Source organism: Coenobita brevimanus, chromosome 20 (assembly GCF_032717465.1).
Source record: "Coenobita brevimanus isolate Jiangsu-jjx chromosome 20, ASM3271746v2, whole genome shotgun sequence".
Taxonomy (NCBI): domain Eukaryota; kingdom Metazoa; phylum Arthropoda; class Malacostraca; order Decapoda; family Coenobitidae; genus Coenobita; species Coenobita brevimanus.
In genome coordinates, this window is record NC_136973.1 from 585,828 (window position 1) to 657,916 (window position 72,089).

The window sequence follows — 72,089 nt, forward strand, 5'->3', positions numbered from 1 at the left end:
ATTGATTATTTTTTCTTCCACATATCATGTTAATGCCACTCATTTTAAAAATATTGTATACTGTACTGGTAACCAAGACATACACAGTCACATACAGTCCAGAAACTACAAATTCTGGTGACTGGCTGCACTTTCCACTACAGTACACCACTTTAGAACAGCCTGGATCCCATTGCCTCCAGGCAACTTTAGTTGTGATGAGGCTGATGACTCTCAGGACATCTAACATTCTCCATCCACCTCATAAAAAGGGTATGATGGTACTGTGGTAACTATGAGATGAGTGGGAGGGTACTAATTGCAAGGGGGAGTTGTGTATGGAACAGTCACTGTGGTGTTGGAAAAGTGTGTATGTGTGAAACTGATGCATAAGGAGTCTGAGCGATGCCGTCATGTGGTGGCAGTGATTTAACTGGGTAGATCAACTGCCTGGTTATAGAAACATCCTTCAACCACTTCCTTATCACCCAAAACGAGGATGGTGGACTTCAGTAGGAGGGTAGCTTGAGCCTGCAGTCCAGTGGGTTTATGTTTCAGATGATCCTGGAACCACAACAACAGCAGCAAGACAGAAAGAAACCAGTGAGTAAGAAGAGTAGTGCATGGGTGATTGCTTGGCAATTAAAATGTGGAAAATCCTAGATTCACTCAGCATAGGTGTGGCAACCAGCATGAAATGAGAAAATGAACATGGAGAGTGAAAGGCAAAACAGAGAAATAACCTGATGTTTACAAAAAATGGTGTGTGGAAGAACTGGTATATTTTGAAAAGTACGAGGTGGTGTATCCAAAGCATACTTGCATGGGAGCAGCGCTGAAATTATAAGCAGGGAGAAAATAAGTGATTAACTTGTGGGTATGCAAGAATAAAATTAATGTTTAAGTAAAGAGAAAATAAGTGAAAAAGCAATATGTATAAGAGAATGAATAGCACATATTCTAAAGATAAGAAGTGGGGTATACTGTACTGGCTACACTTTGTTGTTGTTGTTGTTATTATGACCCCAAGCTCATACGGACTTGAACCAGGTAAACTAAAAGAAACCGACCACTTCAACTCGACACTCCCACAGCTTCTATTGAGGCTACATTGTTGGACTGTCTGTATTGTGCGAGTGGGGTGCATAAGATGCATAAGTGTGCTGTTGTGTGAGGGGACAGCATTACAGTGGAGGGCACTGTGGACTGCTTAAGAGTTGTATCTTGTGTTGTGAGAGTGAGGCGCATGAAGTGATTATATAAGTGTGTTACGGTGTAAGAAAGCAGCATTACAAAGAGTGAATTGTGAACTGTTTGAGAGTTATATTTTGTGTCAGTACTGATGCACAGAAGTGTAATGGGCAAAACTTGGCATGGGAATGACACATTTGTGCAAATAATGAAAAAATGAATATAGGACAGTGAATGTATTGTAATGGTATAGCTTGTAGAGTGTTTGCAAGTTATATTTTGTGTGGATCCTGAAACAGAGAAGGTCAGAACACAGGAAAGGCATGTGTAGTGCAAATAATGAAAAAATTAGTGTGAAAGGTTGGAGTATTGTAATGGTATGGTGGATTATTTTCAAGCTATATTTTGTTTCTGTATTGAAGCACAGAAGGACATGAACATAGTCTTTTAGCACAGAAGTGGCATTATGATGCAAATAATGAAAAAACAAATGTGGAAGAAATAAATATAAGGATATTGTGGACTGTTTGTGAATCGTACTTTGTGTTGATACTGACTGATGCAGAGAAAGGTGGTGCACAAAGCCTATTTAGCAAAGGAGTGGCATATATGGTGAAAATAATGATAAAATGAATGAGGCAACAGGGAATATTGCAAACACAGGGGAGGGTGGTCAGAACACACTCTCGGCTGAGCGAGAGAGGTGGATGGGGTGCGAGGGTGAGCGGTGCAATCTCTTCTTGGGCAGCTTATTTAGGTTGGACTGGATGGTGGAGAACTGAGGTCTCTCACTGGGTTGATAGCTCCAGCAGGCCATTAGTATATCCTGCCAGAAAAAAGATGTTTAAGTCTAGCATACCCTGCCAGCAAAAATAAATAAATAAATAAAAAAAAATAATAATAATGGTAAGTACAACAAATGTGATGTCTGCCATGATTAAGTGATTTTAGATAGGGGAATCTGAGGGACACTTAACCCAGCCAAAAGCCCCGGTTATATGGCTACCACCCAGCGTAGCAGATGGTTTCCCGGGTACAAGAAGCCATTTGGCTTGTCACTCAGTATAGAGACCACAAGGCATCCCTACACTGAGTGAGTGGATGATGGGCAACCCCCCTACCACATGGCACTCCCACAAAGAATGCATTGTGAACTGTTTGAGAGTTGTATTTTGTGTCAGCACTGAGGCAGAGAAGAGTAATGGGCAAAACTTGGCAAAGGAATTACACATATTTATGCAAATAACAAAAAAATTAATATTGGAGGATGAGTGTATTGTGATGGTACAGCTTGTAGAGTGTTTGCAAGTTATATTTTGTGTAGATACTGAAACAGAGAAGGTTAGTGGCCTAATGGAGCACAGGGGACTGGAATGATGAGTGAATTGAAGTGTGGTCCATTGGATTGGGAAAACCTGGGCTATCTGGATGTTGCTACTCCTCACCCTACCCTACTGTAGGGTGGGAAAAAGAGGACCAGATGATGATGAGGAGGATGATGACAACATATGTGGATTATCTAAGATTACACTGAATGGCACAGAACACAGGGACCTCTCACAAGACTGATACAGTAGTTCATTAATTTATCCTGCATGAAAAAAAGGTTAAAATATTTTATCATCATTAATGATGCAGTGCTTCCAAGCTAATCTGCATGGGAGCTCAGTGGACTGTTAGCTGTGTACTGACCTTCTCCTGCAGTTCACTATCCTTACTAATACTAATGGTACTTATCAGATGATCACTGATACTACATGATTCTGGTCAGCACTGACTAATGTCACCTAGGACAAAGGTTGAAAGTGATTTGAATACTGCAAATGTTGGAGTAAATATCAACACTGCTGAGGCTGGAGGTCTTAAGATTTCTGGTTCTACAAAAAGGGCTGCAGGTAGCCCTACCACACATGCAAAGTTATGTTAAATTCTACTGAAATCCCTTATAAACATTATATCATATTATTAAAACTACAGTAATACAACCATTAGCATGAGAAATAATTTACAATGCATTTCATATATTCTACATCCCAAAATTTAAAATCAAGACAAGCAAATCCTGACAACAAAGAAATAACTTAACCTACAACAACTATGCTAAAGAATGAAAGTACTGTACAGTACTATAGCTATGTATACCTTGACATCACGTGAGGCCTGCAGGTTGGCGAGGGATGGCTTCATGCCGCGTCCAACCTGCCAGATGATGGCTTCCGGGGGCAGACCTTTGTGAGGCCACTCCCCACACAGCAGCTCATACCATACCGTCCTGAACATACAAAAACTATACATCAAAGGTCCAAGCTGGGCCAAAACAGTTGTATTTTCACCATCCATTCATCATTCTGTCCTTTAATTCCCCATTTCAGAGGGTTTAAGCAGGACCAAAATGGCTGCATCTTCACCATCCATCCATCATCCAATCCTGTACTACCAGACCAGTAGGACAGGGGCCCAGGGCTAGGCTGCTAGTCCTGATATTTAAGGTGAGTGACCAGTTACTCATTCAGGTGACATTATGTGCGCAATTAACCCCCAACTGCCCCTCAGATACATGCTTCCGGGTTATATTTGGTTGAAGTACCTCATTACACTAGACCCAGCAGGTGCCAATTTGGCTATATGGTTAGCCTACTACTAGACACAGTACTGCAAATGGTTTCTTGGGTCACAAGAACCATTTAGTTTGTCACTCAGTACTGTGTCACCTAAAGGAAGTAGCACTACAACATGATGAGCAACCCTACCAATGACATGTACAAAAATGCACAAAGGAAAATATAAAAAATGAAACAGACTTTAGAGAGAGATGACGTAAGCATACGTACCCAAAGCAGTGAATATCGAATGACATAAAATTACATTCCCAAAGCAGTAAATACCTGACAATATGAAATTATAATTCCAAAGCAACAGATATCCAGGGACATGAGATTACATACCCAAAGCAGTAGGTATCTGATGACATGGTGAAAGGGAGTCCATCATCCTGCTTTTGTGCCACCCTCAGGCTTCTCATCACCTCTGGAGACAGGTAACACAGCCACCCAGGAGGGATGCTTAGCCAGTTGCCACGTCTGTCCAGCCAAGCAAATATTACGGATGCTTGTTATACCGATCATCGTATTTCACATGGTAAACCTCTGACATCCAACAATGTCTGTATATCTATTGCCAGACTCCTCAATCCCATAAGGGGTGGAACACAAACAAATCACCTCCATGTCGCCCTGTTCTCCGCCATTTCACTGCCCTGCTCCCAGCTCACACCCTCCTCTCTCGTATACCTCTCCACTCCATCCCTCCATCTCATCCTCGGCCTCCCCCTCCTTCTCCCCCCCTCTACCTCACTCGCATACACTCTCCTCGTTAGTCTCTCGCTCTCCATTCTCTCCACATGGCCAAACCACCTCAGTGTATTTCTCCTAACACTTTCTATCACATCCACATCTTCACCACATTACTCCTCTACATCCTCATTTGTCAGTCTGTCTCTCCACATAACTCCACATGCTTCTCTCAAATAACTCATTTCAATGCTCCCACTCTTGACTTGTGTCCTTCCAACAAGGTCCAAGCTTCACTTCCATACATTAGGGTTGGTATCACAATACTGTCATGTAGTAACTTTTTCACTTCCATGCTCACTTCCCTGTTTCTTATCATTGCTTTCAAGGAACTAGGGATGGAGTGGAGAGGTATATTAGAGAGGGGGGGGTGTGAGGAGCAGGGCAGTGAAATGGCAGAGAACAGGGCGACATGGAGGCGATTTGTTTGTGGTCACTCTTTACAGGATTAAGGCGTCTGGCAACAGATAAATAGACAGAATGTAATGCTAATCACTGAAACATGCTTTGGAAAGGATCCAAGGATGCAGTATTGTTGCAGTCTAGCACTGACATGGGACGTGGGCTGTTAGTGTATACAAATCTCCACCAATACTCTTTTTACTCCATCTTGCCCTAAAACTGCCATCTCTTCAGCTTGACTGCTGACTTGGAACAATAGATTAACACTAGAATATGGAGCCAGTCACAAAGAAATGTTAACAATGTAGAGCCATAGTATTGTCCTCTTTTGTCACAAAGCTACATAAAATAAGCTGCAAAAGAACAAAAATCTGGGCCAAGTAAAAATGAAAATTATGTAGTTAAGGTAAAAGAACTATACACATGCTCAGGCTGTTATGTTCCCAAACACTATTGTTTTACCTGGTATCATGACAGAGCCGTGTGACGTTAAAGAGTCCAAAGTCAGTGATGACCACCTTCCCACTCTCCAGGAAGATGTTCTTGGTCTTGAGGTCCTTGTGAACGATGCCACGTGCATGTAGGTAACCCATGCCCTTGTGACATAAAAATAAATATTTTGTCAATAAGGATAAGTTGGAGACGCTGACATTAACTGAAAAGGAAGAAGTGTATGGAGCTGTATACTGTATGGAAACATGGAAATTGTGCTGTTACCAATACAATTCTCTAAACTGATATACAGCATCACAGATATTTGCGTTTTTTCCAATACCGAACCGATACTGATATTCACTGGTGATATCGGGATACCAGACATGGACGGTACAAACATTAAAATGACTTTTACTGAAGATTTTGTTCATTGTTGTGCCTGATTCTGTGTGAAAGAATGCTATTGTCTAGACACCATTTTGCAGCTTAATAGTCTTAATCAAAATCATTCATCCATCCATCCATCATCCAGTCCTACGTTGCCCCATGAGAGGCGTAGAAGCCCGGGGCTAGGCAAGTTGGTCCTGACATTTAAGATGAGAGTGACCAGCTTCACTCATCCCTGAGTGGTATTAGGTGAGCAATAGACTCCAACCACCACTTGGATAAAAACTTTCACCAGCTCAATCCGACTGGAGAGCCGCAATTACCCACTAAACCACCAGGTACCATAATTTGGTTATATGGTTACCACCCAGCATAGTAAATGGTTTCCTGGTGTACAGGAAACCATTCGGCTTGCCACTCAGTGTGGAGTCACCCATAGGCAGTAGGAACAGGTAAGAATGAAGTAAAGAAAGACAGAAGAGGAAGGATGGAAAGAAGGGAGGAAAGGAAAGGGCATACACCGAAGAGCAGCAGTACATCGAGTGAGTGGATGGTGAGCGCCCCCACCTACCACAAATATCTTTGAAAAATAATCACAACAACGTTAGTTCAAAACTAAAATCGCAGAGGAATAAATGCTAGAGTCTAGGGTCAATAAGTAAAACTAACTTTCATACACAGTATTTTTCATCGTTACTCAGACAATTCCGATACGATTCTGATTATTGGATAATTTTTCCCTACAGATGCCGAAACCGATATTAATCAACTTTTGCTTGCCGATTACAGCAATACATGGAAATATTTAAAAAATTTTGTCAGTGTGGATAACATTGGTATATGCACACCTTATGTGATACTGAAGAAAAGAGTGGCATTTTACTGCATATGATGAGTCTACCTCAAAGGCTTAACTATCTACAACTTTTTCTTTTACTGTATTTCTCTTTAAGTGTGCATATTATTTGCCACACAGACTCAATTTCTCACTCTATGATATTTGCTGAGCTATCATAATGATCTTGGACATACTGAACTCATCTTGCTGTATGTGAAGGAAATAGAAGAGAAGAGACAGACGGGAGAAAAGAGTAGGATTGGAGCTGGTGAAGGGAGAAGCATACATTTCACAACATCTGTCATATCAAGTCAATTTCTCACTTGTGATATATGGTAAACTATCATTAAGGTAGCTCTAACTCAAAGACCACTTTATCTGCACTAGCTATTTTTCATATTTTGATTTATGCACTTCCCATTACCAGAAAGAGTTAATCTCCTACCTGTGATATTTGCTGAGCTATCATGATGGTTTTGGACATGTTGAACTTGTCTTTCTGTACGTGGATATGGGTGTACAATGTTCGTCCCTTGCACAGACTGGTTACGATGGCTAGACGGGGCGGTTTCATACATGCCCCCATGAACAAAACCAGGTTTTCATGGCGCGTCTTGCGGAAGGTGCTCACCTGGAAAAAAAAAAAAAAAAAGTGGATGTGATTGAAAGGGTCAGAAGAAATACTCACAATGCTTTGGCCTGAATATAAATAACTTTTGGACTAATAAAAATTCCTCAGCCTAGTAAATCAGTCTTGATTTTACTTGAACATAACTTAGATGCTTATATACTCTTAGCTGGATAACATGGTCTGGATATAGCTGGAATATAATCTGATTAACTTTTAGACACACTGAAATTCCCTAAGCTTAATCAAATGGTCTGGATTTAGCATGAATGCAATACAGCAATCATTCATTCTATGACTGGGATTCATTTTAGAAAAACCGACTGAATAACAATTGGTCATTAGATGAATTCACCATTGTAGTGATCACATGTGAGAAAAACGAGTACAAAACAAGAAATTGTGCATCACAGTGACCACACAAAAAAACTAAACTTGTACTAATTGTACAAGTGCAAAGCTGAGTACCATGCATTCATATAACAAAAGTTTAATGTATTCATGTCTGTACATGGCAGTTAAAAGGCTAATAAAATGGGTCTGAGTAATATATCTCACCTCAGCTTTAAAAGCTTCCAAGGTCTTCTCATCATTGACGTAGTCCATGCGCAGTTCTTTGATGGCCACATGACCATGCCAGTTGCCCGAGTACACAATGCCAAACCTAACACAATTATACAGTAAGCTTTGCTTAAAGTTCACAATAAATTACATATAATAATTATACAGTAAGTTTTCATTATGTCTCCATTTTGTCCACAATGATTACAATGCGACAATTATACAGTAAGTTTTCATTATGCCAGCCTTTTTTAAATACTATTTTTTCTATACCGTGTCCACAAAATAAATTACAAATGCAACAATCAGTAAGTTTTTGTCGTATGTGCCCATTTTTAATATACTTTTTTTTTTTTCTTAGGTGAATCAATAGCTGAGTGTAAGAGCCTTACACTCCCCACGGCAGGGCTCTTACTAACTGCCAATCGTTGTGAGCCATTTGACTCATAAGGTTTCAGATTTACGAGCCAAATAAATTTTTAGCAGCCAAACTGGCCACAAGCCGAAATATTTTACAAGCAATAAATAAATTTATTTATTTACACATTGTCTGTTTTTAAACATTCACAGCAGCGACAAGGAAAAACTTAATAATCAATCACAACGTGCTTTTTTGTTTATTTAAGTGACATTTACTTTATTTTGTAGTTTACTGGGTTTTAAAGTAGAAGTATTTTCTCCTCCCCAAAAGGTGACTTGCATGTAAAATTTGTTCGCCGAAGGGAAAAAATACTCGCATTTGCGAGCTGTGGCTCACCAAACAAGAGCCCTGCATGGGGTAACATAGGATTGGATGATGGATGGAGGGATGAATCAATAATACGGTAAACTCTCAATTATCCGTCATCGCAGTATTCAGCCCAATGCAATATCCAGTGCTGCTGGGGCTGTATTAAAGCAATATCTGGTGAAATTATGCAATATCCAGTGCCGAAACAGGACGTAACTGGTGGCTTTATGCAATATCCAGCATTGAGGTGTATTAACCAGCTTGAAAACAATACCCAACTGGTGCTGTTTAACTGTACTGTATCATTACTGTATTTTATTGCATTTTATGTTTAATTTTCATCTTTCACTCAAGGAAAAGTTTTAGGATAGAGATTCAAGATGGATAATAAAGCAATATCCAGCTCAACACCAAATAATGAGTCGAAGTGGGGTACTATGCAATATCCAGCGATTTGATTTAACTAGCATAGGACTTGGCTGAATTACGCCAGCTAACTGAGAGTTTACTGTGCAGTATATTACAGAATGAATGTCTATTAAGATCCATCACTGAATATAAACCCAATTTGCCACTGTTCATTATTAACTGGTCAGAAAGCAGTGAAGGGTTAGGGTCCATGCAACTCACAATATGCAAGGGCAAGACACAAACCTGCCACGCCCAATCACCTCCCCCCGAACCAACTCATCATACGGGATGTCCCACTCCCTTAGGGAATGGGATACGCTGCTGACACTGTTCTGTCTGGTACACCTCGGGTCCGCATTCTCCCCATCTGACACTGTGGAGTCTTGGGAGTCCACTCGGCCCCCAGCAATTGTCCGATCTGAGTCATCCGTTCCAGTGCTACCAGACCTGTGGATGGAAAGTAACACTCCATCTACAGCCAAATGCCTTAATACCTTAAAGATGATGACTTTACAACACTTAAAAGCTATACCAGCCTAACAGAAAGGAGAGTATGGGATCCACGTTAATGATCTATCTTTAACAGCTAATCAGCAGTTAGAGAAAGGATAATGGTTATTATATAATACATAACTTGGCAAGCCTGGATGGAATACAGCTCCAGGTCCATCTGAATGTGAACTCAATAGACCGCAGCCTGTAGCTGCCTTCCTCCTGCAGCTCCACCATTCCCCTCTCAGAGAAAAGGAAGTAAGTTGAGAGGCATTTGCATAACCAGGCAGCAGAACTGCCCAGTTATGTCAGTGTCACCATGCAAAGGCATTCCTCTCCAGCACAAGGGGTGCACCTATGACTGAGTAATGCCAAAGAACACTATGCTGTACTACCCCAGTTTTCAACAGCCTCCCTTAATGGCACTCACACACACCCAAATGTATACAGTAATCCTATATTTGTGTTTTATGATTTGTACGTGTGTGCACTGTGTGCAAAAGAAGGTGCCTTACCCTGAGGCAGTTGAAACAGTACGGTCTGAATCATGTGACTGGCGTGAGTCAATAACATCACTCTGGGTGGAGGAAGCAGAGTGCGAGGGCTTGGGTGGGGTACGGTTCTTCAGGGTTTCCAATGGTCTCATTTCCAAGGGTATGTCACCGCTGTCGTCTAAATCTGAAACATCACACCAAATAAAATCAAAGGATGCCATGCTTCCTCTCAAATAACCCACATATTTAGGTTAGCCATGATGTTGCTATTTTCTATGGACAGGAAACTAAACCAAGTGCCAAATCAACTAATTACTTCCCAACATTTGCTGGAAACTGTTGGAAGAAAAAGCATCTACAAAGTGTTACATGTGAGTCCCAGCTCGGATTCCAACTCTATATATTGTACTTGTGACTGTGTTTCTTGCCAAAGAATGTGTGGCTAATTACCAAGCCTGTACCACATTTCACTCCTATGGCAGGGTTGATAGTAGCTAACAATCTACCTTAATTTTTAAGGAGGAATTTACTTTTTCTCTCTAAATGTCACAAGCAATTACAACTTAATTTTTCAAAAATGGCACTGACTGTTATTTATTATATTCTTATTATTAATATTTTTTTAGGTGGGGGCACTCACCATCCACTCACTCGATGTAGTGCTGCTCTTGGATGTCTACCCTTTCCTCTCCTCCACCCTTTCCTTCCTTCCTCTTCTGTTTTTCTTTACTTCATTTTTTCCTCGTCCTTCTGCCCACAGATGACTTTACACTACCTCTTTTGTCTTTCTTTCCTTCATTCTTTCCTGTTCCTTCAGCCTGTGGGTAACTCTACACTGAGTGACAAGCCGAATGGTTTCCTGTACACCAGGATATCATTTACTACGCTGGGTGGTAACCACATAACCAAATTATTGCGCCTGGTGGTTTAGTAGGTAATTAAGGAGCTCCAATCAGACTGAGCTGGTGAAGGATTATCCAAGGGGTGGTTGTGGTTATTGCTCACGTAATGCCACTCTGGGATGAGTGAGGCTGGTCACTCTCATCTTAAATGTCAGGACCAATTTGCCTAGCCCTGGGCTCCTACGCTCCTCATGGGGCAACGTAGGATTGGATGATGGATGGATGGATACTCTCTTCCAACCAAATCCTGAAGTTATTTTTTTTGTACTTTATAAATGCATTAACAGCCATAACAACCTACAGTACTTCTGCAAAACATTTTTTTTCCCTTTTCAGTTTTACAACCTAATGCCAGACAGCAAAAAAAAACTTTTTTTTTCTTCTACAAAACTTTCCAGCTGCCACAATCCAATTCAGCAAAACAAGATTTTTTTTTTTTTTTTTTTTTACCCTAAAGCTGTGAATTACCTATTTAATACTTGATTCTCGCTGGTGCACCTCATGCTACACAACCAGCAGGCATCTAATTCCTGACTATACATTAAAACACCCAAAAATACTCACCAGGGAAGTGGAATCCACGAGCAGCTTAAAAAAGGGAGCATTAGTGAGACACACTCTTCAAACAATAGCCATGTTTGGTATTTGTAACCAAGGAAAAAGCTGTATTTAAATGTGTGCACAAAGGAGTAAGCAAGCCCCTCATTCTTTACTGTCACTTACAGAACACCAATAACTTTTTAAAGTGATGAGCCTGCATCCCACATTACAGAGTGCAATCAATCAGTACCAATAAAGGAAACAGGAACATAAGTGAGCCATGGCCTCCAAATCAGCATTTTGTATTTATAACAAGGACCAATTGCCTAGCCCCGGGCTCCTACGCTCCTCATGGGGCAACGTAGGATTGGATGATGGATGGATGGATGGATGGATGAACAAGGTTTTATAATCATATTATGAAAACTAAAAGCACAAAGTTGTAAGCAAGCCCTTAGTGTTTTACTGTCATTCATGGAAAACTAACAGTGTGGTTGGTGGGGGCACTCACCATCCACACAGTCTATGCAGTGCTGCTTTCAGGTGCCTGCCCTTTCCTCTCTTCCTTCCTTCTTTCCATCCTTCCTTTTCTGTCTTTCTTTCCATCATTCTTTCCTCTTTCTTCTGTCTAAGAGTGACTGTACACTGAGTGACAAGCCATATGGTTTCTTGTACACCAGGGAACCATTTTACTATGCTGGACAACTGGTGGTTTAGTGGACAATTAACCCCTAACTGCCGGCTGATGTGTATAGCCATCACAATTCAGGGCATGGAGCACCTCCGGCTGACAGGATATACTGTAAGCACCTTCCCACTGCCCTTTGAACTCGCGGCCATTTTCTATGACAACCATAGGGTAGGTAGGTACCCAAGGTACCCCACTGACACATGGCTCAGTCTGTACACAGCACTGGTAAAGTGTAGAGTGATGTCTTTCTTATCCTCCTCGTCCAATTCCACCCCTCCACGCACAGGGTCGATTACATCATCGTCCTCTGCGAAAGTTCTGCCCTTTCCGCCGTGGGAAGGGCTCAGTGACTGAGCAGGTGTGTAGAAATTGTAAATAGTAAACAGGTATGCACAAGTGTGTTTTTTTTATACATATGAAATGTAAGATATTATAAGTTATGTCTAGTCAGTGTTATGAAACTAGTGTTTTATAATAAGTTTTACAAGTGCATTGCTACGATACGGCCAACACCCTTCTCTCCTTCAATAGCAACACATAACACTACTCAAGAGCAATCAGCTATAACCTCACTGTAATGCAACCTCTCACACCACAACAAACTTAATCACCTCATGCACTTCACTCTCACAACACAGACAATCCTTCAACATAACCTCATCAAGTAATCTCTGGTAGCCTCCAGTTGAAGTACTTTGCTTCCTGCAGTCCACCAGGTTCATCATCATCATCATCATCATCATCATCATCATCTTGGATGCCGAGTTCCTTCTGAGAACCCACGAACAGGTGATGGCTATGACAACTGCCTTTGGGATACTTTATCCTCACTCATCTCCCTTACTCACACACACACACTCCTCTTCCTCTTTTTTCTCTCTCACCAATATACTGCTCCACTCTCTTAATCCACACTACATTAGGTCCACCTGTACTACCAACATAACCCTTATCCATAACAACAATATAAGCAATGCCCTCACCTGCAAAGAAGGTTTGCTTTGGTGATGGACACAGATTAGGTGCAGGGGAAGAAGGAGTTGACGAGTTACAACTTGACGTGTTAGAACTGGAGTCAGGGCCCTGGCGAGTTGTGAGAAAGAAAATTCATCATCATCATCAGCAGCAGCAGCAGCCGCAGCAGCAGTTTCATAATCTTCACCTATCTTTTTAATTATCCAGAGTATATCATCATCATCATCATCATCATTATCCAGGCCTCCTTTCCCACCCTAAGGCAGGGTGAGGAGTAGCAACATCCAGACAGCCAAAGTTTGCTCAGTTCAATGGGGCATGCTTCCATTCACTCATCAATCATGCCCTTGAAATCCTGGCTCCATCAGACAGGCCACAAAAATTTTCAACTCATTGTATAGCTTCAAATACAGTACAGTATACCTATCCGACAGAGCCAATCCGAATGCTGTCACGTTAAAAAGGGGTGCCAAATCCCTGGTCACGCACTCTGCTCGTTCGTTTCTGAAGGCTCCAACATGTTTGCATGCGTCGGCCTTGGTCACCTAATGGTGCCTCTCCATGCTGCTCGATCTCAGGCAGCTTCCCTAATCAGTTTCTTATTCTTCAGGTCACACTCAATGACCTTGTCCCAGGTCGTTTTTGGCCTACCTCTTGCAACCCTACCACTAACATTAATAATCTTCACTTTCTGCAACCTGTTATCAATCCCCATCCTCTCCGCATGCCCAAACCACCTCAATCTACCTCTCCTCAGCACAACACCAATACACTCCCATCCCATCCTACCCCTCAACTCTTCCATCGTAAACCTTTTTTTTGCATACATATATACTTCTGTACCTCTCTTCCTGACACACTCATCCACAAAAGAAAAAAAATGGAAAAGCAGGGGAGAACTATCAACAACAAGTCCGCTGAAACAGGCGAAGGATACTCACCAACAAGGGCTTACTGATTGAAGTGTTTAGGGAACTCTGCCAGGTAAGGGTATATGAACTATGAGACGTTCACCAGAAATGGAATGGTATACTGACCAAAGTGGTTAGGGAACTCTGCCAGAGCAAACATGCCACATGACACTCACCGGGAAGGGCGTATTGACTGACGGTTGTGACTGAGACTTGGAGGGCTGAAGCGAAGGTGAGTCATTCAAGTAGGGAAGGGAGACACCCGGAGTGCCCTTGCCCTTCAGACTCTGCCACAGAAACAACAAACCATCATTATCATCAATCATGATCATGATCATGATGATCATCATCATCATGATCCTTTCTGCTATTTAGCCTACTCTTTCTCTTACCTAATCTTCTTCTACTCTCTCTTTTTCCTATCAACCCTGCAGATAAACAACAAACCACGATCACCATCATCATCATCATCACCCTACTTCTGACCTACTTATCAGCAGCAGCAACAGCATCCTGCATTTTCTCTACTTTGATTTTTGTACCGATTTCTTTTTTTTTTTTTTTTACAATTTGTTGCTGTTGTAACATGATGATATCTGCAGAAATACAGATTACAATACAGTAAACCCTTGCTTTACAATGGACATGTAATCTTCAATATGTAATGATAAGTGATTTGCCACATTGTGTATCCTTTATTCCACTGAATCAATCATCATCATCATCATCCGGACCTCCTTTCCCACCCAAGGGCAGGGTGAGGAATAAAAGTAAATATATAAAGATGCTTTACTGAAGACAGTAAAATTCATCATCTCCCTTCAAATGCATTACTTAATACATATCAATGACTACTGGTTTGTAAATAATATATATGTCCAAGGTCAACCCATTTTACAACAGACCATTATATGATTGTTCACTGATACTGTATAATCTTAATATTTCAGCACCCTTTTCTCGACATGCAATCACCATTTTCACTTACAGAATAACTATGATCCTCTATGAAGTACCAATTTTTTTATATACATTTAAAAACGAAACATTAGCCTATTTCACCAATATGATCACAAAGGTCCCTACGATTGATAAACGACTGATAACTGATCTTGTAACCCAATCATACAGCAAGGTTGACCTGAAGTCATGTTATGGCAGTTATTTATTAAAAAAAAAAAAAAAAAAAAAAAAAGCAGGCGTGAGAACTCTTGATCAACTGCACCTCCCAGCTGCCACCCTTATCAATGTCTGATCACCAATGTGTGTTTGTCGCATCTCAGCCTCTCATACTTTTCTGCTTTCCTTCGTTATGTTCTTTCATTTTCACTCCTAACCAACCATAACTATTATCAATGAATCAGTGAATGTTGGGCATGTCATCATCATCATCATCATCATCATCATCATCATCATCATCATCATCATCATTCAAACCTTTTTCACCCCACTGAAAGATGATGTGAAGTAGGATCCTAAGAGCAAGAAAAAATCTGATAGAAGATGCTACCCCACATCTGCCCATCTGAACATGCCACACTCTTGTTCACTCACCATATAAGTCCCTAGACTCCCAATTCCATCTCAGAGGCATAAATATCTACTCATGCAAAAAATACAAGATGGTCCATATATGATGCTCCCCTTCCACTAACCCAGGCAATTTCTCATTGTGTTGCAGGGATGGACTGGCCAATGTTATCAAGTCTATCCTGGATCATTCATTTATTTTCACCTCCTAGTACCACACCCATGCCCAAACTAGAAGACTGAGCCATCCCTGTGACACATTACGGAATATCAGGTAAAGTCTACAGTATTATTTGCTGTCCACCACGTACAGTACGTCATGAGATTGGATGAGTCATACAGAACTTCATCATCATCATCATCATCTCTGATGCTTTTCTCCCTCCTGGGAAACCCAAGACTATGCATGGCTTGAACAGAAGTGCCTCCAAGCTACCTTATCTTCACACAACTCTCCCACTCACAAACATTCCACTTCATCTTTTTTCTCTTCCACCAATATGTTGTTTCACCCTCTTCTTCCATATCATATAAGGTCTGCCTCTACCATCACTGCCCTCTCTCATTTACACAACCTTCTTTGATACCCTATCTATGCACATATTTGGTACAAGTCCATACATACATCAGCAAATATCCTAACAAATTCTTCTGGGAGTCCACACGAAGGAGCTACCTTGGATGCACACTCCCGGTGACATTTGAAGTTGCACTCTTTGCACTTCAGACCTGAAATGAGAAATCAATACTTAACTTCGGTCATTCATTGCTGTTATTGTGTTGTAGCCTCAGGCTTATCTGCTGTGCTTCTGGTAGACACCAAGCTGAAGCTGGTCTTCTCCAGCTTTCCATCTTCCCCCTTTTGAGGGCTCTGCATAACCATGTAGCTCTGTTGCCCAGTTATATTGGTGTCACCATATGAAGGTGTCCTTCTCCATATAATATCCGGATAACATAGAGATAACATATTCGTCCAGATGGTAAAGAAAAATACATCACTTCCAAGAATATCAGGAAGAAATGGCAAAATACAACATGAAAATACAGTATAGTAGTATGAAATGCTTTACACTTGGCCAAAACTTTAATTGTGATAAGTTTTAACAGTATTCTCCACAGGACTGTAAAATCACCTATGTTGTCCTAAATAAAACATTAGAAAAATTGCTTATAAACATTCCATTGATGCCTGTAAAGCTGGTCTGACTGATTCTTCCAAATATGGAGTGATATCTACCCTTTCCTCAGTATTTCTCTCTGCCTACAACTGCCAGTCTTTATGATGCAAAGTGTCTAGGTACTCCAAATGAATGGAACTTGAACGGAACTTTGGTTCATCTTCTTTTTGCAGGTTTCCAGTCTTTGGTTCTTACTTCTACGAAAAAAAAAATGATAAGTTGCAGCATATCTCTCACTTTCAATAAAGATTGCAGTTTAATCTGTTTTTATATGATGGAACTGGGCCATTCACCCAATGTGAATACAGTACTTGTACTAAGTTACTAAATTTTATAAGCATTAGTTATGTGGTAGGAATGAGTCCCCTTGGCTACTAATCAGACTGAATCTCCATTCTGGCTATACCTGGCCATCAACTGACCTGAAAAGTGTTTAGAATCTTCGTGAAGTTAGAAAAAATGCAATACACCATATTCGTTTTATTCTAACATCACCTAAAATTGCTATCTCTCTATTTTGAATATGATACTGGTCATGAATACTACGTAAAGGATGTAGAGCCACAGCACTGTCCCTTTCTACAACTGAGCTATGAGAAATAAGCAGCAAGTTAGGATGAAAATCTTAACTGTTGCTTTTGGCATAGATATTTCTCTCTCTCTCTCTCTCTCTCTCTCTCTAGTTAGGATGAAAAAACTACCACACACTTACCACTGAGTATGGTAAATTTGTGTTGGCAGTATCCGCAGGTGGCTGACTTTAAGCATTTTATGAAGCGGTGATTAACGTTATGCCCCATTGATCCCACGTACCCCATGTATGTTGGGGTGTGCGGAGATTTGGGCACTACTAGAGTATCTAAAACAAGAAAATAAAATCATTATCACCATCATCATTGTCACTGTCATTGTTGTCATCATCATTATCATCATCACCATTATCATTATCATCATCCTGACCTTGTTTTCCTGCCTAAGGACTGGGTGAGGTAGCATCCACAAGAAAAAAAAAACTCACTCCTATTACTGTAGCTTTCCTCCTCGGCAGAGTCTGCATAGTTTGGTGATTTGATGGGGCTGGTCAGCGTAGAGGTAACAGGGGAGGTGTGTTGTATGGTGCGTAGGTCCCCAACTTGCCCCACCCCACCCCGCCCCAGCTCTCCCAGGCCACTGGATGATGAGGCCTCAGATTCAGAGTGGAGGCGTGTCCTCCTACTCGGCCCAGCCAGTTGATCCATGCTGCCCCCAACCCAGAAGTTGTTTAGTTTGGATCTCAGTGCAAAGTGACTGTGGGGTTATTTAGCATTGGATTATATTGCAGGGGTATTTACCATTGGATTGTATTGCACATTATTTAGCATTCAATAGCATTGTTTTGAGTTATTCATTTCAGTTTTTAGTTTTTTAAGGAATGTGAAATGATTCAATGCAGACAACAAAAATTTGACCATAAATGTTCATAAAAGGGTCAAATGCATATCACACAAAAAATATTGAGTTAAGTTTTTTAAACATCAAATATCACACACGCAAAAAAAGTTTCATGAGTATCAAATATCAAGTAACAAACCCAAATATCACATGAAATGAATATTCAGATAAGTTTCATCATCATCAAATATCACATAAAATATACAACAAAGTGACAAGCTCAGCCGTTTGAGTTCCAGTGTGTGTGTGGGAACGTTTGGGGCAGGGGCAGATGCAGGGAGGCAGAATAAACGCAGAACACACAACGCACGCAGGGCATCGGCCACATCATCACCACAAACAGGCAAGGCAAGGAAAAACAAAACAGAAACATACACTGAGCTACGTCTATCATGACTATGTGCAGCATTCTTGCTAGCATAGCAGATTTCATAACACCTCTTCCTTAGTGATTTACTTTGCATATTGTTCTATCATCTTATCCTTTACCGCCCTATTTGGAGCACAGGGCTAGGCTACTCAGTCCTGATACTTACGACAAGTGACTGACTCCCTCAACCGCATAACAAACCTTAACCTCCCTCCATCAGATGTAAACCTTTATGGTATATATCCAGTTGGAGCATCTTAACCACACTTCATCCTACTATTCTCTTAAAAAGGCTAAGAGGAGTGAGATGTGGAATTGCTGAAAAGATAAAAACTAATACACTAAGACTGTATGAATAGAAATACACAATGATTGCACACAGACAGGATGCTCAAGAAAGTCTGAAAATGAAATCCAGAGCAATACTGGTAGAAGCAGACCCTATGTGGTACGGAAGGAGGGAGTGGAGCACAATCATGGTGAAAGAGGAGGAGGAGGAGGAGGAGGGGGAAGAGGAGTGTATGAGAGAGTCAAAGACACTTAGGGATAAAGAAGTCTGCATGTGTTTCAATCACGGCCTTTCCCTGTCTAGAGGTTCCCAGGGTGGTGCAAGTCATTGAAGATGATGACAGTTTTCCATCAGATACATGTAATAGGATATGAAGGCATAATATGCAATATACACTGTAAAAGAAGAGGTGTTATGATACTGTATTTCCTAAGCCAGCTACACTATGTATAAATACCTACACTAGGGACCATATTACAGATCTGGCTACCCCTTCAGTACAATATTGTCTTTTTTATTGTACAGCAAGTCCTCATTATATACTGACAGAAAACTGCGCATATCTATCCACTGAAAGTTTCACTGATACCTAAGCTGAATTGCTACTTTCCAAAATTTATATACATCACCAAATGTATAGAAAAACTTGCAATATTTTATAACACAACCCTGACATAATTCTATTCAAGTTAGGAGAGATTTTTCAAAGTTGAGGAGTTTTATATATACATACATATATATATATATATAATACCTTGATATACGATACCCCTAGATGCGGTACCCCGGCATAACAATGGAGGTAGAAATACCACCTTACCCTGCCTGACAATGGCCAAACCCTGGTTTAACGATGGGTATTGATTTTTTAAATCGATTTTGATGATATTATAGTCTAAAATTGTGTGTTTAGGTTCATTTATAAACTGTTTTTAGACTTAATTAATGTATTTCAACCATAGGTGGGGTAAACATTGTCATTTTGGGGTACAGCTTACCAAGCTTCATTTTTTCCAGATTTATATCTGATGATTTTCAGATTTTATTTAGTGAGTTATATACAGGTGTTATGCTTAGGTTAGCTTCCTTGACAGCTTTAAGGCCATTTAGATTGGCATTAAACTTGTTTTTGGCTCATTTGGGTAGGTTTTGGGCTTGGTTTAGGGGGAACCCCAAGGCTGGTGAACGCTCCACATTGCTTCTCATGTTAAAAGTACCCCGATATATGATACTCAGCCTAATGATGGGGTTTTACCTAACCAATTACATTGTTAAACCGGGTTATGCCTGTGTGTGTATATATATATATATATATATATATATATATATATATATATATATGAATAGAACACATTAATCTCAGTGTAAAAACAGTTTATAAATCAACCTAAACACAAAATTTAAGTCTAAAATATCATCACAATCAGAAAAAAAAAAAAATCAAAACCCATCGCAAAACCAGGGGTAGACCTACAATAGGCGGGGTAGGGTGGTATTTCTACCCCATCACTATTCCAGGGTTTCGCATCTAGGGGTATTGTAAATCGGGGTTTGCCTATAGATAGATAGACAGATAGATAGATACAGATGTAGATATAGATACAGCTAGATAGATAGAGAGACAGGGAGATAGATATAGATATACTGTACTGTATATAGCATTTATTACCCTTTCACTATAATATGTCCCCCATAAGCATCATAAAATTGTTTAATGGGACTTAGAATAAATCAGAAAACATATCGTACTGACTGGGTTACCACTACATATACCTACAGATATTCTATGTACAATGCACTACAACTAAACAAAAACTATCACTGAAAAAAATCCAAAATACATGGGATATCAAACAACAATTATATTTAACTTTTCAATACAGCTATGGATTTTACCAATTTATTCTTACTATCTCCAGATAATTTCATATTTTTGAGTGACCATATGAGAGGGTAAATAAGGGCCATATCTAATTTCTCCAGCTCATAATTTTTCTCAAACACTGAGTAAAAATGCATGGAGATAGCTCACTGATTTTATACAGATCTTGGGAGACCTCTAGCAATGAAGAGGCATACAAGGGGTATATCTAACCCCTCCAGCCCAGAAAGTCTCCCCAAGGCTGAATAAAATTGCTTGGAAATATTTAAAAAAAAAAAATAATAAATAGAATGGAAGAATTATTTACAGCCAAAATTCATTCATGCAACTAATTGTTTTGTTTCTTTTCATTTTTCCACAAAATTTTAATCCATTCAATTCCATGACATATTCTAAAATTAATTCTTGCTATGTCTAGATGATTTAATTCATCTTAAAAAGGATCTCTAGTACTGAGGTGGTTCATGAAGGCTGTATCTAACTCCCTTGTTTTGAAAATCCTCTTCCGAACTGAATAAACTACTCTGAAAGGTAGTGAGAATAAAATGAACACTATACCATCTGACAGATCTTTCTTAATGGAGGTTTTACCGACAGCGATCCCTTGCTTTCCACAGTTTTGACTTTGCCAGTTTCACTTATTCGTGGGTGAGTAAACTATCACAAAATATATCAATAGTTGTACTGCAGGATGTTTAACATAATATTATGCCCCATTAAACAAGCAGATTCTAATGTTGCGTGATATCTAGGACACTACAAAGGGATTTTAGGCAATCATCGAGTTAAAATATGGCTGTGGGGGCATTCTTATATTAATTTATTATACACTATTCATGGATTTTTGCTATTTGCAGTTGCAGCTGTGTGTGTTTCCCTAACACTTATGAAAAACATGGGATGGCTGCATAGCTTTCATTGATTACTTCTCTAGCAGAGGTCTTTCTAAAGCCAAATAAATTTTTCTCATAGCAAAAATAAAAGATTATATCATCAGATTCAAGGGGCTAAGTTTCTCCCAAGCAGCATCTGTGCACTATCTCAATTATAAACTTATCCAGCATGTCAAAGTGTCATTATTCAACTAAACTAAACTTAGTCAAAGAAGTATCTTCAACCAGGTGATCAATAGTAAAACAAAAAGTGCTGTTGCTGTTTGCATATTATCCTATGGTAAATATTTCTGAAATTATAGTGAATTTCACATACTGTGTAAAAGTTTGCTTTTCTTCAGGGTGAACTGATAAAAGTAACAAGCATACACACATTAATGAAATGTTACAGGAAATTACAGTAATCTCTCATTATCCAGATATGCAGTATCCAGACCTGGATACTAGACCTTGGCTCTATTAAACCATTATCCAAACTTACTTGCAATTATCCAGATGTGAAAGTCCCTGAGAATTTTGGACAGCTAGCCGACATGTTCAAACAATCGGTATTGTGCCGCTGGCCTCTAGCTTTGTGCGGAAAATAGGCCATAACCCACAACCTGAACTAAAATGTCCATCCACCCCTGTACTGATTGGTCAAAGTTGCATGCTGGCCTGTTCACTCTCTACAAACCTCCAGCACCCAAGTAATACCGACCGTAACCCACAAGCGGTGTCAAAATGCCCGTACGCATCCCCACTGAATGTCCAAAGTCGTATGGTCACCAGGATTAGTCTTTCCCAACTGCCAATGTGCGTGTAACACAGACTGCAAGCGACAAGTCAGGTGAAAGTGCCCACCCGCCTCTACACCGAATGTCCAAAGTCGCCCAGACACCACAACAGCCAACGCACATGTAAGACAGACCACAAGCCACATGTCAGGCGAAAGAGCCCATCTGCCTCGTGACAGAATGGGTGAAAATCCTGCCTATAGCCTAGCTTCTCCCCCCCTCCTGTCCCTCCTCCATACCCTCCCAAGCTCCCTGCCTCGAATCCTGGCTGGGGCAGGGAACAGATTATAGGGATTTGAATTTCATAAAGCAGACTTTACTGGTCAACCAGACGACCCATGGACATGTAAAGGTACCTCCGCTAATACCAATACACCAGTCCTATATGAGACAGCCCAAGCATGTATTCAATATGGATGGTGCGTGTTCGCGCCGAAGTGGTGACATGTGGGGGGTGTATGGTATGTAGGAGGACTACTGGGCCTTGGGAGCAGGCTGTGAAGCCTATGCCCAGAGTCGGAAATATAAAAGAAATTAAATACATTTTTTTAAAAAGCCCTCTCTATATTGGATCAAATGGGGGGAAAGCCCAAGCCGATATATCTGATAATCCAGTACGTCCAATGACCCTCCCCCCCCCGATGTAGGATTTCAAGCACATAATGGAAAATAAATGAGTGAAATCGCATACTCTAGTACTAAAAATGAAGAATATACCCATTTTACACTGACTTGGCCCTTAATTTCACACCTTTTCATAGTACATCTTCATGACTAGCCGGAGCAGGTGGGGCGAAAAAAAAAAAAATGCCGTCCCCACTGATAACTGTGTTCTGAGTCACCTTGCAAATGGGAAGCAATCAGGTTTGATCCGGGAAGTCAGAGTTGTCCAGAAGGTCCACATGATTTCTTCCCATTAACCAGATGGTATCTTGGGTATACGACAGTTTGTCTGGGGACCTCATTAAATCTGATATCTGGTCTAGTAGGGTATGGTACAGTGAGGGTCTACTGTAATTGTCTTTGGAAAAAATACAGACAGCAATATCACCAATCAATCACCTGTGTAAAGATAATTTTTTCATCGCCTGCAGTTGTAGTTGCAACCCCAAGTTCATCTGAATGTGTACCCTGTGGACTGCAGGCTGAAGCTGCCCCTCTCCTGCAGCCTACCATTCTCCTTTTGGGAAGTCAGGGAAGGAAATGAGGGATGCTTATATAACCAGGCAGCTCCACTGCCCAGTTATATCAGTGCCACTACATGAAGGTGTCCCCTTCCAGAATTTAATTAGCATTCGTACACTATGGGCCTTCATCTCATCAGCTTAGCTGGCATTTGCAACTCTTCGTTATTTGTTTTGGCAAAAGGCACAATAATTTCTTCAGTGTGAGGATGCCATTACAGTAAACTCTTAATACAGTATATCAAACTAATAGATGGTAAGGCTGATGATATACCCAATAATTCGACATAACAAATGTTTGTTGGGGGGAGTGGAATGACCTCAGATTCGTTTTATATTATATCCTTTCCAGAGGATAACTGATGGAATTATAAATTTGTACATAACTTATGGGAAAAACAGGGTTAGGTTAACTGACCATGCCTGCATCACCAAATTTAGGTCTAGATTGCTCATTCTCGTATCATCAGTTTCTCATATAGCGGATGCTCGTACAACAGGACCTGCTTGTACTGTATTGAGGGTTTACTGTATTTAATTCTTTCTGCTATCATACACTTATATCCAGATCAGGGGGGATCTCTTGCAGTGAAGTGGTTAATGAAGTCTACATCTAACCCCAAAAGTTCTACTGTCTCTTTGAAACTGAATCTTTTTACCATACAGTTTTATCTGGCTTATGGGAATACTCCTGCAGTAATTGGGTTAATGATGACTATATCTCATCCCTCCAGCTCATAAAGTCTCTCCTAAACTGAATAAAACCATCGAGTGAAATGGGAAACATAAAACGAGCTACACAGCCTGCTGAGCTGATGACAATACAGCCACACCTATATATACCGTATGCATCTTAGGTTCAGCAATGCAACACAAGCAAGGGTAACAGTCAAATATTTCAATACCAGTGACAACCATATGCCAAATTCCAACTGGGAAAACTTGCACTGACAACAATATAGATATTTAGTACTGAACTGTACATAAACATGGCACTATGCAAGCTAATCCCATGACTATACTTCACTCATTTTAACTAAGAAAGGAATTTTTGACCTTTTGCAACGTATTTTCTGCAGCTCAGTGCTTGAGTAAGACATTCATCATACTTTCCATAGTACTTCTCAATGAATGTCACACATTCTCTTGGTAATATCTTTTTACAGCTCAACTTAAAAGAAGACAGGAATTTTATGCCGGGTTAGGATGAAATGAGTATGCCTCAGGAGAAGGTGAAAGGGAAGGGCTGTGGGTGGTGGTGGTGGTGGTGGTGGTGGTGGTATGAGGGAGAGTGGTGATGGTGATGACAGAAGTGTGGGTGGTGGTGGTGGTGGTGGTGTAAAGGAAATTGAGAGTCTAAATCAAAGTGCAAATCTTCCCAGTCAGAAAAGTGTCATTTGAAAGTACAGAAACATTACAACAAGCAAGATAAGGCAACATTTACCTGAGGAGAACATTAGACGATGATGTGGTGGGTGGCTGCGGGTGATGGTGGGGGTGTACGTGGTGATGTGAGTAGGGTGGTTGGTGGTGTGTGGGGTGGGAGGGGTCATGAGAAGTATCTGAGCGGGGTGCCAGTTGGGATTCATGGGAGGTGGATCGCCCCAGTGTCTGGATTGGGTTTAGGAGCTGGTACTTCTTGCCTGGGGGAGGTGTCGTTGGGAACTTCTTATCCCCTGGAAATGAAAATAATAAAATCATCATCGCCATATACTTCTTGCTGAAAGAGGAATCACTGGGAATTCCTTTTCCCCACAAATATATATTCATCAGAACTTAGTACTGCAAATTGGCAAGCAAATGCCAATTAATATCGATATTGGTATCGGAGGGAAAAAATTATCCAATAATCAGAATAATATCAGAATCGGCTGTAAAATGATGAAAAATATGTACATGATTGTTTTACTCAATGACCGTAGATGCTAGTACTCATTTCTCCACCTTGTTCATTATGGACTAAGGTTGTAATTATTTTTCAAAGATACAGTCATTTCCCACATTCTACTGACTGTTGTAAATGGTAAAATGCTTGAATAAAACATACAGAATACAGTATTTCCTCGTATTTAGACGCACTTTACTTCGACGCCTCATTTTTCATGCTAGAAAAAAGTTTCCAAGTTGTATGTAGTTCTCAAATTATCAAAGAAGATTTCACCATGAACAAAAAGTCTTTACTGTATGTTGCCTTCTTTTTTTTTTTAACAAAAGAAACTCTTCATAACCCACTGCCATTTAAAATTCAATGTGGAAACTTTAAAAATTAACAAATTTTTTGGCAAAATGGACAACTTTATCAAAGCCATAGTTTATGGGTAAAGTGAAGAAAATGTGTAAATCCATCATTAGCATAATAATGAAGCAACATTAAGGGAAAACTTCTAACAGACTAACTGTATGCTCAAATAGTGATGTTATCCCACCTGAAGATTTTCCTTTGGGGATGATGTTGGGTGTGGGTGGAGGGGTGTAGCGCCTCTCAGAGAAGACAGAGGTTGTGCCAGGAAGAGTGAGAGAAGAAACTGGGTGGAATGGACCCCCGGGACTAGAAGGCGGCCCCATAGGGTATGGGGGTGGAGGGGAAGAGGGGGTGGAGGAGTCATCGCTACTACGCTGACTGACTGGAATGCCCCGGCCTCCCCCGCTGCTGCTACCACTGCTGTTTCTGCTGCCCCCATCCCCACTCCATGCCCCACCACCACCCCCCTCCCGGCTCGTACTACTGCCTCCATCCCCATCGGAGGAGGACACAGAGGATCGACACTCCCGGGCACGATGGGTGAGGCGGGGTGAGGGTGGGCACGGCCGCTCCCAAGAGTCCCAGTACAGAGGAAGCTCACTGCTGTTGAACTCACTGCCATCTCCCTGCATCTGGATCTCTGCAACACAATAAATATTATATAGCACACTACACAGTGTACCCTATACACTATAAGCAAATCACCTTCTTCAGTTATTCCAAACACATGACAGTAAACATACATATAATGATATATCATTCAATACACAGTACAATCATTTACTTATACCATCAGTAGAAATTTCGACTCTTGTTTTATGACAGAGTTTTTCCCTTGTACAATTGTTGTAGTATCTGATATCTTGTTATACAATCTTTTTTCTTGCTTAAACAATCACTATAGTGCAAAACTCCTTGTATGATCAGTTTTCAAAAGCACATGCCAGACATAAAATGAGCGTGTGCCATATTAACCTGTGTAACACGAATGTACTGTCTATCTGTCTATCTATTGCCAGACACCATAATCCCGTACAGGGAGGCCATCTGACTCTGAGTTATTTGTTTTACGGGGAGGGGCACTAACCCTCCACCAACCCACTTGTTGTCACGTAGGGAGCACGTATGGTTTGGTTATATGGTTACCACCCAGCACTGTAAATGGTTTCTTGGCTTACAGGAAACCATTTGGCTTGTCACTCAATGTAAAGCCACCTGTAAAGGAAAGAAAAGCAATAAGAAGTGACAGGAAAGATGGAAGAAACAGGAAGACAGGAGGGCAGGCACAGAAAAATAATGATAAAGGCTAAGGAAGAAGTAGGCAGCACTACATCAAGTGAGTGGATGATGGTCGCCACCACCTACCACTACGAATGTACTACTTTGTTTAATGCTGGGTGTACTAACCTGTGTAGCGCTTGAGGTTATGTATGGCACGTGCTAGCTTGTGAGCCTCACCCTGGTCTGCACCGTACTCTGCTAGGATGGTGCGCAATTCACTCTCACGATACTCCAACAGTGACTCCAGGGTCATAATACGCTGGCATAATCCCTGCACAAAAAAAAATTAATCTGATCATCATCATTATCCTGATTACTGTTTTTAATCTAAGGACACAATACATCTATTTCTCTATCTATTGCCAGATGCCTTAATCCCGTACGGGGTGGCCACAAACAAATCACCTCCATGTTGCCCTGTCCCCCACCATTTCACTGCCCTGCTCCCAACTCACACCCCCCTCTCTCATATACCTCTCCACTCCATCCCTCCATCTCATCCTCGGCCCCCCCCTCCCTCTTTCCCCCTCCACCTCACTCACATACACTCTCCCCATCAGTCTCTCACCTTCCATCCTCTCAACATGGCCAAACCACCTCAGTGTGTTCCTCTTAATGCTTCCTATCACTTCCACATCCACACCACAACACTCCTTTCTATCCTCATTTGTCAGCATGGCTCTCCATGCGACTCCACAGGCTCCTCTTGAATAACTCATTTCCACTGCTCTCACTCTTGACTTGTGTCCTTCAAACAATGTCCAAGCTTCACTTCCATACGTTAGAGTTAGTATCACAATACCGTCATGTAGTAACTTTTTCACTTCCATGCTCACTTCCCTGTTTCTTATCACTGTTTTCAAGGAACCAGCAGCCTTTCTTCCTTGTTGTACCCTTTCAAGCACTTCACCCTCCAAACTTCCATCCTTACTCATCACACTACTCAAGTACTTAAACATATTCACATTTTCCATTTCCTCACCATCCAACCTCACTGTACATTCACTGACTTCACCTCTCTCAAAGACCATCACTTTACTCTTCCCTACATTCACCTTTAGATTCTGTTTCTTACACACTCTCCCAAACTCATCCACCAAGCCCTGCAGCTCCCTTTCATCTTCACTTAACAGCACAGTATCATCTGCAAACAACAGTACAGGGAGTTTCCAAACACTACCCTCTCTCACTAGGGCCACTCCAACATCCACTGCCCTACCTTGTATCTCTTTTATCACATATTATCATCATTCTGACTATAGGCATACCCTGACTTACGGTACCCCTAGATGTGATACCCTGAAATAATGATGGGGGTAGAAATACCACCCAACCCTGCCTATTGAAGGCCTATCCCCGGTTTTATTTTTTTTTTTTCCGATTTTGATGATATTTTAGACTTAAATTTTGTGTTTAGGTTAATTTATAAACTGTTTTTAGACTTAGATGAATGTGTTTGTCATAGGTGAACACTGTCATTTGGGGTACAGATTCTTGCCCATCAGACAAGGTACAAAACTGTGTGGACTACTAGGAGACTCACCAAAGAATATTCTGTGTTTGACCACTGAACATCTAACTTATCATGGAATACATAATAATCATCATCCAGACCTCTTTTCCCACCTTAGGGCAAGGTGAGGAGTAGCAACGTCCAGACATATTTAAATATCAATAATTATGAATGCTTTAAAGAGTAAATGTTTCATGCATTGATGGAAACTGCGACACTGATAAACCATGTGTGCACATTCGGGCAGTTCAAGGAAAAATGCTTTGAAAATACAAAGGAATTTCTAAATAAATGTTGCAAAAGAAGAGAGAAGAAAATAAAAGGGCTCAGCAACCAGAGCTGTAACTAAAACAACATAAAAAGGGACCATTGAAAAGGCTGTCCCAATCGCATCATCAATCGCATTCCCCGTCAAAACATCAGCGATTCTCCTTAACAACAATTTGTACCTTGGACGAATCTGCATCATTCATACATTGTTATTATGCATAACAGATGTTTCTTTAACAGTCCCGGGACTGTCTGATGGGGGGATGTATACAGTGCTACCGAGTTTGAATATGAGTCAGAGATCGCATTCCCCAGTGACCTTGACTGGGTACAAGTGAGAAGGGCACTGGTTTTAGGTCTAGGTTAGCTTCTTTTACAGCTGCTAGACCATTTAGAATGGCTTTAAACTTTTTTTTTGGACTCATTTGGATGGGTTTAGAACTTGGCTTGGGGGTAACCCAAGGCTCAAAAACGCATCCCTATACTTTACATGTTAAATCTATCCCGAGATACAATACCCCACCTACCGATGGGTTTTTACTTAACTGCATCGTTAAACCAAGGTTTGCCTGTATTTTTCTCTTATCAAGATGCACAAAACAGCCTTACTACAGTACATCAAAATGTCAACTTAGTTCATAGGAAGGAAAGAAAGAATAATAAAGACCTAGCAATTAGCCATAAAATGGCTAGCTATATGGAACAAAGGCTGGCGCTGAAGCAGTCTTGGCTTAAAAGTGGCGTAAGGGAGACAATGTCACCATCAATGGGTAGTCCTTAAACTATTCATGTCATGAAATCAAATGTCTGGCCTGACATTAGTAAAGGGAAAATAAAGGCCGTGAAACACAGTAACATCAAGAAAAGAGGTAGAGAAGAAGAGGACAGTACTGTAAGGAGAGAAAGTACAAGACAGCCAAATACAATATTGGTACAGCAGTCCTTGTTATGGTGACGGAGAGGGATACCTTCCAATGGTGACACCAATATAACCAGGCAGCTCCACTGCTGGGTTACACAAACATCCCTCAATTCCCTATCCCCTGTCGAGGATGGTGGACTGCAGGAAGACAACTTCAGCCTACAGTACATGGGATTCATGTTCAGATGAGCCTAGAGCCATGACATCAACAATTACTACCAAAGATCTTTCCAAATTGAATAAAATACTCTGGCAGCAGGAAGAAGAAACTAAAAAGGACACTGTCATCTGGATTCAAGGAGTGAAGAGCCTTAACCTACTAGGTCACCACAAGTACTTACACTGATGGATTCCTTGCAGAGTCCCACCACCTGGAGCCACTGCTTGAGGGAAGGGTACACCTGGAGTTCATTTGGCAGCGGCACCCCAGTGGGCAGCCGGTGCTTGGTCACCAGCTGTAGGCTGAACAGCTTCACCAGTTTTTCCTGCAAAACACATTACAATCATCATTCTGGACTAATTGATGAAGTGCAGTTTGGGTTTATGCCAGGCAAAGGGAACACTGATGCCACATTCACTGTGCAAAGAACAATCTATACTGGCAGAAAAGAAAAGGGAATTGTACTGTACTTTGTTTTTGTTGATTTAGAGAAGGCCTTTGACAAAGTCCCTAGAGAGGTGGTGAAGTGGGCAATGAGAAAGCTTGGGATCAAGAAGTTACTGATTAGGGTCGTTACGCCCAAGTATGTGGGTGCTTGCACCCAGGTAAGGGTGAATGGGGATTTGAGTGATGAGTTTTCCATGAATGCTGGTGTACATCAGGGGTCAGTCTTGAGCCCCTTGTTTATCATGGTACTTGAAGCCCTCTCCCATGACTTAAGATATGGACTCCAGTGGGAGATGTTGTATCCTGATGATTTGGTGTTGGTTGCAGAGAATGAATGGGAGGCGAAGGAACGATTTAGGAAGTGGAGAGATGGTATGGGGCACAAGGGCTTAAGAGTAAATGCAGATAAAACAAAAGTGATGATATCTAGGGCTGGGGGTGGTACTGTCAAAGAAGAGGGAGAGTGGCCATGTGCGATTTGTCACAAGGGCGTAGGAAGTAATTCCATCTTGTTTAGTGTTTGTGACAAGTGGGTGCATAAGAGATGTAGTGGTGTTAGAGGTACACTGTGAGATAATGCTGATTTCATGTGTGCGGTGTGTCGGGGAGGGAAGGTGGATATTGCCAGGCGTGAAAGGATTGAATTTGCTGGTCAGTTTCTTGAGTGTGTAGAAGAGTTATGTTATCTGGGAGATATGTTATGTGCTGGAGGTGGGGCAGGAGTTAGTTCTGTGGCTAGAGTGGGAGTGGTTAGAAGAAGTTCAGGGTGCTGTTGCCTCACCTGACACTGAGTGGGTTCTCCCTCCATGCTAAAGGATCTTTGTATGCAGCATATGTTAAGAGTGTAATGCTGTGTGGTAGTGAGACCTGGGCAGTAAAGGAAGAGGATAATTGCAGGCTCAAACATAAAGAAATGGCAATGATAAGGTAGATGTGCAGTGCGTCCTTGAGTGCAAGGCCTGGGGGGGCTAGGTTTGCGATGGAAGAGCTGAGAGGTAGGATGGGACTGGAGTGTATTGGCGTTGTGATGAGGAGAGGTAGATTGAGATGTTTTGGGCATGTGGAGAGGATGGGGGATGATAACTAGGTGCAGAAAGTGAGAAGTGTTAATGTTGGGGGTAGGGTAGTGAGAGGCAGACTGAAAAAGACCTGGGACGAGGTTACTGAGTGTGACCTCAGAGTTAAGGGACTAGATAGGGAAGCTGCCAGAGATCGAGCAGCATGGAGAGCCGCCATTAGATGACCAAGGCCGACACATGAAAGCATGTTGGAGCCTTCAAAAATGAATACAAAAACAAAAACGAAAACAAAACTAAGGATGCAAGTGTTATTTCCTGTTAATGACAGTTGCATGCATTTGGGCTCCTTGTTTATCATGAGATTATCCCACATCAAAACAAAAGGCTATATAACAGACCAAACTATCAGTCTATTCCAAATATGCTATCATAACACTATCACAATATACCAAATGTCTCACTCTCACATTATGACTATAGCTAGGTGTCCTTAAATATTATCTGCTGACAGAGACATCATAAATACTTTGTGTTTTGAATCAGACGAGAAATAAAACAGATCCACAAGATACATGGCTAATGTGGTAAACTGGCATGCCACAGATCTTGAAATTGTGTATCTAAGGCCCAATTAAATCATATCTCAGGCCTGTCCATTTCCTCACTAAAATCCAAGTAACTCTGACCCCAACTTCCCTTCTGATAGTTATGCTTTCTAAACACACACATTAGTTACAAGATGAATTGGTCATAATTGTAATCCGAGGGTGACAGACATACAGTAATTACATAAAACACTGGGCATTACTGTAATCTAAGGGTTAAAGATTGCAAGGTTACTATCCCAAGTTGGTCAGAGGTAAAACTCAAGTGTTATGTCAACTTGATCATGGCTGACAGATTTTCATCCCCTTTTAGTCAAATATTGTAGCTACCTCTAATTTAATGGCAGAACTGGACAGTATGGTACTACATCTATACATCATTTCTGTGGCATCTCTTCATAGCTACCTACATACGGTAGTTTACCACTCATCATCCATAATAGCTCAGTACTCATTATGGAGAAGATTTCTGTCAGGTGAGAGTAAACCATTTATAATTTTGTCAGTCCTTGATGACAGCTGGTGTTCAACTGAATTTATAAAACAAGATGCTCAAATGACTAGGCCTACATCAGTGAGAGTATGAGGTAGTGGTATCAGCAGTGGGGGTATGGTAGAGTACGGTACGGTATGATGGTTTACATGGAGCACAACCCCTTGGAGTTAACCCACCTCCAAAAAGTGACAGGATATGATGCAGTAGGATTATTGTAGGTATCATGTAGCAGGGTAATGTGAGATAGCCTATGGTATGACAGGACAGCCATATATATAACAGGATATGACAGCACAGTATATGGCATGGTAGGGCATGTTATGGTATGGAATGCATGGTAAAGTATGGTAGTTCTTGTTATTTAACCCCAGTTTATCTGGGGGAGCGTGCCTGTCAACCAAAGGTGAGCAACTGCTTCTGTGAGATCATCCTACAGTTCAGTATACTTTACTGTAATACATACATTGTGTATAGATCCACCATCCTCTTATGGTTGACAGCGCCTCACCAGGGTCATGTCAGGGTCCTTCTAATGATGCAGTACAGAGAAATACTGTATGAGGTTTGGTGCCCAAGTGGGTGCCACAGCTGTTCCCCCCAAGGTTCACAGCACCACCACATGCAGGCTCCTTGTCAGTGCAGTGCTGGCAAGGAGTATGGTACTGTAGTTGGAGTAATAAGTCCCATCTCTCCAAGAAAGATCTCTTGCTGGGTGAGCTGGGTGTTGGTGGGTGCAGCATATGATACGATAAGACATGGCATAATATGGTACCGGTAACGTAGTGCATGGTATGGTATGGCAATTCAATTACCAGGGCTTATACTTCCAAGATGTGGAATTCCTACAGGGTGAGCTCAGTGTGGAGTAGGCCTGTATGACAGGGTATGGTAGTTTATGGTACCATAACTGGTAGTGCATGGTATGGTCATGTATGGTATGGTAGTGTATGGTAAGGTATGACAGGGTCATGACTGGTATGCTATGGTAGTTCAAGTAAAAGGACCTGTACCACCAAGAAGTCAACTTCTGCTGGGAGTGGAGTAAATGGTATGGCATGGTATGGTATGGTATGGTAAGGCATGGTATCGTAAGGCATGGTAGTTCAAGTTCCAAATTCTGTAGCTACCTCCAAGAAACGAATCTGTTGGGTGAATTGGATCCTGGCGAGCGTGGGGTAAGGATGGTATGATAGGATATGGATGTGTATGGTATGGTGGTGCATGGTAAGACATGGTAGTTTGAATAACAAACTCTGTACCTCCAAGTAGATCTGCATGGTCACCTGGATGCTGGTGAATATGAAGTATCATGGGTTAAGTTAGTGCATGGTACTGAATGGTATGGTAAGGTAGTATATGGTATGGTGGTGAACAATATGGAATGGTAGGGTATTGTACTGCATGGTATGGAATGGCAGGGTATGATACTGGATGGTATGCAATGGGAGGGTATGGTAATGCATGGTATGGAATGGTAGGGTATGACAGCACATGGTAGCTATGGAATGGGAGGGTATGGCAGTGCATAAGATGGAATGGTGGGGTATGGTAATGCAAGGTATGGAATGGCAGAGTATGGAAGTGGATGGTATGGAATGGTTGGGTATGGAAGTGCATCATACGTTATGGTACCGAATGGCATGGAATGGTGGGTTATGGTAGTGCATGGAACAGAATGGCAGGGTATGGTAGTGTATGGTACTGCATGATATGGTATGGTATGACATGAAATGATGGGGTATGGTAGTGCATGGAACAGAACTGTTGGATATGGTAGTGTATGGTATGGAATGATAGGGTATGGTAGTGTATGGTATGGAATGATAGGGTATGGTAGTGCATGGTGGGGTATAGTAGTGCATAGTATGGTATGGTAGGTTATGGCAGTGGACAGTAAGGTATAGTATGGTATAGCATGGTATGGAATGGTAGGGTATGGCAGTAGGCTATACAGTATGGAATGGTAATGCATGGTGTTGAATGGTATACTATGGCAGTATATGGTATAGTATGGTAGAGTATGGTAGTACATGGCATGGTATGGTAGAGTATGGTAGTACATGGTATGGTATGGTAGAGTATGGTAGTGCATGGTATGGTATTGTTGTGCATGGTTTGGTATGGCTGTGCATGGTTTGGTATGGTACAGTATGGCAGTGCATGGTATGGTATGGTACAGTATGGCAGTGCATGGTATGGTATGGTAGTACATGGTATGGTATGGTATAGTATGGTAGTGCATGGTATGGTATGGTAGTACACAGTATGGTATGGTAGAGTATGGTAGTGCATGGTATGGTACAGTATGGTAATGCATGGTGTGGTATGGTATGGCAGTGCATGGTATGGTATGGCAGAGTATGGTGGTGCATGATATGGTAGAGTATGGTAGTGCATGGTGTGGTATGGTAGTGCATGGTATGGTACAGTATGGTAATGCATGATATGGTATGGTATGGTAGTGCATGGTATGGTGGAGCATGGTATGGTATGGTAGAGTATGGTGGTGCATGATATGGCAGGGCATGGTAGTGCATGGTGTGGTATGGTATGGCTGTGCATGGTAAGACAGACTATGGTAGTGCATGGTGTGGTTTGGAAGTGCATGGACTTGTATGGTAGAGTATACCATTTCATGGTACAGTATGATCTTGTATGGTAGAATATGGCAATGCATAGTATGGTAGAGTATTGTAGTGCATGGTGTGGTTTGGTAGTGCATGGTCTTGTGTGGTAGTTCATGATATCGTTTGGTAGAGTATGGTATGGAATGGTAGAGTATGGTTGTGCATGGTACTATATGAAATGGTTGGGTATGGCTGTGCATGGTGTAGTATGGAGTGGTAGGGTATGAAGGAGCATGGTATACTATAGTATGGTTGTTTGACTGCGGGGAATGGTAGTATAAGGGATGAAATACAGTATGGTATGGAATGGAATTATGGTAATGAATGGTATGGTATGGTAGTTTGGGTGTGGGGTATGGCAGGATAAGGAATAAGCTAAGATATGATAGGGAATGGTGGGGTATGGGAGTGCATGATAGTCTACGGTAGGCTGAAAAGTAAACTCGGTCTCTTACCTCCAAGAAACGTATCTCCTGCTGGGTGAGCTGGGCGCTGGTGGCACACTGGGACCTCAGTCGCTCTAGATGCTCTGCCTGGGTGACGATCATCTGGTGGTGGGTCTCGCATCTCGCTATCACCTCCTGCAGGCCCATATCCCCGCCAGGCTCGCCCATTTCCCCGCCCTGCACGCCCACTTTCACGCCCTGCACGCCCATATCCCCGCCCACACCCACCTGCTCCTCCAGCCCCTCGCCCATCGCCACCCTGCTACTCCTCGGCATGGTCTTCCTTACTATCTTTCTATACAAACTGAACACGAGACCAAACGCCGCAGCCCACGTCTTCCCTTCATGCTTGGCTTGGTGGTTGCCCTACGTGAGCCAGGCCCTGAGAGTGTCACAGCGGAGGGGCCACTACACTGGCCGCCATCATGGATATCCTCCAAACATTTCTCTGTCGCTGCGTTCTAGGAGAAACTCTGCCTGCTTTTAGTGCCACCCTTTAATTATTCCTTGTATTTATTCTTTACTTTAAAATTACATTTTGTCCAATCTAGACTTATCGCCTAAAATATATCTCGCTTTGTATATTTAAAGCTGAGATGCATTTATCAAAGAAAACGTGGAAAAGATAAACTTAAGTATTTTTTTATCTATCTATCTATCTATTGCCAGACGCCTTAATCCAATAAGGGTTGGTCACAAACAAATCTCCGTGCACCATGTCGCCCTGTCCCCCGCCATTTCACTGCCCTGCTCCCAGCTCATACCTCCCTCACTCATATACCTCTCCACTCCATCCCTTCATCTCATCCTTGGTCTCCTCCTCCTTTTCTTCCCCTCCACCTCACTCACACACACTCTCCTTGTCAGTCTCTCACTCTCCATCCTCTCCACATGGCGAACCTACCTCAATGTGTTTCTTCTAATGCTTCCTATCACATTCATATCCACACCACAATGCTCCTTCACTTCCTCATTTGTCAGTCTGTCTCTCCACGTAACTCAACATGTTTCTCTCAAATAACTCATTTCCACTGCTTTCACTCTTGACTTCTGCCTCTTCAGCAGGGCCCAAGCTCCACTTCCATAAATTAGAGTTGGTATCACAATATTGTCATGTATGATGCTCACTTCGCTGTTTCTTATCACTGCTTTCAAGGAACCAGCAACCTTTCTTCCTTGTTTTACCCTTTCGAGCACTTCACCCCCTAAATTTCCATCTTACTCATCACACTCCCCATGTCTTGAAACACAATCACATTTTCCATTTTCTCCTCATCCATCCTCACTGTACTGTACATTCACTGACTTCACCTCTCTCAAAGACCATAACTTTACTCATCCTCTACATTCACCTTTAGATTCTATTTCTTACACACTCTCCCAAACTCATCCACCAAGCCTTGCAGCTCCCCTTCATCTGCACATAACAACACAGTATCATCAGCAAACAACAGTGCAGGGAGTTTCCAAACATTGCCTTCTCTCACTAGGGCCGCTCTAACATCCACTGCCCTACCTTGTATCTCTTTTATTACCCCATCCATACAGATTGAACAACCATGGAAACATGACATACCTGTTTCAATCTAACCTTCAAATAGAAAAATTCATTCAGTTCACTATCCATACACAATGCAGCCTTAGTACCCTCATACATACTCTTCACGGCATTCAACAATTTCCCATCTACTCCACATATTCTTAATACAGTACTTCCCACAACCCTTTCTATCCACCCTGTCATATGCTTTCTCCAAATCCATGAAGGCCGCATACAATTTCCTTCCCGTCTCTAGAAACTTTTCCACTAAAGATCTAAGAATATCTGATCTACACAACCTCTTCCCATCCTAAAACCCCCCGTTCTTCTCCAGCTAATTCCTCTGTTATTTCCTTGACTCTGTCAGTAAGTAGCCTCCCATATACTTTTCCTATTACACTAAGAAGACGAATACCCCTATGATTACTACATGCTTCTTTTTCCCCTATTCCTTTGTACAGGGGAATACGTACACCTGACATCCAACTCTTCGAGAGTCTATTTTTCTCCCAGGCCAATCTGCACATCTTCCACATCCATTCTACTACTATCTCTCCCCTGTGCTTCAGTATTTCACCACACGCTTCATCAATTCATGGGGCTTTCCCCATTTTAACTTTCTTCATTGCTTCCACAACTTCCATCCTACTGATTTCTTTCTCTGTTCTCACATCTCTCCGTCTCCCAGTCGTTCTGCAGCCACTTACACTCGCATTACTTTCATTCTCTATGTTGAACAGTTCCTTAGAATGTTCTCTCCATCTGCTCACTTCTCCCTTCTCCACTAGCAATCTACCATTTATATCTTTCACTCCCCAACTAACTTATTTGGCACCCTGAATAACTCTTTTTACCTCTTTCCAGAACATTTTCCTATATTCCACTTTACACTCAAATTCCTTCCAAATTCCTCATCCACTCTCTTCTTACTCTCTCTTACTAATCTTTTCACCTCTCTCTTCCTCTCGACATATAACTCTCTCTTCCGCATCTCAACTTCTTCCACGTCCCTGTTTCTCATCCACTTACCATATGCTTTCTTCTTTTGTGCCACAGCTTCTCTCACCTCTTTATTCTACCATGCTGTTCCCTGCACCCCCTTTCGTCTCCTCCTCACCCAACACACCACCTCACATGCTGTACAGATTTCTCCTGTGAATATCTTGCACACACCTTCACATCCCCCATCTGCTCCAATCCATATTTACCCAATCGCTTCTCCACTTCCCTTTTATACTCTGCCTTTTTTCCATCCTCTTGTAACCTTTCCACTCTCCTTGTATGAACTACTTCCTCCTGTCCTTCCCTTCTTGTATTTCTCCATTTCATTTGGACCTTGACTTTGACCATAACCAAGTGGTGGTCCGAAAGTCCTCTCCCCCAACCTCTGTATACTCTTGCATCCATTACACACCTTCTCATCCTATCATCCACACACATAATTAATCATTGCCTTCGGTTCATTCAGTTCACCACCCACCTTTCTCATCACTCGCCACGTATACCTATGGATCATTTTGTGCCTGGAGAGGGTATTGGCAATCACCAACCGCCTCCCGGCACAAATGTCCACTAAAGCACTGCCATTCTCATCCATCTCTGGAGGCACACCCCACTCACCAGCTACTCCATCCACCTTCACATCCCCTACTTTTCCATTCATATCTCCAATCCAAAACATTCTCTCATACCTTTCAAACTTTTCCATGCACGCTTCCATATTTGTCCAGAACTTTTCTCTCACTCTGCTTGCAAGATCATGCATTGACACATACACGCACACAATCGCCCACATTTGTAGTCCAACTTTCAATCTTATCCACACAATCCTTGAGCCAACCGATCCATACTCTCTTATATTCTCCTTCCATCTGTTACAACAATGCACACTCCTTCTTTTGCCCTCTCATTCTCACCTACTCCCACACATATACCCCATCCTTACTCCCATTCTCTCACATTCTCACCCCCCATTTAGTTTCAGTTAATCCACATATACATCCACTTTCGCACCTTCATTTACCTGGACAATCTCTCTTTCACCTCATCATTTGCACCCCTTACATTCCATGCAGCTATTCGTACCATGTCCTTTGTTCGGTCCTTAATCGTCATCTTTTGGTCAGTCCTGGTCCGAGACTTCTTGTTCGTATTTTTAGTTAGTTGTTTTCCGGGGAGGGGCACTAATCCTACCCCAACCCACTAGTTGTCACGTAGGGAACACATGTTGGTTGGTTATAAGGTTACCACCCATCGTTGCAAATGCTTTCCATTACAATAATACGTCACCAGATTGAAGGGATGAAAAGGAAGAAGCACTGCAGAAAAAGAAGGATGCAGAAGTGAAGGAAAAGAGGAGGAATGTGAATGGAAGGAAGACGAGAGACAAAGAAATGGAGGAAGAGACGGAACAGAGGAGGAGGTGGAGGAGGAAAAATGAAGAAATGATGATAGTAGTGGTAGTAGTATACAGTAGAAGTAGAAGTAGTAGTAGTAGTAGTAGTAGCAGTAGCAACAGTATCATCAACAGCAGCATCCCAAGACTCACTGGACGTAAACCCATTGGACCGCAGGAAACCAGCAACTTCAACGAATCGTTCCCAGAGATCTTTTGTTACGATTATGTTGGAGAACTGTATTGTAATAGTGTGGTTCTTGAGTATGACGTGGTGTGAGGGGCTGCAGTACAGTGCGTGCTTAGTGGGTTAACCATTCGTGAGTTGTATTTTGTGTTGGTACTGAAATAGGAAAGGGTTGGGGAGGGTTGGTAGTGTCTTAGCTAGAAGATTACCTGATGTGTGCACACTTTGTAGAATACCCCCCCCCTCTTCATATTAGGGTCTGGCCCTACCTTGGCCCTTACATGTGTGAACACTGGCTACGCCAGTGCTTACGACAGGGATTTTATTTGATCAGTTATTTTATGGCCCAGCTTTGATGCTTTTCTCGTCCTTACAGCAAAAACAAATCCTGGTGTTTTTGTTATGGCCTCAAGCTCATCTGAACGTGAACACGGTGGAATGCAGGCTGAAGTTATCTTTCTGAAGTTCATCATCAATGCTTTCGGGAGATAAGGAGGAAGATGAGGTACATTTTTATACCACCGTTAAAAGGAGTCCCTTTCCGTCACCTAATCCTGTCTGTGAATCTCAGCCCAATTTGGTCCTCATAACATTGATCGAATGAGATCAAGATCCATATAGACGTGTCCAAAGTTGAAAACCCATTATAAAGATTGAAAATTTCCAAGGTTGCAAAAACTTTCGAACAGCTGCCCAAAGGTACTGCCAAATTTCATGGATGCTGAGAATATGAACACCAAGAATTAAGACATATTCTGCTGAGGGAATATATATATTGTACCAGAAATTCATAAATTGATACCAATATTATTTTTATTTCATGCAAATTTTTGCTGTCATTGATATAATAACTTCGGAAACAGGACAGGTAGATTTAGCCTAAGGGGCCGCGCATGTGCAGGTGTGTACAGCCTTACCAGTTTAGCGCATTTCCCCGCATGCTCGACTGTACAGTTAGTCAATATCACATCTACTTAGCGACAAATTTCTACGTCCAGCTTCAGGAAGTAGGGTAGTATTTTGGAGTTTACAAGATTCTAGCAGTGTTCAGATGTTTGGTAGCGATGATGTGGATAAAATGGGAAGTGTTTGGAGAAGTACTGTACACGTAGATAATTCGAGTAGATGGAAAGATTGGAGAGCTCATTGAGAGATAGGGAGTATGTGAGTTAGGTGGAGGGGGAGAGGGAGAATGGGAGACCAAGGATGTGGAGAGACGGAGAAGGGAAGCATGTGACGAAGATGGTGTGAAATGAAAGGAACGCAGCCTGATGATGGGGGACAGGGCGACATGAAGGCGATCAGTCCGTGGCCACTTCCCTTGGATGTTAATTTATATAGGCGAGTCGGTCCCGGCTGTTATACTGGGGCGAGACTCTTAGACATTTAAACTGAGCGTAGTCACATTCTGAAATAAGATTAACCACGTTAAGTGTGCTTTAACAGTGAACAAGTGGAACAGCGCACGTCTTTTAGTTGGTTTGTATTAGTAATGGTAGTTTCAACCCAAGGAACATTTGAACTCGAACCCAGTGGACTGCAGGTCAAAGCTGCCCTTTTTCAGCAAGCCACCATCCTCCTGTAGACAGAGGAATGAGGGACATTTGTATAACCAGGCAACTTCACCACCTGGTCATATCGGTGCCACCACTCGAAGCCGTTCTTTTCCAGCACCTTCTTTTAACTAAAATAACAGCATCAGTAAGCTTGCTCGCTCGAACACGTTCTACAGTTCCATATGTAGAGGACTATAGCTTAGTTGGTTTGAATAGGTTAGTCTGTGCTGAGTGGGGTTAGGTGTGTGTGTGTGTGTGTGTGTAATTCACCGGGTCGGTCAGGATCACTTGATGGTCGTGATCGTCAGCTTTTACCCTCCCGGAAGGGAGCTGAGAGCTCATATAGTCCGATCTAAGGGCAAGGCTGTGACCTTCACACAAGCACACACCCGTCCCCTTGCTCAAGGGGGACAGTAACCACCCACTTCGTCAGTGAAACTTTTCGCAACCTGAGCGAGGCGCGAACTCCCGTCCACCAGTTGGCAAGCGAGAACGTTACCACTGCACCAGCGAGCGGTGTGTGTGTGTGTGTGTGTGTGTGTGTGTGTGTGTGTGTGTGTGTGTGTGTGCACTTATATGTGTGCTTAGTTGTCGTCGCTTATCTGTGTATACTGTATCTATCACTGTATATGAATGCATACCGGTATGTGTCTCTGTGTGTTTGTGTTTATATGTGTGCCTATGTGTATGTGTATGTTTGGGTTTATCAGTGGAAATGACTGTGAGCTGTTGTATATGTATGCAAGTGTATTTGTGCTGTATATTTGCAGTCTCTCTCTCTCTCTCTCTCTCTCTCTCTCTCTCTCTCTCTCTCTCTCTCTCTCTGTATGTGTGTGTGTGTGTGTGTGTGTGTGTGTGTGTGTGTATGTGTGTGTGTGTGTGTGTGTGTGTGTGTGTGTGTGTGTGTGTGTGTGTGTGTGTGTCTGTGTGTGTGTGTGTGTAGGAGGAGGTTGGACGGGGGGATGGGAACGAAGGAGAATGGATGAGGAATGGAACGGAGCAAAGCGAAATAGAAGAAAAGTCCATCCATCCATCCATCATCCAGTCCTATGTTGTCCCATGAGGAGCGTAGAAGCCGGGCGCTAGGCAAGTTGGTCCTAACATTTAAGATGAGAGTGACCAGCCTCTCTCGTCCCTGAGTGGCATTACGTGAACAATAAACCTCAACAACCCCTTAGATATAAATCTACACAGGTTCAATCCGACTGGAGCGCCTTAATTACCCACTAAACCACCAGGCTCCATAATTTGGTTATATGGTTACCACCATAGTGTGATGAGTAAGGATGGAAGGTTAGAGGGTGAAGTGCTTGAAAGGGTACAACAAGGAAGAAAAGGTTGCTGGTTCCTTGAAAGCAGTGGAAGTGATACCAACTTTAACGTATGGAAGTGAAGCTTGGACCTTGTTGGAGGGACACAAGTCAAGAGTGAGAGCAATGAAAATGAGTTATTTGAGAGGAATATGTGGAGTCACATGGAGAGACAGACTGACAAAGAAGGAAGTGAAGGAGCATGTGGTGTGGATGTGGATGTGATAGGTTAGGAGAATCAATGAGGTGGTTTGGCCAAGTGAGAGACTGACGAGGAGATCGTGAGTGAGGTGGAGGGGGGAAGAGGGAGGGGGAGGCCAAGGATGAGATGGAGGCATGGAGTGGATAGGTACTATACATGAGAGAGAGGTGTGTGATCTGGAAGCAGGGCAGTGAAATGGAAGGAGACAGAGCGACATGGTGGCTATTTGTTTGTGGCCACCCGGCTCCTACGGGATTAAGGCGTCTGGCAATAGATAGATAGACTTAAAAATCTTTAATATAGTGGGAATTTTTCATGTGTTTCCAGAAAGTAAAATCACACCTAAGAAGAAAACTATCTATCTATCTATCTATCTATATACCTAGGATGCTTCCCCCAAGGAAAGGGAGGTAGCCGAGACAGGACGACACACTCCCCATTTACTCATCCATTCAAACACATTCATTCGCATCTTAGCCCCAGAGGGGAGAAGGGACAGATCCTCACCGCACCACACCGCACAAGGGTCAACTGCGCAGTGCAATCAGTGACATCCGCAGCAGGGCCCGACAGCAGAGCTGGTTTACCCCTGCCACATCATAATAGACCCATTACCTTACCCGCACCTGACCTGACTAACTGATCAGACCAAATGCGGGAGAATATCCCCTCAGGGCTGCGTCATCATTTATTCATTCACAATTTCTCTCCATTTATTTCTGTCACGCACAGCCACTCTTCCTTGCTCAAAAGACATCCCTCTCACATCCAGCGCTCTCTTCACACTGTCCATCCATCCTATTCGTGGTCTCCCTCTCAGCCTTACACCTCTCACATCAGATCTAGTTATCTTTTTCACCAATCGCTCATTATCCATTCTCCTCCATATGCCCAAACCATCGTAACACCCTCTGCTCAACTCTATCAGCCATCTCCCGAACAACTCCAGTTCTCCTTCGCACTTCATCACTTCACACTCGATCCATACGTGTCACTCCACACATACTCCTCAGACACCTCATCTCCATTACATTCAAACTTTTCCTCTCTGCTGCACCCATATTCCATGTTTCAGCCCCATATAACGCACCCGGTACCACAACACCCTCATACAGCCTTCTCTTTACATCCATTCTAAGCGAACGACATCTAAACATTCTTTTCATTCCTCTCAGCACCTTTCCTACTTTATTCATTCTAAACTTCACTTCTGCATCTATTCTTCCACCCAGAGCAACATGTGACCCTAGATATTTAAAACACTCTACCTCCTCAAGCAACTCACCATTCAAAACTATATTCATCCCCCTACCATCTACCACCCTCGTACACTTCATCACTTTACTCTTATTCTCATTTACTTTCAATTTCCTCCTTTCACACACCCTTCCAAACGCCTCTACCAACTGTCTCAATCTCTCCTCTGAATCAGTCACCAGTGCGGTATCATCTGCAAACAGCAGCTGCTTCAGATTCCACACTCCACCATCAACATTCAGCAGACTCAGACATCCACCTAAAACTCTTGCATTCACCTCCCTTACAGCACCATCCATATAAATATTAAACAACCAAGGCTACATCACACATTCCTGTCCCAGCCCCACTCTCACAGGAAACCAATCACTCACAGCATTTCCCACTCTTACACACGCTCTACTAGTTACATAAAAACCTTTCACCCCTTTTAGTAACCTACCATCAAGTCCATACAATCTTAAAACAGTCCACAAAGCCTCCCTATCATTTCTATCATACACTTTTTCTAAATCCATGAATGCCCAAAACACATCCTTGCCTTTCACTAAATACTTTTCACACACTTTTCTCACAGCAAACACCTAATCCACGCATCCTCTCTCTCTCTCTCTCTCTCCTAAAGCCACACTGCTCGTCGCCAATCACTCCCTCTGTACCCTCTCTAACTCTCATAATTAACACTCTACCATACACCTAACCTACAACACTCAAGAGACTTATACCCCTAAAGCTAGTACATTCATACTTATCACCCTTGCCATTATACAACGGGACCACACAAGCACTTGCCCAGTCAGTTGGCACCATACCTTTCACAAAGCACTCATTCAACAATCTTACTAACCAGTCAACAATAGTCACTCCACCACCCTTCAGGCATTCCACAACACACCCATCCATACCTGCAGCTTTCCCTGTTTTCATCTCCTTTACTGCCGTCTCCACTTCCTCCTTCGTGATCAAAGAATCATTCAGCTCTCCCAACACATTTATTCCTTGCACCCTTCCATCCGCCACAATCTCAGCCACCCTTTCCTCCTCTACATTTAACAATCTTTCAAAAATACTCTGCTCATCTCTTCCTTACTGCATCCATCACAATTAACATACTTCCATTCTCTGCTTTTACTCGCTCTTCCTTCCCAGACTCTCCCTTTCGCACACTTTTCACTTCCTTTCAGAACATTTTCTTATTCTGGTGAAAATTCTCTGTCAGCCGCCTACCCCACCTCTCATCTGCTGCCACTTTAGCATCATGCACAGCCCTTCTCGCCCTATTCCTCTTTTCCTTATACCTCTCATATGACACCTCATCCTTCCTCTGCAGCCACACTTCATGTGCACGTCTCTTCTCAGTCACAGCCATCTTCCTCGCACCACCATCCACTTCCTTTTCTTACACCATCACCCACACGTCTCACACAACACACCTCTTCTGCATGCCCCACCACGGCACTCTTAAACAACTGCCATTCCTCCTCCACACTGCCATTTTCCTGATCTTTCGCTGCGTTCCACTCGTCTTTCAATTTCTCTTGATATTCTATCATTTTCTCTCTTTTATCCAACTCACTTTCAAAACCTTCCTGCCACACCTAACCCACCTAGCTCTCACCCATCTCATGTGACTTTTTTTTTGGTCAATATTACGAACTTAACGACCTGAATTTTTCTGTGATAAACAATGTTAACAGGTTGCAAGTGAACTGCTGTCTCCAAACTTTGAAGATAATAAAGGTTACGTCTTTATTCTTTTTCTGAATCTACACCTCGTAACTAAAACGGACAAATCTTATTTGAGGGGGGTCATTTTTATGACTCACTGTGGTCATCCTGCATTGTCTGTATCCATGGGTCATCATTGTACATGACGGGTCAATCCCCTCCCCCCCAAAAAAAAAAAAAAAAACTAACACTGGGGCGATCCCTACGCACCTCAATTGAATTTAGTTAAATTCGGACAAAAACTATTCGATATCTTGGGGCCAGAACTCTTCTCACGGTCCCTCTGAAGTTACCTATACTTCTTCTGTCTACCTTATCTCCGTTTCGAGCCAACCCATATCGTACAATAACATTATCCTACCCCTCTACCCTCATCCTTGCATTTCCTATTTTTCCTGTATATTTTGCTCACCGTCAAGTTCCACTTTACGACCCATTCCTTCCTTTCTCACTCACTTTTCTCCCTCGCACTTGCACTTAAATCTCCTCTCCGACTGTACTTAAATTCATAACACAATTTTACCCCTCCACCCACTTCACTTTTCTTCCCTCTCCACTTACGCCACTCACAAATTCACTCACACGCACTCATTCTTTTAGTCTTTCTCCACTTATTCCCCATTCACTCCCAATCTGCCACTCACATACAGTAGGCTACTCTTCATCCCCTCACTCTTACTTATTCACTCGCTTGCACTCTGTTCAGTCATTCAGTCCCCATCTACTCATTCATTGACCGCTTTCCACTCAGTTATTCATTCACTCATTTCCCACTCATCCAATCACTCACTGACTCACTCCGTGTCCCTATGCTACTCACTCACTCCCCAGTCACTTGTTTACACACACACACACTCACACACACACATGCAGGCTGAAGTCCCTCGCCAATCGATCAACGGGGGCACGGGGGCTCAGTGGTAGAGAGCTCGTAATCGGTGTATTGCGAGTTCGAAGGACTGCCGGGCCGGGAGTGGTAGCGCGCTCCAGTACAGGGTCTAGCTCGGGGGAGCGCAATTTCTCCCATTTTCTCCAATCGATCGACCACTTACACCTCACTCACTCACTCACTTCCCACTCAGGCATTCACTCACTCACTCAGTCCCCACCCACTCATTCACTCATCCATTCCTCACTTATTTACTCTACATTCACTCATTAGATCCATTAATTCATTCTCGATCACTCTCATTCGCTTGCTCCGCATTCACTCACGTCCCACATTACTACGTCGCAGCTAAAAGGTCCTCGTATTTCACTCAGCCACAATGTGGGATGTGAGTGCGGCCCAGTTCCCTTAGATGAAAACATATATAGCGGTATTGGGCAAGTTTAGCATAGTTTGTGAATGATTGGTAACTCTGGTATCCCTGTTTGTATTGGGTCGAAGGCGGGCTTGCAGCATCAGCTGAATTTGAGCTTTGTACGTGTTTTTGAGCCAGTAAATTGCATTCCACAATTCCTTCTACATCTATCAGGCATATAGGCAACGAACCGTGTCGAGAGAATGCTATCGATAGACATAAATAGACCTATTTTGATGGGGGGATACAGTGCGAACGATCTGAATCCTGAAATGTGATGGCACCATTGATAATTGTGGGATAGGAAGGTTTTGTGTAACAGGAAAGACACCTCATAAACAGTTTGTGCACCAAGTCCAGGGGTGCTTTCACACAGGTAACGTAAAATAGGTGATCTGGAGAACTTGGATGCAGGATAAAGTGGGTGGGGTTGAGAAGGATAACGGAGATGGGTGGCAGCATGAGAGCAGGATTTTAATTTTGTGCCATATTATCCCTTAACACATAGTCTAGTGGATGTAACCCTTAGAAATGTAACAAAATGGCATATGACATTAGATCTAATACCACCAGTACATATGTAGCATGATGAAGTTATAGTACAGGTATTAATGGCAAGGAAAACAACAGGTTTAAGGCCTATTAATTAATGAAGAGCACGGCCATTAAGCATCTCATGGCATCTGCACCACCTTTATCTATTCCCACGTGTCCTACATTGGAATGGGCTGAGGCCTACACTCTGTACAGTCTGAGTCAAAGAGATGGCTAGAGGTATTTTGTCGTAAATGCTACCAATGGCAGAGGTTGTTGTACTCTTAAATGTTCTCAATTAATGGGAACCAAACCTTGGGGTAAAATGGGATTTTACATTTACCGTTGCCCTGGGTGGCAGTGTAGCAGCAGGGAGGTCTGCAGATGAAGGTGTTGTTCCTGAGGGTTGGGCAGATATAGATAAAGGAGGCAGCAGACACCATGAGATGCTTAGCCATGGTTCTTATTACTATATAACTAGATAAAGGGGTGGCTTGGAGCCTGCTATGGTGCCCCTGTAAACTGGGTATAGTGCTGCAAATGGGCAGGAACCAAACTCCATAATTTTCCCCACATCATAGGATGCTGTCAGCCACAAGGGAACATCATTTCAATGCATGGGACTGCCCCTCTGGATGTAATAACAAAACTGAAACTTAACAATCATTGATCTGACCGAGACTCGATCTCAGGCCCTTGTGCATCATAGGCATGCATGTTACCACTGAGCCAAAGAGGGAATCCCCCCTTTACCTCTAAGCAATGTGGGCTTTTATAGACTGCATTACATCACTCTTTTCTCCCCTTGGTGATTAATTTGATGAGTTTCGAATGCACGGTAGTGTAGCATTAGAGGCCACCATTGGGGATGCTGCAGACTACACCAAGCAGCTCATCCCTGGGATGTAAGGACTAGGATGCTGCCAGCTAACAAACAACATCATTGCCCTCCAAGCCTCGCTTCACATCCTACACCGCTGCCAGCCAATGTAACAGCCAAACTGAAACTTAACAAATTAATCACTGGTCTGACTGAGATTCGATCTCAGGCCCTCCCGCTTCATAGGCATGCATGTTGTCACTAAGCCAAAGAGAGGGTCCCTGCTTTACCTCTAAGCAACGTGGGCTTTTATAGACCTCATTACAAGGGGCAATTGCTTGCCAGCAATTGATAGGTCTGCTCTGTCAGGCAGATGGGATGATCAGCAACAAACATTTCTTTAACATACCAGTAGGCTTGTGGCAGGTTGTTCACTCTATCCTGAGATACAAGGGCACTGCATCATCCAGGTTGCACCAGTTGCTTCTCCTAGGTGTTACTCTAGGTATTTATTGTAACATACCTACCAACCCTCAAAGGACGGATGGACATGATTTTAGCAAAGCAACCAGCTCACACCAGGATTCAAACCCTGGCTCTATTAGGATGGCATTTGTGTAGCTAGCAACACTAACTACTGGGGTGATAGTCAGTAGCCTACCAACAATTATTAGATAATCAGTAGTGTAACTGATAATCATGTATCCATAACTACTATTGTACTGTTGATAGTTCTTTTCAGTGAGAGCAAGATGAAGTACATCTTGGTGACAGGTGGTGTGATATCGGGTATAGGGAAGGGTGTCATTGCCTCCAGTGTGGGCACCATACTCAAGCACTGTGGCCTGCGTGTTACATCCATCAAAATTGACCCCTACATCAACATTGATGCTGGCACTTTCTCTCCTTATGAACATGGTATGCATTGTTCTGGGGTTTGTATTCCTTTTGTGTGTGCGTCTATACCCATTCAGCCAGATGTCCTACTCCTGGAGGGGTTAACCACAAACAAAGTGCTTCCATGTCACCCTGTCCTCCACTAGCCTATCAGGCTGCCCATCCTTCACCTCATGCCCCCTTTCTTCATATACCTCTCCACCCCATGCTTCCACCTGATCCTGTATCTCCCTTGCCACCCTACCCATCCTTTTTTTGTGTGTGCAGATGTCAGCTGAACTCCATTCACTCTGATGACAGGATTTATACTGTGAACTTAATAGCCAAAGTTAATATCATTTAAAGCATTTTACTACTGGGAATGATTGTGTTGTCTAACATAGGTACAGAGCTGAATATGTAAATACAGGTATGCACATAGGTATGGTATGGTTAGAATACTGGAGGAATGTTACTGTGGACTTGACACTGCGCATCCTGGGTGGAGCAGTTGTGGGTTCTCCTGGGAGTCGTATCTCCTCATATTTTCCTGCACCTTACCTTAGGAAAGACTGGTCTGACTTTTGTAAGAGGCAGGATCTCTACATATTGTATGCACCGTACCCTATTGTACCTGTAGGATGGCTCCACAGAAGTCATTACTCACCTGTAGTTGATGGACCTACATGGCCAGACAGACTTCAGTTAAGCAACAACAATAACAGCAGCATAAGGCAAAAAAGAACTTCTATTAAAGTAGCTTAACTCTTGAATGTTGTACAGGTGAGGTCTTTGTATTGGATGATGGAGGTGAAGTGGACCTGGACCTGGGCAATTATGAGCGTTTCCTGGATGTTACTCTGCATAGAGATAACAACATCACCACTGGCAAGATATACCAGTCTGTCATCAACAAGGAGAGACGCGGTGACTACCTTGGCAAGACGGTACAGGTCAGTTGTTGTGAGGAGCCTACATTGACCTCATCCCCTTCACTTTGATTAAGTACTGTACACTTGACTTTAACTAGGTGTAAAATTATCACCTTTCTATCTTCAATGTTTAGTTCACCTTAACCCCTTAAATTCAATTAAATACCATACTATACTATACTCTGTTCACTTTAACTGAGTGTGAAATTGCCATCTCTCCATCTTGAACATTGATCTGTAACAAGAGATTAACCTTTGAATATGGTGCTAGGCAGCAACAAGTGCTATGGAAAGGAGGTAAGACCAAAATATTGTCTTATTCAGAGAATGAACTATGGGAAGTATGCAGAAAAATTGTGAAAACATCCACCTAGTTAATGTAAATGAACTGTAAGATCTGTGTAGGCATAGTGCTGCTTCAGGTGAGATTACTTGTCATGAGACATGCATCTCAGCCATGATGAAAGGGTTGAAAGTGAAAACTAAACTGAATAAATAAGTAACCAGAGCAACTTTATAATGAGTCAAGCAATTTTAAGTGAAGACTATGTGTTCATTCATCAACAGTTTAATAGTTAAATGTCCTGTGAATCTGAATGATGTCATTTGTAGTATACTCTTTCTGTTACCAGACAGTTTTGTTTATACAACTCAGGAAAGGCATCTCATACTAGAAGACTTCATTAATGCTATACCTAACCCCTCCACCATGAAAAGTCTATCTAAGGCCTAATATAATTACCTATATATCCATCCATCATCCAATCCTACTTTGCCCCTTGAGGAGTGTAGGAGCCTGGGGCTAGGCAGTTGGTCCCGACATTTAAGATGAGAGTGATCAGCCTCACTCATCCCTGAGTGGCATTACATGAGCAATCAACCCCAACCACCCCTTTGATATAAATCTTCACCGGCTCAATCCGATTGGAGTGCAATAATTACCCACTAAACCACCAGGTGCCAAAATTTGGGTATATGGTTACAATCCAGTGTAGTAAATGGTTTCCTGCTGTACAGGAAACCATTTGGCTTGTCACTCGGTGTAGAGTCACCCACAGGCAGAAGGAAAGGAAAGAATGAAGGAAAGAAAGACAGAAGAGGGAATATAAAGTTACCTGTAGGCAGAAGGATAAGGAAAGAATGAAGGAAAGGAAGACAGAAGAGGATGGAAGGAAAGAAGGATGGAGGAGAGGAAAGGGCAGACACCCGACAGCAGCATTACATCGAGTGAGTGGATGGTGACCTATATATGACAAGAAATAAATGTAAGATGATGTCACCAGGCTCAAAAAGTTGATATTGATGTGTACACAGGTGGTGCCTCACATAACTGATGCCATCCAAGAGTGGGTTGAGACAGTAGCCATGCGGCCCGTGGATGGTGACCAGGGTGCTCCCGAAGTGTGTATCATTGAGCTGGGTGGAACCATTGGAGACATTGAGGGTATGCCCTTTGTGGAGGCATTCAGACAGTTTCAGTTCAGAGTCAAGGTAAGGATTAAATATTTTATCAGATTATGGACATAGAAGCAAGCTCTTTCATTTTTAACTCTCTGTTGCTTTGCATTTTGTAGAGGTGGTCATTCAGTTTCAGTTCAAAGCTAAGGTGAGGACCATGCTTTTTATGTCATTATTTTATTTTATTTCATTAGCCACTTATTTTGTCCTTCATAGAAACATCACAGTTTCAGTTCAGATTCAAGATAAGAGCCAAGCTATTTTGTCAAGTTAATGTCCTAGAAAACCATTTACTGTACTGGGTGGTAATCATGCTGTACTGTATTAACCAGATGATGCTTAAAAGGAAGTTTAGAGGGTGAAGTGCTTGAAAGGGTACAACAAGGAAGAAAGGTTGCTGGTTCCTAGAAAGCAGTGATAAGAAACAGTGAAGTGAGCATGGAAGTGAAAAATTTACTGCATGACAGTATTGTGACACCAACTATAACGGATGGAAGTGAAGCTTGGACCTTGTTGGAGGGACAGAAGTCAAGAGTGAGAGCAGTGGAAATGAGTTATTTGAGAGGAGCGTGTGGAGTCACATGGAGATACAGACTGACATTTGAGAAAATGAAGGAGCATTGTGGTGTGGATGTGGATGTGATAGGAAGCATTAGGAGAAACACTGAGGTGGTTTGGCCATGTGGAGAGGATGGAGAGTGAGAGACTGACAAGGAGAGTGTATGTGAGTGAAGTAGAGGGGGGAAGAGGTAGGGGGAGTCCAAGGATGAGATGGAGGGACAGAGTGGGGAGGTATATGAGAGAAGGGGGTGTGAGCTGGGATCAGGGCAGTGAAATGGCAGGGGACAGGGCAACATGGAGGTGATTTGTTTGTGGCCACCCCTTTTGGGATTAAGGCATCTAGCAATAGATAGATAGATAGATACTTAGTGGTCTGATGAGGTAAGGAGCTCCAACTGTATGGGGTACACAAGGGTTTTCATCCAAGATGTGGTTGAAGTGCAGTTATAACCGGCATAATGCCACTCAGAAGCGAATGAGGCTGGGCGTCCTTGATATTAGAGGGACTGCCTTGCCTAATCATGGGCCTCTATGTTCCTGATGGGGCAAAAATGAAATTGGATGATAGATGGATAAATATTAACTCAAGATGAGAATTTCATTCAGTCATTCATTCTTTCATCATCTAATCCATTGTTGCCCCATCAGAAGCACAGGAGCCCAGGGCTAGGCAAGTTGGTCCTGACATTTAAAATGAGATTGACCAGCCTCACTCATCCCTGAGTGGCAATATGTGAGCAATAAACCCCAACCACCCCTTGGATACAGAAACCTGCACAAGCACAAGCTGATTGGAGTGCTTAATTACTCACTAAACCATCAGGTGCCATAATTTCATTATATGGTGACCACCCAGCATAGTACAGTAAATGATTTCCTGGTGTATGGGAAACAGTTTGGCTTGTCACTCAGTGTAGAGTCACCCGTAGGCATAAGGAAGAGGAAAGAATGAAGGAAAGAAAAACAGAAGAGGACAGAAGGAAGGAAGAGAGGAAAGGTCAGTCACTCGAGAGGAGAACTACATCAAGTGAGTGGATGGGGAGCGCCCCCACCTACCACTATGAGAATTTGCTTGGCATATATTCTTTTTAGGCTACAGGTAGAAATGAACTAACTATAGTAATATTATGCTTTCTGATGACAGAGAGAGAACATCTGTGTAGTTCACGTATCACTTGTGCCACAACCATCATCCACTGGTGAGCACAAGACCAAACCCACCCAGGCCAGTGTTAGGGAGCTGCGTGGCCTTGGACTCTCCCCCGACCTCATTGTATGCCGATCCGAGAAACCTGTAGATGGAAGCTTCGTCAAGGCCAAAATTTCAAATTTCTGCCATGTGGCCCCAGAACAGGTAATAATAGTAATAGTAATAATGCTGATACTGTATGATATTATAGTAATGGTAATCATCATCTTCATCCAGACCTCTTGTCCCACCTAAGCCTGGGGTGCAGGTGGGTCCAGAGAGCATGGAAAAAAGTGATAGAAGAAGAAACTAGCCAAAAGTTGGCCCAGTTGAATGGGCCATTCTCTTTCACTCACCATTCAAGCCCCTGGAATCCTGGCCACTCCTCACAGGCATAAAAATCCACACTCAGGCACTTCACAAGACTGTCTGGAGAAAAGAAATTAAATATAAACATGTCATTGGACTGAAGAGGCAATTGAGGACTGCATGTACATGTGGTATGTGTTTTGATCAGTATAAACCATTTTATCCACAGGTAATATGCCTGCATGATGCCAAGAGTATCTATGAGGTGCCATTGATGTTGGAGGAGCAGCAGGTCTCACATCTACTGAGTGAACGTTTAAGCCTCAGTCTTGACTCTCATCGTCCAAAAAACTTCATGAAAAAATGGCGTCATCTGTCAATGAAGTACGTTAGAGAACCTGAAGTATCTATGTTTGTCTACTTATTTGTCTGTCCACAGCCAGATGTCTAAATCCTCGATGGGGTGGCCACTGACAAATCACCTTCATGTCACCCTTTTCTCAGCTATTAGGCTGTTCCTTCCTCCATCTCACACCACTCTCATTCTTATACCTTTGTACTCTGTCCTTTCACCTGATCCTCAGTCATCCTTTACCTTTCCACCTTACTCAAATACAGTTTCCTTCTCAGTCTCTCTCCATTCACTTCTTATAGCCAGACCATCTCTGAGTACTTCTAACACTTCGCTGCACATCCACTTCAACACCACAGTGCTTTTGAACTTCCACAATTTGTCTCCTTCCATGTAACTCATCACACTCATCTCATATAACTCATTTCCAATTCTTGCACCCATTTGGTGTTGTTTCAGTAAGATGAGAGCCTCACTTCCATATGTTAGAATGGGGATCATGACTGTATGTTACTTATGACTCAATTTAAGATTCTATAACTGTTGACAGACACGAGCACCTACGCACCAGTGTAACCATCGGGCTTGTGGGTAAATACACACAACTAGAGGACTCCTATGCCTCAGTGATCAAGGCACTACAACATGCTGCCCTTGCTTGCACACGCAAATTGGAGCTGAAGTGCATTGAGGCTGATGATTTGGAAGAGGAGGCCAAACGCACACGCCCTGTCAAGTATTATGAGGCCTGGCAAAATGTGTGCAAGTGTAGGTATGTTGCCCAGAACTTTTTATTTTATTTTACTTTGTTTTATTTTATTTCTTTCTCTGTCAATTAAAGCTCCATTTTAGTTTTAATTTAATCATATTTGGCATGAGTATATGTGAAGTGCACAAATACCAAAAAAATATAAATAAATACTGTAAATAATAAATAAGTGTAAGAGGAGTTAGAGACACTTGCCCAGTCAGTTATTATGAGGCTTGGCAAAATGAGTGCAAGTGCATCTACAGTATGTCACGCAGAACTTCATTTTTTCTGTGTTTACTTGTAACCTAATGGTAAAAAGAAGATAAGAGGAATTTATAATTATGATATACTGGTACACATTCATGTTCCTGTTTGTGGATACAGCACACTTCATGATGATAGGGAGAGACCAGATACCAGGATACCTTCACATGTTGGCATTGGTTATACAAATATCCCTTAACTTCCTCCATATTCTCTGAAAGGGAAATGGTGTACTGTTGGAAAAGGGCAAGTTTGTCCTGCAGTCCACTGCATTCATGTTCAGATAAACTTGGACTTACAGTAGCAAACTATCAGCCACACATTTCATGCTTTGTGCTTCATATTTTCAGTGGTATTATTGTGCCTGGTGGGTTTGGTCAGCGTGGTATGGAGGGGAAAGTGGCAGTGTGCCAATGGGCACGGACCATGAGGACTCCGTTTCTTGGTGTATGTCTTGGACTGCAGGCGGCTGTTATTGAATTTGCAAGGTATTTATGTATGGTAGTCTCCTGAGTTAATGTGCTCCAGGCAGATGGGACATGCTTTGGTTTCTGTCTGAGGGGTGCTTGGGGTTATCTGCTTACACAAAGCTATTCAAGGGCAAACAGGGCCTTAAATGTCTGGACTGATTTGCTTAGCCCGTAGACCTCCTGCTCTTTATGGGTCAAGGAGGGGTTGAATGATAGGATGGATAGATCTATGTATGATTATCTTGTAGATGCATGTGATGTGAAGAAACAGGTACGTGCAAATGGTTATACAGTACTGTACTTGTGTGGATTCAGTGATGACTTCATTGTTTAGTGTTTATTTTGATCTGCCGGTGGCTGTCATTGAATTAGAAAGGTATTTATATCTGACTTCTGTGTTGCAGGTGCTTGTGAATTTGGGAATTGTAAGAAAGAGTTTTGTATGTAGATAGTTATGCATGTGAGACAGAGCCAGGATTAGGTTAGGTTAGACATGGAGATAGAGCTCACTGCAGGGATGGGGTGCTGCTAGTAGTCAAGAGATGGAACTAAGGGAAGTTTGCCAACTGATGTACAGGTGTATGTTATTAACTAATGTAATGTATGACTGTCTGACAATAACTGATATTTAATACTCTGGTATAACTGATGTATGGCTGACTGACATGCATACATACAGGAATATGTTGGGATGGGGTGATGCCAGCAGCCAGGAGATGGAGCCAGAAGGAGTGCGTCACGTGGTGATAGAGATGCCAGAGCACAACCCCGGCCAGATGGGGGGCACCATGAGGCTGGGCAAAAGGCAGACGCTTTTCAAGACACGCAACTGCAAGCTGTGGCAACTGTATGGCGGTGTTGACTATGTGGAGGAGCGGCATAGGCATAGGTACCATCAGTCAGCAGTACAAGTCACAGAAAAATGTCAGAGAACTGTATCATGAATTTCCTCACCCTCTGGGGAGGGTATTGAGAGGTTAAAAAGGACAAAGAACACCAATTTCTGACCTCCAAGTATTTTCATAGTGGGGGTGCCCATCATCTACTCACTCAGTGTAGTGCTGCCGCATGGTCTCTTCATTGAGTGACAAGCCAAATGGTTCCTGGTAACCCAGGAAATCATTTACCATGCTAGGTGGTAACCATATAACCAAATTATGGCACCTGGTGGTTTAGAGGGTTATTAAGGTGCTCCAATCAGACTGAGCCTGTGCAGGTTTATATCCAAGGGGTGGTTGGGGTTTATAGCTCATGTAATGCCACTCAGGGAAGGTTGAGGCTGGTCGCTCTTATCTTTAATGTCTGGACCAATTTGCATAGCCCAGGCTTCTATGCTCCTCCTGGCCTGGGGCAACACAGGATTAGATGAGATGGATGGAATCATAAGCTGCTTTAAGTAAAGAATAAGTACTAGTTCATCAACAACTTTTTAATGAAATAAGTTTAAACACAGACTTACTATACAGTATGTATTCCATGTTGTTTAAGTACAGTAATGGAGAAGAGCACTGTGGCTAAGAATCTTATGGTCTTTGCTCCTATTTTCATCATTTTTGCTTTCCTCACCAGGTTTGAAGTAAGCCCAAGGAATGTAAATGATTGTACAGCACGGTCTCTATGATACGAGCAGTTAGGTTCCTCCAACTTTGTTCATAAACTAAAGTTGTACAACGAAGTACGTAACACACAAGAAAAGTAGGGTTTGGTTCCTGAGGACCACCAAGTTACACATATAGCGTAGTTGAAGCCCATTGTAAACAAGAATAAAGATTAGTTACACTAAAAATATATATAAATGCATACAGCCTACCTATACAGTGAATATCTACTGCATTGGAAGCAAAATTAAAGAGAAAATAGCAAACGAGTACATACAGTACACTTACTTGGTACAGCCACCATTTTGTAACATGACCACCATCTGGGCTGGCTCTTTTTCTCTCTCTCAGGCATGAGAAACAACTGTGGTGGTGCAGGAGTGACTAAAGCTGGGCCATCTCCTCTGCTTCACTTGCCAAAGAAGCAAAATTCTTGAAGATCAGAGATGTGGGGAACACTCAGTGAGCTTTGCGGGCACTTGGCAGGCACGGTGTAACATTATCTTTACGAACTCAGTACAGACACAAGGCTATATAACTCTCAGGGCAGTAGCAGTACAGTACGTACGCACAAGAAAACGATGAGGAGAGAGTATGGAGAGGGAGAGAGGGGTATGGAGAGGAGGTGGAGGGGTGCACAGGATCCTGGGATGGCTAACAAACTCATCTCTGTGCACCTACCTCACACCACGTGACAGTTGCCTCACAGCTAGTGGCATGCATTTTGAATTTCCTCATACCATTCCATACTGATTATTGTAACATCGAACCCATGTTGCGGAAAATGTCCCATAAATGCTAAGCTTGGAACATCGACTTCTCGTATTACGAATGCTTGTATAATGCAACCAACCTGTATTTCCATGCCATTTAAGTTACAGGGATGAGCATCATGGCTAAGCATCTTATGGCATTTGCCCCCATTTTTCTTCTACTTGGTTTGAGCATCATGTGACATATGCCCATTATTTTTCATCTGTTTTGTCTTCTGTGACAGGTTTGAAGTGAACCCAAGGTATGTGAGTGACTTTGAGGCTGCAGGTCTGAAATTTGTGGGTCAGGACGTTGATGGTGAGCGGATGGAGATGATGGAACTGGAAGACCATCCTTACTATTTGGCTTGTCAGTTCCACCCAGAGTACCTCACAAGGTCAATATCTTTATCCCTTCAGTTTGATTACTTTTTTGCCATGAAATAGGAGTAAGTCTCCTTGGTTACTAGTCAGATCAGCCCTCCAATCTGATGACATTTGGCCATCAACTGAGCAGAAAGAGGTTAGGAATCTTTGTTAAGTTAGAACAAATGTGCTGTAATACTGAGTGTATTGTTTCCTTTCAGGCCACTGAAACCATCTCCACCATACCTTGGGCTGATCCTGGCTGCCAGTGGTCGCCTGGAGCAGTACCTGGCTCGAGGCTGCCGTATGACACCAACAGAGACACCAGAGTCATCTGGTATGGTGTTTCTTCCATCAGCTTCACCTGCCCTCATCCCTAACTGATATTTTAACCCTTTAATGATGTACTTCTCAATTATAGTTCATTTGCTTTAACATGGCAAAGATTTTTCATCCTTTTTTGCAGCCTGTTTCCTGTAGCTCAGTGGCAGAAAAAAACAGTATATTTTTTTTGGACCTACATCCTTTCCACAGCACTTTTTATGTGACTAGCACAGTATTCTTTTGCTGATCCTTTGTTTAAGCTCTGCATTCTAGATGTAGAGATGACAGTTTTACACCGAATGAAAGTGAACAGATTATATAGGTTGCCACCATACAATTACAGTCGGCTAATGGATGGTTTCAGTTGTGAACTGGTAAATCAAGAGTACATCTCAACCCTACAGATCATAAAGTCACTCCAAAGATGAATATAAATGTCTGGAGATAACAAAAATAGAAAAAGAAATATGCCATTGGAATGAAAGGGTTAAAATGTTAGTATAAATTATTATGTGAGCCAGAAAATTCTAATCAGCTTTGAGTGTGTCATAATTGCTTGAGAGAGTTAATATCATACTCTCACCATTAATCCTTATGATCAGGGCAACTCTGGTACTATATTTTATTCTAGGTAATGCCTGACTATTTATTCATCTGAGAGTGTCATAGGAGCTTGGAAGCTGATACTATTACCATTCACCCTTTTGTGGTTGTAACAAATTATGCAAGATGATTTTATTAATCCAAGATTGTGTCATAGGAACCAAAGATCCATTCCATTGGTTAAAATGATGTAAGAGAAAACCATTTGCTCAGGGATTCATACTTTGAAAAATTGTAAGTAGCTAGAAATCTTTATTTTTACTTTAGTAGTATTGAAGATCTGACTAACTTTTGAGTGAGATCTTTATGTGGTAGCTCTATCTGATAATGTGTACTGTCTGTGTAATATCCAAACATGTGTGTGCGTGTGTGTTTATCTTAACTTTACATATTTTAGTGAACTATGTGTGACTGTAATAGTGTGATATGTGCTGGATGTGTATTTCATGTTCAGTAGCATCCTGTGATGTGAGTGATTTTGTGTGATAGCCTTATGTTCTATGACTAATTGTGATAACCCTGTTTACTGTGACAAATTCAGTACTGTAGTTGGTGATAGCCTAATGTATTGCGATTTATGGCATGTGACCATCATCATCATCATGGTATGTGATAATCTTACATAATGTGATGTCTTATGTTATCAACAGATGAGGAGCTGCCCATGCCACCCCACCTCCTTGTTAACCAGACCGATGAGCCCAGCATGCCGCCTGCCCCACAACCCTCACCCCCACAGATCCGCAGCCTTCCTCCCACCTGCTCTGATGTAGAGAAGGTGTTAGTAGCAAAGGCAGACAAGTAGTGGATGCAGCAATTAGTGTATGGGAGATCTCTTGGGTGCTCAGGGGACGTACAATAGAGCTGTATTTTTAGCATGTTTGTGATGACTGTTGATAAACAGTGACTGAACACCAGTAGAACCTGTCTATCCATATATCTGATTATTCATCTGTCTCGATCTATGTGTCTATTTATAGCTAGACTCAATCTCGGAGGGGATGGCTGCAGGTAACCCTCTTCCATATTGCCCTGTCCTTCACAAACGTCAGGCTACCCTCCCTCCATCTCACACTGCCCTCATCGGTATACATCATTACCCCATCCCTCCACCTCATCCTTCACCTCCCCCTTACTTTCTAGTTTCTCTTCCTCCTTACTCACTCGCATAGGAAAATCCTGTAATTTAGTTATTTATTGTTCCTCCAGCATCCCCCTATTCATCTCTCCTTCCATCTCAGTCACATACAGTACACAGGGGAAAATTTAGGTGCCTCAGCCATGGCCTTTGTCTTCCCTTCCTCCTCATTCACATGTACAGGGGAATAGTGATGTGTTGTATGCATAATTAATCACCTAAGAGAGATGTGTTAACATGTTCACAAGAATACAGTTGTAGGTTTTGCCAAGACCTCCTGATGTAAAGGAGATATAACATTCCAGATTGAGGCTAGTTTACATCTTCACTCCAATGAAGTACAGGTCTCCCTCATTTTACGATTGGTATGCTTCCTAGAAAGGCAATCGTAAACTGAAATATCGTAAAGCAATATTGGTAATTTCTCTGATGAGGACTCTTCTGGTTTAGTTTTTCCTGGAAAGGGCAACTTTCCTTTTTACCAGTCTTCCAGCATTTGGTTCATTCCTTTTTTATCATTAGTTGGGGAAAGAAGATTGGATGATGATGATGATGATGGCAGTTTTGGTTCGTTTTTAAAGGCTACAACATGCTTGCATGCGTCGGCCTTAGTCACCTAATGGCGGCTTTCCAAGCTGCACGATCCATTGCAGCCTCCCTGTTCAGTTCCTTAACCCTGAGATCACACTTAATGACCTTGTCCCATGTCTTTCTCGGTCTACCCCTCATAACCCCACCCCCAATATTAACACTTTTCACCTTCCTCATCCAATTATCATCCCCCATCCTCTCCATAATGATGATATGAAATATATAGTTCACTCTCACCTTAAATGTCAGGACCAACTGCCTAGCCCCAGGCTTCTACGCTCCTCATGGGGCAACGTAGGATTGGATGATGGATGGATGGATGAAATATATAGTTTGTGTATGGCAGCCAAACAGTTAAATCATCATTATGTTAATCGGTCCTTAATGTGTTTCAGTCTTCCCTTAACTCTTTCAACCCAAGATCATCATTGTATTATTCATTTATATTCCTTTTATCTCAAGATGATTATATTAAGCTCAGGAGAGATTTCAGACTTAGAGTTATACATAGCCTGTTTTTATCCTTTCTCAACTGTGCCCCTCTCCTAAGCTGAATGAAAATCATCAAGTAGGAGCAAAAGTTAAAGAAGTTATTAACATAAAGGGGTCCGACATATAGGGGAAGCCTGTTCATTTTTAACATGTTTTTGTCATTGTATGTACTCTGTGCTGGCCAGGTAGTCTGCAGAGATACACTCCCTCAACCATTGTCAGAGGCCCCATGGAAGGTCAGTGTAGAAGTAGTTGAAACCCCAGGCTCATTTGAATGTGAACCCAGTGAGCTGCATGCTGAAATTGCCCTCCTCCTGCTCCCTGCCATCCTCATTTATAGGGATATGCAAGGAGCCAATGGATGTTTATATAACAGGTATTGGCACTACCTGGTTATAATAGTGCCATCACAGGCATAGTATCTGACACAGATCACTGATTTATTTTTTATCAGTAGGAAGAAAATTACCTTAGCTGATTATAGATGATTTTTTCAAGATGTGAATCTACGATCAGGTTACTTGGTGCAGAGTTTACTAGTGTTCAGTTTATGTGCCATGAGATATAAATTATTTATATTTAATGAATATATAGTATTTGTCTTTTTAGATAGTTTTGTGATCAGCATTTTCCTGATGCAATAGTGGAGTATGATTTTTCCATAGTGCTGTGTGTCATTTTCGTAATTTCTGAATATCATGCTATGCCATTTTTACTCTAACTGGACCAGGAATTGCAATCTCCATCTTGAATGCTGAGTTGTAGCAAGGGATTTTCACTAGAATATGGTGCTAATTATGAAGAAGTGCTGAAGGGATGTAGTGTAGTAGCACTGTCTCCCCCCCCCTCCCCCTCCGACTGACCTGTGCGAGGTGCAAAAGGATGAAATCCGGGCAAGGTAGAGTAATAATAGTATAGTTAAGTATTTAGGAAGGAGGGTTGTCAGTATTCATGGACAGTTATAAACTTCAAATTAGCAGACAAGTAATTCTGTAGTGGTAACAAGTGAACATGTATCCTCTCATATACTCCATCTCATGTGTCATGTACAGTGCTGTACTGTATCCTCACATATACAGTACTCTACTCCCTTACATGTGTTAGCATACTGAAGATGTTAACCATTGTATGCAGCAGTTTCTTCAGTCCATAATCTCACTGAATCATCAATGTATCCCAGGCTGTTATGGGCAACTATTTGGCCTGTGTCCATATCACTTAACCTTTCAGTCTGATTATGTATTTTTGTATGATATGGTTGCTACCACCGGACAATATTACTTAAATTGGGAGGGACCTGTGGTAGTTAGCAGGATAACGAAGGCTAAACCTATTTCCTCCAGTTCTACAATCTCTCCAAAGCTGAAAAATATCAGTTGGTGGTAGCAGTAATAGTATATACATTACCACATCCGAGAGAAGTGGTAAGTCCATGCAAAACAGTAATATCATTTATTTTTGCTGCCACCAGACAGTTTTATTCAGCTCTGAACAGACCTATCAGAGTGAAGGGAGTGTTCGAAATTTCCAACTCCCACAGTACCCTTTAGTATGAGAAAGTTGAATGAAATAATCTGGAAATAAAGCCAAGTAAAATCATCTGGAGACAGGAAGAAGTTAAGGGAGATGTCACTCTATTAAGTGGATTAACGTTATCTCAGCAAACAGATGTTTTGTGTTCATTTTCTATTACATTATATCTTGATGAATGGACAAAAGTTGATATGTTGGTATTATCTCAGTGAACAAATGTAGTGTAATTTTCTGTTACCCTATACTGTATTTTGATGAATGCGATGATGGTTGTTTTGTAAAGAGATCTGCTGACTGAAAAGATGATTGTTATGTTAAGAGATATGTATTATCTCATTGCATTTGTTTCAGTTAATCCTTTACCAGTGTTCATTTCTTCAACCAGAGGATGCTGTTTATACTGTATTCATAACATCTCTATAAAAACACATGGTAATTTTGTTCATGCCCATATAGCATTTGTTGAAATCATGTATAGAAAAACAACCATACAAGAGTGCAATCTTTAAGTTTTTAATGTATTTTGAAAGTGCTTCTACATTAGCTTACTTGAATTATAATATATACATTATAATAACCAAAGCTAGAAACAGGTAATGCAAAATGTATTGATAAATAGGTGGATCATTGAGCTTACAAAGTACTCTGTGGCAGTGAGAGAAGGAAGAGTAGGTATGCTGCCATTGTTTCTTTCCCAGGCTCTGCTGGATGTGAACCCAGATGACTGCAGGCTGAACTTGCCCTTTTCTTGCAGTTCACCATCCTTGTTTTGGGGTACAGGGAAAGAGTTCAGGGATATTTGTATACCCGGGCTGAGTAGCCTCCTAGTCATGTCAGTGCCACTGTATAATGATGATGTTCCTTCCCAGCACCAACAGCAGATGTGGGTTAGAAACGTGTGACCTTGTGCGGGGAGGGCTGGTAGTGCGAGTAGGCCTCATAGTGGTTCTCCTTGTGGGGTGTGAAGCGCAAGGTAGGGTCAGGAGCGTAGGGGTGAGGGGATGCCTGCATCATCTCTGGTAAATGGCCAATGGAGTCATAAAGGGCCAAGGAAGAAGCTCTGGCCAGGTCATGAACAGAGTGGGGACGAGACAGCGGGTGGAAGTTGGCTGCATCACGGGCTGCAGCTCTGACCATCAGGTAGGTCTTGGGCACAAACACTGTTAACAAAATGCATGTAGAGGTGGCAGCCAGGCCCAAGCACACACACGCCTCATTCCACACAGGGGGCAGTATCATGAACAATGTGATCCAAGTTACCCAGATGCTTGTCATAAAAACAGTTGCCAGGAAAAACAGTAACCCCTCCTGGTAGTTGCGGCGAGAGCACACCGTGAAGGGTGACACCAGCAATTGCAACAGCAGCAGAAACATGACGTAGGACTGAGCCAGAAGGAAATGTAGAGGCTCACCTGAGCAGGCATACATCACCCCTCCCTTGGGTGGTGACAGTGAGGTGAAGGAGTGAGAGGAAGTCATAAGCCACTGTTGCAACCCTAGACCGGCCTGTACAGTCACCATGAAGAAGAACAGTGCTGTCTGCACCAGCCCACTCACATGGCCCACCAGCCTACAGCAAAGGGGTAGGAGAGAGAGAAAGAGATTATTAAATGGAGTGCATTGATGAACTTATGATGCTTTACTTACATTTTGTTGTATAGTCCTGTATTTTAATTGCATAACTCTTTTACCAGACTGACCCATTTGGTTTTGTTATCCTGTCATGCCAGGCCACATCATTTGGCTGGAGAGGGCCATACCTAATGTCTGGTGTATTTGTCTGGCTTTAGTTTATTTGAAAGAAAAAAATTCAGCCTGTATATCAAACTATAATGCAAACAGAAGAAGTAGAGAACAGTGAAGAAAAGAAGTCAATCCTGTGTCTTTGGGCTGTACAGATTCAAGGCAAGACTACAGTAACTAGAATGAAAGTAGATGTGTATCAAATCATAGCTACAAACCCAAATACAACAATGTTATTCGGACATGTTGCATTTAGCCAATCATCACCAATGTGTTAAGTGCATCTTCGCCTTGATTAAAAAAAAAAGAGTATAGACCCTAGTCTCCCATATCAAAGGGACAGTGTCGCCAATCCAACTATTTTTAGACCATGCACAGTTGCACATACAGTACTGTCGCCAGTATGTGTTGACAATACTGATCAACCAAACACATCCAAAGAATTTGCCTACCACAGTGTTTGAACAAATTTAGACTAAATGGATGAAAACTGTGGATAAAGCAATGATTTTTAATTGGAACCTGCAGTGTAAATGGCTTGGTAATAGTGTTGTGGTTGTACACTATTGTAAATGAAGTGGCATCTATTCCTGGCAAATTAACAACAGGTACCCACATATATGCCAATTATGAAATTATTGTATCTTTACAGTTTCATCAGGGTGGTATAATCCATTTGAACAAATAAGAATACTGTACTGTGAAAGAGTACGTTCTGTGATGCCTCACCCCTCATTGTCTGCTGTAGCTAGCATAAGTGAGCGAGAAAGCATGATGGCCAGGACCAGGGCATAGGCCAGGCTGGTGATGAAGGGACGCAGGCTGCAGGTGAGGGCACTGGCCTCAAAGCTGTAGGGCAGGATAGCACCATACAGCAGGATACACCCCAGCAGTAGTAGCAGTGAGAATGCTTGTGAACCCTCAGGTGTTAGGCCACGGCAGCATCGTACCTGCACAAAGTAGTTTCATTATCAGGACAAAGCTTATCAGAGAAAAAAAAAGCAATAAACAAAAATACGGCACCATACAGCAGGGTATAGGAAGTAAAACTAAAAAGTTTTGTGTTCTTCAGCATCTGAGCCATCAAAGGGATTCTTGTAGGAACAAGCTATTCACAAATATGATATTCCTCGAAGAGCCAAAACTAATGATAAGATCTCAGACTCTCACATCGTCAATAAGCCCAGCAAGCCATAATTCCAGCTCCTAGCAGCATTTTGTACTGAACATCAGAACATGCAACAGTGCTCCTGTGGTTTGTCGCTGATCTTGTTTTTGTTACTCCAGGCTTTCCTGGACATGAACCCAGTGGACTGCAGGAAATCACCCACTTCAGTCAGTGACCTTCAGAGATATTTTGTTGAGGTATGTCCATGTTTTGGGAATGAGATGATTGAAATGACTCACCGAAATGAAGATAATGATGGCCACAGCTAAAAGAAATCCAGTTATGGCCATGGTAGCACAGATGGTCACCCAGGCCTCAGAGCGCCACCTCAGGTCAATCAGGAAGGAGAATCGCACATTGAGGCAGTGGCAGCCTACACAGGGGAACTGCGGAGGGCGTAATGACCCCTCCACCAGGGTCAAGGTGTTGTCTATGAAGTCACCCACCTACCCCCATGACCAGAAGGCAGGCAGGGGGAGAAGTAAAGGAGAAACGAAATGCTAACAGTTAGCAGAAATGCAAAAATGGAGGTACACAGTCACATTTTTCTGTGCAGCAAATTATTTCATCATGATTCACCAGTGTATCAAACATAGGCACCACAAGGCCAATCTCTCAGGGTTGTGGATATCAGAGAATAAATGTCTAGTAATAATGGACCAAGAAGAAACCTAAGAATGAGGTGGGACCGTCTTAGATTTCTTCTGTGAGCCATTTTTACTAGGAACTGAAATCTCCTGTGGTAGACTTTGTTTCACCTGAGTAAAAGCGAGCCTGTTGTCATCTTGAACATCAAGGCGCAGGATCTGGTAGTGAGGTGGTTGGGTATGTATGGAGAGAGTGTCAATCACGTCTGGTCCATCGTTCGAGGTGGTGGTGGTGGTGGTGGTGATGGAGGCATTGTGGCACCACCCTGCTCCCCCACACTGCTCCATCACCGCTCGTCGCACCTCCCTCCCTGCCTGAAATACCGCCTCCACCATCTCCACCACACGGGTAGAAATTATCATTAGTACTATTTTTTACCATCATTGTCTCTGTTGTTATATTCAGGGGAGTCTAGGTTTTTAAGGAAAAGTTAATAGTAATTTGACCAACAGTTAATCCTTTGACCTCCCAATGCGCCAGTGGTTGTGCTGTCCACTAAACTAGAGCCAACTGCTAAATGACTTAGTCAACGCATGCCTTACCAAGGCATGCTTAATGCACTGAGTAAGCACCACAGATGACGTAAGGGCACAACAGTTTTCATCATTATATTTTTTATAGTATCTGTGCCACTACCTGACAGGATGGCACCTTCACTTTTATGCTAAACCTACTCTGATACTTCTTGAGTTGAATTTACCACCTTGAAGACAGTCGGCTCCTCCACATAGTCTAGCTCCGTGACGGGAGGGTAGAGTGTGGTGTCAGAGGAGGCCACTGAGAGGAAGTGCTGCCCAAACTCAGGTACTGTCTGACTCGCTCTTTTGACTGCCATCAGACCTGCCGCTACTGAGTTGAGACCTAGAAGTGAGGGAATGAGTAAATGAAAAAGTAAGTTGTTAAAGAAATGAGGAAGCTCTGTCCAAACTGAAGTTGACTACTATTTAACCTGCCTCCTTACTGCTAGGAGATTTGTCGCTACCGGGTTCAGACTCGGAGAGATAGAAAGTTAATGGGGAGGTAAGGAAGTCGGAATTTGGGAAAGTGAGGATGTAATGAAATGAGATAAGAAATGAAAGATCTCGGAAAATAAGGAAGTAAAAAAAAAGTGTGGAAACTGGGGGAAATTAAGAGAAAGATCAAGAAGTAGAGAAAATAGGAAATGCTTTCATAACTTCAATACTGACTCACCCTACTTATTGCAAGGAAACCCACTGTTCCTGAGTCGAAACTGGAAGTGTTGCCTAAACTTCGGTATTATCTGACTGCCCTCCTCAGAAGTATCAGACCCTCTGCTACTGAACTGAGAGCTGGAAGTAAAAAAGTAAGGAAGTGCGGAGGCGAAATGGAATAAAGTAGTAGAGAAGTAAGCAAGTGCTATTTAAACTCCGGTACTATCTGAATTACTCCCATAACGACGCTGCTACTGAATGGGACCTGGAAGTGATGAGGTAAGGATGCTGTGAAAGTACAAGTGCGCGTGTGTAAGTGTGAGGAGGGATTACACTGTCAAAGGAAGTGGGTGTGTTTGTGTGTATGGTTGTGCGGTGGTGAGAGTGGCGATGAGGTGTGTGTGTGTGAGCGCGCTGAAGAATGAGGGTGCTTGTGAGTTTGTAGATATGATTAGACAATAAGGAATGAAAATGAGGTGTGGCTGAAGGCATTTGCGTATGGGTGTGTAATGTGTGTAAATATATGTTTGTGAGTATGAATGGAATTGGGGATGTAATGTACAAAATAAATCGCCAAAGAAGAGGTGTTGCAAATTTCCAAAACCACTTGGAACACAACCTTAAAAACGAAACTATTTTTAACCCACCTTGAAAAACATGTTCCTGTACCTGGCCGGTGGGAACAAGGAGCCAGTGTAGTTCTGTGTGGTTGCGGGCGTGGGCGTGGGCGGCTGCCAGGAGGGCGTGGAGGCGGTGCTGAGGGCCTATTGCCACCACGCCCACACCACCACCACCCCCATCACCTCCGCCCCCGACACTTTCCAGGATTGACCAGTACTCTTCTTGACCACTATAGAAAGATGTGAGATGCGAAGGTAGGAATGTTAATGATAGTGATGATTATGATTATGATGATAATGTTGTTTATATTATCATCATTATCATTATCACTGATGTTGTTAACGTCACTGTCGTCGTCAATCATCAGCAGCATGCATACGCAGATTCTACACAGCTCCATAACACACACACACACACACACACACACCCTTAGATCGGAGTATATGAGCTCTCAGCTCCCTTCCGGGAGGGTAAAAAGCTGACGATCACGACCATCAAGTGATCCTGACCGACCCGACCCGGTGAATTACACACACAAAGTTGTACGTGTACACAGAACAGGCGAAACTTGGAATGTGACATCCGTAGACTTCCAGGCAGCAAAATTTCTTACATAGCGAATGTATAGCCGATCGAAAGTTAGGTTAGGTCACTTTGGGCAGGGTTTGGTCTGATTAGGTAATTTTTGGTTGGGTTGGCTTCAGTTCGACTAGATATAGACGGATTAGGTTAGATTGCTTTAGAATACGTCGGTTTTGATAGGTTTTGGGTTGGATTTTATTTGGTTGGGTTAGGCTGGGTTAGGTTCGGTTGGATTAGGTCATTTTAGGCTTGACTGGGTTGGGTTAGGTCGGGTATGGTATGGTTAAGTGAGACTGGGCAGGATTAGGTAGGGTTAGATGCGGTTAGGCTGCTTCAAAATAGGTTATGTTAGATATGTGGAGGTTATGAGAGGCAGATGATGCAAAAATACAAAGGAGAATTACTAACACAGACTCTTGTAAAGAGCTACAAGAAGAATTAAATAAACTTCATGAATGGAGTAGTACATGGCAAATGGAATTCAATGTGGACAAGTGTCATGTAATCAAGTTTGGTAAAAGTGGAAAAAGACCTGATTGGGATTATAAGTTAGGAAATAAAACCCTATACACATCAGAAAGAGAGAAAGACCTAGGTGTGATTATCAATAACAGGCTATCTCCGGCTGACCACATCAGCGAGAAGGTACGGAACATGTATACACTGCTTGCAAATATGAGAATAGCATTCACATACATAAATGAAGACATGCTAAGAAGGATAATAACATCATTCATTAGACCAACCCTGGAATATGCATCAGTAGTCTGGAGTCCTCATCTCAAAAAGCACTTAGACAAGATTGAAAAAGTTCAAAGGGCCGCTACAAGATGGATACCAAGCTTAAGGGACCTAAGCTACGAAGAAAGACTAAATAAACTGAATCTACCAACACTACAGGAGAGAGGGAAAAGAGGTGACATGATAATGCTATATAAATGCATATCAGGAAAGGAGAAAATAGACATAAATGATTACTTAACATATGGAGAAGCATCAGCAAGAGGGCACTGCAAAAAACTGCATAAGAAGAGAGGTGATAAAGACGTAAGGAAATTCAGTTTCCCAAACAGAGCAATTGATCAATGGAATGCACTACCGAATGAAATAGTGCGTGCCAAAACAATTCACAAATTTAAGGATATGTACGATAAATATGATTTAAGACACGGGACAGTACGAGCTTGACTCATTCCTGTAAAGATACAATTAGGTAAGAACAATTAGGTAAGAACACACACACACACCTGACTGTGTGGCGGGGAAGGAGAGCCTCAGCACTGACACACACACGTGAGAGGGCCGCCAGATGCCCGAACTCCCTCAGTACCTGTAATGATGAAATCTTTCAGTGGCAGGACGATTATCTTCTATTATTTTACCTCATAAATTATTTTCCTTTATCAGAATGGAAAATCCTTTAAAAAAGATGTCAAAGAGGTGGCTATTGAGATAAACCATTTCAATTCGAGATTATTATTTTTTTTAATATTCTTGATACTCATACGATTTTCTTCAGTTTACGAGAGACTCTTTGAATTTGTGGACGTACTGAATTCAGGAGATTTGTTGAGTCTACATGTCGGAATTAATGAACATGTTTACTTGCGTGACGCAAGTGCAATCATGAAAGTTGACAGGAATAAACGGAGAGAGATGGGTAGAGAGACAGACAGACAGACAGACAGAGACAGAGAGATAGAGAATATCACCTGAACAGAGGGTGCCACCACTGCTACGGAAGTCCAATTGAGTGCCGCAAGAAAGTGGGTGACGGCCTGTAGCTGAGGGGTTATATCTGCATCACCCATCTCCACCCACCACACACCAGCCGCCTGCAGGAGAGAGGAGTGGGGGGGCTTGGTAATATTTTTCTAAGGTCGCTCCCACACCAAATGCTTGCTGACGTGGGCATTACTTTCATGTAATCTTTTGTTGTCTATTTCATTTTCCTGTTAGATAAAAATGTGCTGTGTGCTTCGTATTGCTATCAGCTAAAACTACGTCATCTTACACCTTTCATCGCCACAGTCGGCAGGGGTGTGTAACATTTTCCTGGCGATAGTACACTCATGTACTGGGAGTAACAGTACAAAATACTGAAAAAGTCGTAAGTATCCAAGCTAACGTAGAATCGCGTTCTAAATTTCTTTGCAGATTTAGCAGTACATCTTCCGTAACCATTTATTGTGTACATGTGCCTCAGTATCCTCCTGTATGTTGTTAACGTAACCTACGAGTATGTCGACATTGCTGTTGTTTTTGTGGTCCCAGGTACCTTTGGACGTGAACTCAGTGGAGTGCAGGCTGAGGTTCCCTTTCTGCCATCCTTCTTTCGGGTAACACGTGGGAGTTGAGGGTTGTTTGTGCAGGTCGGCAGAGGAGCTGCCCAGTTAAGTAAATGCCACCATGTGAAGGTGTCCCTCTCTAGCATCATGTCGAGATGTTTAAAACACACGAGAGAATGTTGAGGTGAAATAAGCAAAATTCGTAACTTAGGAAGGGTGATATGATGTATTCCATGCTACTTGGAATACGACTCTCACAATATACCGTACGATGCAGCTAGCAAACGTACGGTAAGGAATGACGTGAGTGTGTCAGTGTGGGGCGTGGCTCTGATGACGGCGGTGTGGCGGTGTGGGTGGGGGCAGTGGGGGTCATCCAGGTAGCCCCCCTCCACCACAGCAGACACACCCGCCCGCAGCGCACCCTCGTTACTGCCGCAGCCGTCGTACGTCGTCACACCTGCGCGGAAAAAATCGGGCCGTCATACAGGGTCCCTCATACTATATTACACATACTAATTCTCGATTCTCGTATGCTGCGGGGACAGCTTGACCAGCGTTCCCAGTGTCTGCCGTGCACCATTTTCTATTTCTCTTTTTTTGCTTGGTAGTTTCTCCTCTTTAACGTCCAGTGACTGTAAGTGTGATTAGTAATTTCCTATATTGCAGCCAATATGTCTACGCTTCTCACACCAGCACACTGAGCCGTCCCCACAACACACAAGACGAGTGCGCAATGTACGGACCATCGTGTACAAGATTTATCCCACGGTGTAGGCCTACATTCTTCTGAACCACTCCTACAATACATCACTTCATAGGCTTCCTCTTTCTCTGTACCTGCATTCTTATAGCCATTCACTCTTTTTCTCTACTTTCTCGCAAAATTAACCCTTTCAGTACGGTCACATCTTTCTGGTTCTGATAAATTCTACCACCAGACGTTTACAATCACCGTACAAAAGATTCTAGCATATAGGCGTTTGTTCTAACTAGC

At 42.4% G+C, this 72,089-nt stretch overlaps 3 protein-coding genes across 6 annotated transcripts in view; 1 reads left to right on the top strand and 2 right to left on the bottom strand.

The window, feature by feature from the left end:
• Positions 1 to 1,781: 1,781 nt before the first annotated feature.
• On the bottom strand, positions 1,782 to 35,650 carry LOC145391946 (kinase suppressor of Ras 2-like). The gene is made up of 20 exons (XM_080266435.1): positions 35,488 to 35,650; positions 30,020 to 30,163; positions 27,100 to 27,244; positions 25,877 to 26,332; positions 25,013 to 25,126; positions 18,417 to 18,456; positions 17,644 to 17,912; positions 17,332 to 17,484; positions 16,073 to 16,176; positions 14,094 to 14,204; positions 13,015 to 13,114; positions 11,365 to 11,388; positions 9,920 to 10,082; positions 9,156 to 9,359; positions 7,769 to 7,874; positions 7,028 to 7,213; positions 5,385 to 5,518; positions 4,116 to 4,250; positions 3,313 to 3,442; positions 1,782 to 1,996 (listed from the first exon to the last, which is right to left on the bottom strand). The coding sequence occupies exons 1-20, from the start codon at positions 35,644 to 35,646 to the stop codon at positions 1,844 to 1,846; spliced, it is 3,030 nt and encodes a 1,009-aa protein (XP_080122561.1). The 5' UTR covers positions 35,647 to 35,650; the 3' UTR covers positions 1,782 to 1,843.
• Positions 35,651 to 47,031: 11,381 nt separating this feature from the next.
• Ctps (CTP synthase) lies at positions 47,032 to 60,574 on the top strand. 2 transcript variants are annotated; one of them, XM_080266352.1, is made up of 12 exons: positions 47,032 to 47,076; positions 49,044 to 49,229; positions 49,971 to 50,140; positions 51,434 to 51,610; positions 53,283 to 53,492; positions 53,866 to 54,020; positions 54,539 to 54,760; positions 55,354 to 55,491; positions 56,153 to 56,362; positions 58,069 to 58,221; positions 58,411 to 58,526; positions 59,767 to 60,574. In XM_080266352.1, exons 2-12 carry the CDS (start codon positions 49,064 to 49,066, stop codon positions 59,919 to 59,921), a joined length of 1,872 nt encoding a protein of 623 aa, XP_080122478.1. In that variant the 5' UTR covers positions 47,032 to 47,076; positions 49,044 to 49,063; the 3' UTR covers positions 59,922 to 60,574. The 2 variants fall into 2 exon arrangements, with proteins under 2 accessions (XP_080122478.1, XP_080122477.1); XM_080266351.1 differs by having other exon boundaries at positions 47,034 to 47,076; positions 49,054 to 49,229.
• Positions 60,575 to 63,322: 2,748 nt separating this feature from the next.
• boss (G protein coupled receptor bride of sevenless) overlaps positions 63,323 to 72,089 on the bottom strand; it is a 13,111-nt gene continuing 4,344 nt past the window's right edge. Inside the window, exons 4-12 of one of the 3 annotated variants that reach the window (XM_080266354.1) lie at positions 71,383 to 71,552; positions 70,517 to 70,639; positions 70,052 to 70,134; positions 68,249 to 68,451; positions 67,133 to 67,290; positions 66,540 to 66,764; positions 66,021 to 66,227; positions 65,343 to 65,563; positions 63,323 to 64,440 (exon numbers count right to left, since the gene is read on the bottom strand). In XM_080266354.1, the coding sequence (XP_080122480.1) occupies positions 63,759 to 64,440; positions 65,343 to 65,563; positions 66,021 to 66,227; positions 66,540 to 66,764; positions 67,133 to 67,290; positions 68,249 to 68,451; positions 70,052 to 70,134; positions 70,517 to 70,639; positions 71,383 to 71,552 (2,072 nt within the window). In that variant the 3' untranslated portion in view covers positions 63,323 to 63,758. Of the gene's footprint in view, positions 64,441 to 65,342; positions 65,564 to 66,020; positions 66,228 to 66,470; positions 66,765 to 67,132; positions 67,291 to 68,248; positions 68,452 to 70,051; positions 70,135 to 70,516; positions 70,640 to 71,382; positions 71,553 to 72,089 lie in introns of all 3 variants that reach the window. The other 2 variants (XM_080266353.1, XM_080266356.1) reach the window with 2 other exon arrangements.

Coding starts and splice junctions, on each gene's coding strand:
- Ctps (XM_080266352.1), top strand. CDS start 49,064: ATGAAGTACATCTTGGTGACAGGTGGTGTGATATCGGGTATAGGGAAG. Junction 54,021..54,538: donor TGGCGTCATCTGTCAATGAA/GTACGTTAGAGA, acceptor AACTGTTGACAG/ACACGAGCACCTACGCACCA. Junction 54,761..55,353: donor CAAAATGTGTGCAAGTGTAG/GTATGTTGCCCA, acceptor TCATATTTTCAG/TGGTATTATTGTGCCTGGTG.
- LOC145391946 (XM_080266435.1), bottom strand. CDS start 35,646: ATGGGCGAGCCTGGCGGGGATATGGGCCTGCAGGAGGTGATAGCGAGA. Junction 30,164..35,487: donor AGGAGATACGTTTCTTGGAG/GTAAGAGACCGA, acceptor TGTGTTTTGCAG/GAAAAACTGGTGAAGCTGTT. Junction 1,997..3,312: donor AGGCCTCACGTGATGTCAAG/GTATACATAGCT, acceptor TTTTTCTGGCAG/GATATACTAATGGCCTGCTG.